This window comes from Pleurodeles waltl, chromosome 1_1 (genome assembly GCF_031143425.1).
Source record: "Pleurodeles waltl isolate 20211129_DDA chromosome 1_1, aPleWal1.hap1.20221129, whole genome shotgun sequence".
NCBI lineage: Eukaryota > Metazoa > Chordata > Amphibia > Caudata > Salamandridae > Pleurodeles > Pleurodeles waltl.
The window spans coordinates 637,009,816-637,081,904 of record NC_090436.1 but is presented as its reverse complement, the minus strand read 5'-3'; the positions used below and the strand labels follow the sequence as shown (position 1 = coordinate 637,081,904).

Below are 72,089 nucleotides of genomic sequence, written 5' to 3'. Positions count from 1 at the left end.
ATCTTCGTTGGGGCCCACTTGAATAGATTGTGAAACCAAATTGACAATAATGGGATAGAGGGGAATTTCCACATCACTGCTGTCTGTCTCATGGTCGAGACGTATGCTAGATCTATAACTTTCATGACATAGTTGTTCTTAATTTTCTTATGCAGTAGCCCAAAGAGGCGTTGACGGCTTGCTGGTGATTTCCGACATCAGTGCTACAAACTCAGTCCAAAACCGCTGGGGAACCAGTAATTTATAAACCCATCAGAAGCCGAATCAGTACAAAAGAGCACCCTAGTGCATAAAGCTCGAGTTTCTTATGAACAGATTTCCAATCTACAATCATGGATTTTATTTCAGAGTTATCAGAGGATGATAGAAACAGCCTATTGATGTAGACTGGAAGAATACCTTGAGTTGGAGTGTCCTTCTTTCAGTGGGGATTCTTACTGGGGGAGGCCTGGCATGTGGTAGACAGTACGCTCTCTGTGGTAGAGGATGGCTTAAAAGACTGACTACACATGAGCTAGCCACAGATTTCCCCAATTGGAATTAGCCCAGAGTATTTGAGGCTTGAGTCTGAGTTGCGACTCTCCCCACATGTAGGTTTGAATTTAGGCAGCACATTTAAAGAATAATTGCCAGCCTCACAAAAATGTCATTGTATTTCAGGGCCACCTTCATTTTTTCAGTCCCTATCCCAACCCATGTAGAATAGTTAAGATGTGACCAATTTGCAGAATCACTCCTCATCGTAATAATTGGGGAGATTAAGTCCTCCCACACCATTCTGTCCAGGTCGCAGTTGATATGGATCCTAAGGGACAGGTTTCCCCTGGGGCCTGACTTCATATTGTAACCATGGAGGATGTCCATGGTAGAAATGCAAAATATAGATAACACCTCACACTTTCACATTTTATCTTGGCCTTGAAAATGGGGAAAATGAATACTGAGGACGTTAGAGACAGAACAGAAGGGTGCGATCTAGGAAGCAGGATGTCATCTGCATACAGGAATGCCTTAAATGGACCCACGGAGGAGAAATGCCTTGAATGTCCAAATGATGTTTCACAGAAACAATGTGTCCAAAGTGAAATGGGGAGAGGGGAAGGGGCAGTGGAGAGCCTTTTATTTGTTCCTCAATTGATTTGTATTGGATGGGAGAGAAAATGTTGACAGTTAATGTTTGTAAGTAAACACTCATACAGCTGGTGGACCTTGGAGATATACACATGACAAAGCCCAGCCTTCTTGAATTGTCCAGAAAAGCTATCCCTACTCAGTGCTGTAAAATGATTTCTCTTCTTCAAGGAAGAAAGCCAATTCCACTGGTGGGAGATCTTTAATTTGCCAAAAAGTGTGCACCAACGTCCGGAGATGGATTCTTGATTAGAACCAAAGTACAAACCCCACATGATGGCTGCACCAAAGGTTATTACCCTACATAGTCTATTTGCCAAAATATTCACTTGGATTTAGAAATTCACACAAATTAAAGTGTTGGGATTATAGCATTAACATTTGAGCTGCTCTTTTCAGTCTTTAGGGATGAGAGAAATTGATTCTGTTAGAGATTGGGCCCAGAGAACTACAAGATTCAATTTCTTTAAACACTTGATAGTAAAAAGTGACTTGACTTTGTAAAAGTCCCTAATCTCTGGGGCACCGACAAGTGGCAATGCTAGAAAAGCATATGCTATTTCCTTCATGCAATGGCCTATCTTTTGTGTGGATGGGAAAGTACAAGGATTGTATTAAATATTCCACTAGACATAGTGTGCTAGTGCTTTCCAAATAATATAGCTTTTCCTAGAAAGGGGTAAAAGTTTAAGCAATATTGAGAGAGTGTATGAGGAGTTAACACTTGGGGTTGCGAATAGCAGGTATGGATATCTAGGCTTCTCTTTGGTGAAGCTGTGTGGCTAATAACCTACCCATGCTCTCCCCGTGTTTGTAATGTCTCAATCTCAGCTTAATAAAAACCTTTTTCACTGTGAGAGTATAGAAGGATTTAAGGGAATGTTTTGTGAGCTCCAATTAGTGTCTTGAGGCAAAGTACTTATTATATTGCACTGTCACGTAATGTGTTCAAGACCACCTTTCTGAGTAGTGGACATCCATCTGGTTGTAGTCCACAGTTGGCGTCCTCTCCATGTGGCCTTGCCCACTGCCCATAACATCTGGTTTGAAGGTATGGAGCCTACTTTCCCTTCTACATTGGTCCTGATGTGTTTTCTAAGAGTATGCTTACTGTGAAGAGTTCTATTGTAATAAGCTTGTATGTGCCACTACATTGATGGGGGTGCTCCATGTACAAGGTCAAGAACCAACAGTATGGATAAATTATCAGTCATCTCACTCTCTAGTGTATAACAGGAGACAACATTTAAGATATCAATCAAACCATCGTCCCCCACTAAATCATGTATCATAGACCCCTAATTTCCATTACTCCTATTGGGCAGGCCAGATTTGTCCTGTATGAGGTCGGGGGCCAAGGTCCAGTTTACGCACACAACTATGGGTGAAGAGTTAAATTCAATGAAGAGCCTATACAGCCCAGACAGTCTGGAGAGAAAGAATGTATATTCTATGTCATGGGTACTCACAAATATTTTCCCAGGGGCTGCACTGTTTGGTCTTTGATGTGACAGAGGGCCACATTGCTGCCAGCATGGTGGCGTTCAGAGGGCTGGGGTTAGGGAGGGGAGGGGTAGTGGTAAAGTGTGTGTAGGGGAAGTGAAGCATATACATCTAGGGTCTGAATTGCCCAATGTGAAACCAAAAACTTGGGTATAAATCCCAGCTTCTCTACTTAACCATATAGTGTGATCCTAGGCAAATGTTTTATATCACTTTACCTCCTTTTTTCCTTTTTCTTCATCAACACATATAATAACCTTGAAATATGTCTTCAGGATGTATGCTGTATAAAACCTTCTGTGTCTGATTTAATAAACTATAATGTTGTTCATGTTTTATAGAAACCCAGCCCTCCCAAAGAGTTCACATAACAACTGACTTGCTTCTAGTTCACAGTTCACATTGTTATCAGGGTGTGTAGGATGGAAGGGGATGAAAGTTTCTAAATTCATTTTTGAAAATGATCACTTTAAAAAATACTTCTAATATAATGTTGTGTACTACGGTGAAATGGTTCTGCAGGTTAATGAAATGCACTGTTTGAATTTCACACAGATCATACTTTTATATTGCTGTTGCAAGATGTCTTTAATATTGAAGGTGTTTCTAAAGTTAACAGTTCCAGAACACCCTAGTTACTCATTTTCTTTAACTTCAGCTAGACTCCAAATAAAAACGTGCCCGTTTATTTAACAATTGTTAGTGCCAGTGCTGAGTCGAATAAACAGCAGCACAATGCCGCATGTACATGTCAGGAGGGCCGCATGCAGCCCCCGGGCCGTTCTTTGGGTATCACTGTTCTATGTGGTAGGGATTCCCTAACAAAAATGACCCCACTACATTTTTGTAACACTTGTTTGTGTTGGTGGCTGGGCCCCAAATGTGATATTGCAATGGCTACTGGTGGTGGAGGTTAGACCTGGCATCCTTGGTGTGGTTTACCCCAACTTTGTGCCTTCTGACCTCTTGATTTTCTGACTTCCTTTAGGGTTCTGTGCACTTTACCACTGCTGAAAAGTGGTAAAATGCCAGTGCTCTGTACTCTAAACATGGTAACATGGTAACATTGACTTATCCACAATTATCATATATAATTGACTTATATGTCCCTAGTAAAGTGCACTGTATGTGCCAAGGACCTGTAGATTAAATGTTAGTAGTGGGCCTGAAGCACTGATTGGGCCATTACATTAGCCCTGCAAACATGTTCGGGTCTGCCACTGCAGAGCCTGTGTGTGCAGTTTTAAACTGCAGTTTCGACCTGGCAATTGCACCCACTTGCTAGGCACAAACCTTCCTTTTTAATAGATATGTCACCCCTACGGCAGGCCCTGGTTACCCTAATGGCAGGCTGCAATGTATTTAAAAGTTTGGACATGTACTTTAAAGTTTAACATGTCCAGGTAGTGAAAAACAATTACATTAGTTTTTCACTACTGCAAGGCCTATCTCTCACATAGGTTACCATTGTAGTTACCTTGAAGCAACATTTAAGTGTAACTTCCAATTAGGAAAAGATAGAAATTTGAAGTTTGGTGCCCTGGACTCACTATTTAAGTAAGATTTTAGATTGTAAGTCTGAAAACTCCACTTTTAGAAAGTTGGTATTTTCTTACTTTAGCCATTCTATGTCTCTGCCCGTCTCTGAATTCACGTATGAGGTGGATGACAGCTGAGCTTTGTGCATTCCCTCTAGAGAGTCCTACACAAAGGAAGCTTGGGTGTGAGATTTGTTTCCTGATGACCTGTTGGGTCTTTCCTGAGCTAGATGGGAAGGAGGAGCTGACACACCTGAATAGGGCTGTGCCTCTCCCTACACAAAGGGCTGCATAAAGCCCTGGAGAGTGTCTGAAGCTAGGAAAGGAAGTGCTTTTAACGCCGCTGTCTGAGGTCTGCCCCACTTCAAAAGCTCAACTGGCTATAAGTACTGGACCCCCAAACCCTTCCAAACCAGAACTTTGCTGAAACCAAGGACATTCTGCCTGGTAGAAGGCTGCTGTGCTGCAGGAGGGAATGTCACTTTGCTAACTGCTCTGCTGTGTTGGCCTACTGTTTGCTGATTGCTGTGCTGTAGGAGGAACTGCCACTTTGCTACCTGCATTGCTATGTTGACTGCCGGTGACATCTTGCCTGGGAGTGAGAAGAACTGGACCTGCTCTCCACATCGTTTAACCCAAGATTTTCCAAAGGATTGCAGGCTTGCCCCCCTGATCTCCTGCAGTATCATGGATATCAAAGGTTGCCTGCAACTCTCCTGGTGCTTCTGGACTCTGCCCCTTGAGAATCCTACCTTTGGCTTAGGTGCTCCCCTCCAGTCCGAGCCTCATAAGTGGGTTCTGCAGCTGTTTTCTGCTAAAACCAACACATCTTTACCATTGTGCCAGTCGGAAGAGACGCATTGTCCATTGGTGCCGATGTAGAGGCTGTGCAACAACAGCGGATCCACAGCCTGTTCAGACTGACGATAGTGCTATGCGCGGTTCGGCCACAACGCACTGCGTTCATCTCAACAGAGGTAGATGTCAATGTGGGGCCCAACTGTGAGGCTCGACGACAGTGACCAGACTGCGTAGAACAGATCAACACATTGCCTTCTCATTTGCTCCTCAACGTGGATGCTGGCTCTATCCAAGATACTGTTTCAGCAGAGCCTTTGTTGGGTTCTGAAGACAGCCTACCCTCCATCGTGGTTAGCTTGAACTTTGGATTTGCACCTGTCCCTCGCAAGCTCAAGTTACCTTTGGCCACTAATGACTTCTAAGCACCATTTAAAGTTTAATCTTTAAAAATTCATATTTCCATTTTTGTTGTTTTGTTTTTGTTTTACTCCGATAAATATTCTCTATTTTTCTAAATTAGTGTGGAGTCTTTTTCTGGTGTCCTTCACTGTTACTGTAATTAAGTGCTGCACAAATACTTTACACATTGCCTCTTAGGTTAACCCTGACTGCTCTGTGGCAAGCTAACAGAGGGTGACCACAGCTTAATTTAGGGTGCGTATCTGACTTACCCTTACTAGGATTGCGGTCCCTACATGGGCAGGGTGGGTACCTCTGCCAACTGTAGACCCAATTTCTAACATTGGTGATCAGGGGTGAGGATAAGACTTGTATTGGGTAGTACCTTACAGTAATTTGATGTCACTGCTACTCACATCTAGATCAAATCATTTATCTTTGATCCCCACTGGCATTTTTTCCTACTCTCTTCAATTGTCATTTATAATTTTTCAGTTCTCCCTGATTGGTATTTTTGCTTTTTCCTCTGGACGGTGGGTCTGCATCTGCACCAACAAGAATGGAGTTTGAGGTGGCCAAATTTGAGGATTACACTGTGGCCCAGCTGAAGGATTTCTGCAAGGATTGTGGGCTCCCTGTAAAGAGCACTGCTAGGAAGCTGGAGTAAAAAATGTTACTGAGCCTATTCAGAAGCCCCTTCTTGTGAGGAAAGGCCTCTTTATGAAATGGTTAGCCCCCACTTTTTGCCTGATGTTTGATGTATCCTAGACGCTGTAGTGCCTAGGGCCCCTACTAACCAGGTCCCTTGGCCAGAGCTCTTTCCCTAAAACTGTTGTGATGCATTGGCACAATTGGATACACCCTTAACTACCACTATAAGTCCCTAGTAAATGGGTACCTATGGGCCCAGGGCATGGGGTACTATGGGTAGGCCCCCTGAGGCAGCAGCACTGATTGTGCCACCTTGCAGTACCATTGCAGGTTGAGTATCCTGGTGCAAACCTAAAACGCAAATTCGACATGGAACACTACGTGTGTGCCCTGTCTACCATATATTGCATTTACTATGGGTAAGCCACTCCTCTGGCAGGCCTTTCATCCCTAAGGCAGGGTGCTCCACATTATATGGGAGGGCATAGCTGCATGGCCAACATGCCCCCACTGTGTCCTTGCCAAACGTGGGATATAGTGAGTGAACAGAGCAGCCATTTTTATACATGTGCTGGACACTGGTCAATACGAGTTTCTCAGCTACATGATGGTCACTCTGAACCCTGGGTTGTTTGGTATCAAACAAAGCAGAATGATAAATCTAAACTGTTACCAGTATTGGAGTTATCCCTAAATGTACCCAAGGGTCACCACCGAAGTGCCCCCTACAAAAGCAAACTTCCCTGGCATGGTTGCTGACTGGCTCTATCCAGCATGCCACCTCCAGACAGCCAATATACAAAGCTTGGTGAGAGCCCTGTCTCTCTGGTTTGTAAAACAATGCCCTTCCTGTGTGCACTGCCCTAGCAGTGAGCTGCAAAGGGCTTATTGCCTAGACCTCCAAGCATGCTGCTAGCAGCATATGGCCTCCCCCTTTGCAAACCCCCAGTTTTGGCTGGAGCAGAGGCGGGAAACCACACAAAGGGTAGGAGGAGTGGCCCCATCTGGAATGCACCACCCCTAGGTTGTTTCCTGCTAGATGGACCCTCCATTTTATTATCCGCCATTTTAGATGGAAGGAAAATAGCCAATTAGGTTTAGGGAAGTGACTCTTCCCACAGGAAGTGGTCACTATAGTGGGTGTAGCCACCCAAAGGAAAGTGTTCCATTGGACACTACCAGGTTCCCCCTAAAACACCCACTAAATTCAGTATTTAGTAGTTATCCCTGGACCAGAAAATCGGATTCGAAGGACACAAAGAAGACCAGCACAAAAAAGAACCAAGGCACGAGAACTGTGGACCTGCTGCACAAGAAAAGGTGCCAAACCCTGCCTGCTGCATCCAGGACCCTGCTGGACACTGGACTGACCCCAAGAAACCCAGAGGACTTCCAGGTTTCACCAATCACCCAAGAACTCCCTCCAGAGTGGAGGTACCACTCTGCAACAACTCAAGAACCAGCAGCCCAGTGAGGTTCATTTCACTGACTGACCAATATCTCCCCAACCAGAAGTTGCAGCCAGACTTGACAACACACCGACAACCATAAGGACAAACCTTGCAAGTGTGCAATGCTTGGTGTCAATGTGCCCTCTAGTGGCCGTACCGTACCAATACCCTAGGTACTAGACGGCTGACGTCAAACACCAGGAAACCCAGCTCACCCAGAGCTGAAAAAGGAACAGGAAGAAGCCAGAGTCAAGGGACTTCAGGGACACCCCAGACCTCCTGCCAGAGTGCCCCAGTCGTCCTGCAAGTGACCCTCAACAAGACTTACCTCCAGCTCCAAAGGGCACCTTTGCGCAGAACCCCTGGATCACCGATTCGCTCTGCACACGGCTGCCCTGTGCACTGCAACAAAGAACCAGCTGTGCCCCAAGGGTCCCTCACCCCTTGCGACCTCAACACTCCAAGGGGACCCCAAGGCACTACCTCTAAATCTGCAAGAACCGACCATTTCCAAGTGTCCGCCCTCAGTGGCTCTGCACCACCTCCCAGAGACTTTTCACCTCTGCTCCCGCCAGAACCTGGAGCCGCCCAAATTCCTCCAGCTGGCACAGCGTGCCCACTGATGACCTCGACCAACCTGCAAAAGCGGAACTTGGTAAAGCAACCATGTGATTTTATATGTATTTTATATAGGTGTTTTCCTATTGATTCCTATGGTGCGTAATTATGCACAGAAAGACTCAATTTTTTAAAACTTCAAAAATTCATATCATCAGAAGCAGGCTGAACATAAGTCAGCTGGTGTCACTTCTGGCTCTTCCCTGATTTACTGGGAGAATGGTCTCTTGTATAGTGAGCCTAAGGCTCCTGGGCTTGGTGCAACACATGTCTGGCTCATGTTGTGCCACTGGCAGGTCATTTGGGGCAAGGCAAGACGTTTGACAGGCTTGTCACCCACTTTTATTGACCTCAAATGAGGAAAGCCTCAGATGTGTACTGTAGGTACTACCTGCCAGGTGAGTGGCAAATCAGGGGGGAAGTGGAAGGCCCCACTGCAATCTTTTCCTGTAATTAGCACCCCTTTTGAGTGGGCTGGCATTGACATTGTGGGGCCTCTGGATCCCAAGACAGCCATGAGCAACAGATTTATTCTGGTCTTGATGTCACCCCGTACCCAGAAGTTATCCTTCTGAGGATGGTGACTGCACCCGTCGTGGCCAGGGCACTGATGGGGATCTTTACCCATGTGGGTTTCCCCAAGGAGGTGGTATCTGACCGGGGTACCAACTTCTCGTCCAACTACATGAAGGACATGTGGAAGGAGTGTGGGGTGACCTACAAGTTCACCACTCCTTACCACCCCAAAATGAATGGGTTGGTTGGAAGGTTGAACCGCATCCTCAAAGGCATGATATTGGGTCTACCTGAACCTATGAGGCGTAAGTGGGATATCCTTCTGCCATGTCTTTTGTTCACCTACAGGGAGGAACCACAGAAGGGGGTTGGCTTCAGCTATGGTTACCCTTTGATATGACTTCTCAGTTTGGTTAAGGAAGGATTGGAGCAATCTCTGAAGAAGCCACTACAGGAGGTAGTTAGCTACATACTGACGTTCTGCAACCAGACAGCCCGCTTCCGGACGCTCGCACAGGAGAACCTCGAAGCTAGCCAGGAGGACATGAAAAAAGGGTACGACCAGAGTACCACGATGGTTGAGTTTCAGCCTGGTTCAAAGGTGTGGGTAATGCAGCCAGTCGAACCTCGGGCCCAGCAAGACTGTTGGTCTGGGCCTTATGAGGTGAAGGAGCGCAAGAGTGATGTTGCCTACCTGGTGGACCTCAAGACTCCTAGGAACCCTTTGAGGGTCCTGAATGTGAATTGCCTCAAACCCCACTTTGAGAGGTCTGAGGTTACCATGCTTTTGGTTGCTGATGATGATGTGGTAGAGGAGAGTAAGCTTCTCCACAACCTCCTATTTCCCAAGGAGCAGGATGGGTCAGTGGGTGGAAGATGTCAGCGTCTCCCCTACACTGACACTAAATCAACAGAGAAACTACAGCCAGTTGCTGGGGCAGTTTACCCCTTTGTTCTCCTTTCCACCAGGACGTATTGCATGGTGTACCCATGACATTGATACTTGGGACAGCACACCTGTAGATAACAACATTTACAGGCTATCTGATAAGGAGGAGGTTAGCATTAGGGGTTATTGACTCCCTGAAACTGCCATGGTCCAGTCCAGTTGTGTGGGTTCCAAAGACTACCACGTCTGGTGTCACACCTGAACTTAGCTCTGTGTAGACTACCGTGGGCTCAATGCGGTCACCATGACTGGCACATACTCCATCCCTCGAGCTGATGAGCTCATAGACCAGCTTGGGGCTGCCAAGTTCCTCAGCATGTTTGACCTAACGTCTGGGTACTGTCAAGTTGCCTTGATGGACGGGGCTAAAGAGAGGCCTGCCTTCTCAACACCAGAAGGGCAGTTCCAGGTCATGCCTTTTGGGTTGAAGAACATCCCTATCACCTTCCAGAGGCCAGTCAACCAGGTCCTGAATGGGTAGAACTTCAGCACCACCTACTTAGACGACATTGCAGTCTTCAGTTCTAGCTCGGAGGACCATTTGGGCCCTGCAGAGCACAGGCCTGACTATCAAGGCCAGCAATTGCCAGATAGGGCAGAGTTCTCTGGTCTACTTGGGACACCAAGTAGGGGGTGGCAAGTTGCAGCCCTTGCAACCCAAAATTGACACCATTCTGGATTGAGAACAACCCCAAAGACCCAGACACAAGTGAGAGCCTTCCTAGGCCTCACTGGATATGACAGGAGATTCATCAAGGTATATGGCACCATTGTTGCCCCCTAGAAAGCGCTGAGTTTCAAGAAGCTGCCACATCAGGTGAGTTGAACAGAGGCATGCCATAAAGCTTTTGAGTAGGTACATATATGTGGAGGTAGGTATAAAAAAATAAAAAAATAAAAATTTACCTACCTGTTGATATTTTATTTTCAATATTCTGTCCTCTATATTATGTCCCATCAATATGTTAAAGGTCAGAGGTCCTAGGTGAAGTTGTGAAGTGGGCTGCTGCATGCTATACAGAAAATCATATAGCCATTCGAGATCCCATACCAAAACTGATGTATATGAAGATCTGCTACACATAAAAAATGTCAGTTTCGGGAATATCAGAAAGCAATAGAAGGCAAGTACCTGTGGTATCGTGTCAGCTGATGCACACAAGGGGTTGAAGGCCTCCTATAAGTTTCAGAGAGGCTAGGCATGAAGGTTGTTAAACAGAAATATGGAATCTTTTTAAAAACTTCCAAGTTAAGTGTGGGTGTAAATGTGTCAAGATTTATGTATAGCAATTGGTATGCTTTGCCTCTTATTTTTGTCCTAGACTCCATTTCACATGCAAAACATAGCTCCACTCCCTTCTTTCGAAGCATGCCAGGAGACCCATCAATTAAATGGGTGAAATGGAAGAAAGTGTCTAATCCCTACTTAAGAGTTGTGGAGCTAACTTCCTGAAGTAAAGCTTCTCTTCTCATGTGCAGTTTGAGAGCAGGAAGTGTATGATAACCTCCTGGAATTAGAATATGAAGGGAAAGTTGAATTTAATGAGTTTGCCACTAGCATAAACAATTCGTTTTACATAACTTGTCCAAGGGATTACTTTAGGATGTGGGAACAAAGGAGAGGAGAAACTGTAAAAAACAAATGTAACTGTGCATCCAAATAAAAGTTTTGTAATCAAATGGATGAAAACATTAGAGGTCAAATTAATTTAAGGGGCTGCAGTGAGAAGCCGTGAGAAGAGTTAGTTATGACTTCAGGACGAACTGACTTTCGAAAATATGATAATTAAAAGAGTAGAACATGTGACAGTCTCTGTAAAATAAATTAAGAGAGATATGGAGAAAAATGTGAATGATGTGGATGCTGAGGTGAGTTCAATAAAGTCCCGAAGATTACAAGATAGACCCCAGATTTAAAGGTCAGTGTTTTAGGGCCAGATGTATCAAAGATCCATACTGCATTTCTTAAATAGCAAATTTTAAGAAATTGCTATTTAAGAAATGCAAAATGGGATGTATGAAATTTGCAATTCGGTAACAGCTATTTCTTAAAATTCGCAATCGCTATTACCGAATCGCACTTAGAGAATGGGACTCCATTCATCCCTATGGGCCTGTTGGCCCATAGGTGCGAATGGTTTTGCATTTCCCAATTTGCGAATTCCAGTTAGGAATTCATTTCTAATGCATTTTTAAAAATTGCACATGGTTATCACCAAATTGGATTTGGTGGTAATTCCATTTCCTAAATGCCCAATTCGCATTTAGAAAATGTTTGATACATGTGCTTTGGAAATCACAAATAGGAATTCCCCATTTGCGATTTCCTATTTAGAGAATCGCAATTTGCGACTCTCTAAATGGGGTTGCAATTTTAGGGAATCGATATTTTAGCGATTCCTTAAAATTGCACAGTGAATGCCTTTCATACATCTCGAAAGGCAATTTTGCATTCACAAACGGACGAATTTTGCAATTCGCAACGTTTGCGAATGCAAAAAAGTTTGATACATATGGCCCTTAGTTGTCGAAATTCAAGAATGTCCTGCAGTCGGAGCAATTTGTGAAAGAGTGGGGGGAGGGACAAAATGCTGTAGATCAAAGAACATAAGAGAGTGAAAGTGACTGAAGAGGAGTGAAGATAAATTATTATCATGATGGTTGTACCAATTAACAGTAAAGGTCTTAACATTATGTTTGATTATTTCTTGATACTTACAATTGAGTCATGGACAATTTTCAATAGTGTTCACACAAAAGTAAAACTTGAAATGTTGGGTATATGACCACATTGGCATGGGGAAAAATCATCCATTAAAATGAGTGATGCCATTGAAACCTACATACGTTTCAAAAACAGCATTTTAAGTAGTAAGATTTGTGTGCCTCACATTTTTGAACAGCAATATTTGCTGGCTATGTCAACAGCTATTCCATATCAAATTAGATCCTACTTCTGTAGCACAGATTGGTGTGAGTGAGATGTTATATACCCAGTTGAAAGTTTGAGAGGAATTTCAAATTGAAAATGAGTAGGAAAGAAAGGAAGAAATAAAGAAACAAGGAAAGAAACAAAAAAGGAAACAAAGAAAGGCAGAAATGTATATAGCGCTTGGTTACTCCAACTGGATTATCCCCCGCTCTAGTTCAGCTTACCATCCGCAGGAAGCATTTCTGGTCAGTCTAAAGTCGCCTAAAAGAGCCAGGTTTTTTTTTTTTTTCTGGAAAACAGATTCCTGGTTTACCAACCTCAAACCGAGTGGCAGAGTGTTCCGTATTTTTGGAAGCTCCCTCCCATCCGTTCTCTCTTAAATCTCGGGATAGGTCCAAGACTCAGAAGGACAGTACCAAGATCCCATAGGGAGCAGATATCGAGGGCCTTTGCCCTGTTGTATTTTGTGCCATAAAGCCTTAAAGACCAGTCTCTTCCTTATTGGGAGCAGTGTAGGGAACTAAGGGCTTGTCCCATAGAGGAGAATTTAGGAAGATTAATTATCAGACTTGCCTTCGCATTCTGCACTCTTTGTAGTTTTAGGAGTCTGCTCTTGGTGGCTCCAGGGTATAGAACATTACAATAATCGAGCCTTGATATGATTAGGGCCTGTACCACATTTTTTCCTGGCATCTCTCGGCAGAAGGTTCATAATTTTCCAAAGCATCTTTAAAATGAGGAAACAGGTCCCTGCCAAAGCCAAGATCTGTTTATCAAAGCTCAATTGAGATTCAAACCAGACCCCGAGATTCTCTGCTGCTGGATTGGGGGCCGGCACGGTACCCATAGTGTCCAACCATTAGGTTGAGGACCAGATTGAGGGTTGTTTTCCAATAACAACCACTTCAGTTTTCCCATCAGGCAACTCTGTTGCATCTAGCAAACGTTCGGCAGAGGACCCCTCGTTCTTAGAAAGATTCATGATCAGTTGGGTGTCATCAGCACAGGATACTACCTTAACACCCCACCTTTCAATCACGTCAGCTAAGGGGCACATGTAAAGATTGAAAAGCGTGGACTCAAAATTGAGCCCTGGGCACATCTTATTTTTTTCAGAAATACTTTTGAGGCACCGGACTGCTGTACTACATGAAAAGTGCGGTTTGAAAGATATGAAACAATCCCCTTTAGAGCTGGCCCACTGATGCCCAACGACCAAAATTGTTCCAACAGAATGCCATGGAAAACGGTGTCAAACGCCGCACTTAGGTCTAACATTGTTAGTGAGGCAGTGTCCCCTTAATCCATTATATGCCTGAGTGATTCTATGGCTAACAGTAGAGCTGATTCGATGCTGTGGTGTGGGCAGAAGCCCGACTGGCTCATATGCAATACTTCTTTGGCCTTAATAAACTGCATTAGCTGCTGGTTAACACATTTCTCAGCAACAAACAGCAGCAGCCAAATGCGTCTTAAGGTTTCCAGCTTGCTGGGATCTAGCGAGGGCTTTTTCAGGAGGGGGACCACAGTCGCATGTTTCCAGTCAGAGGGACCTGGCCTAATTTCAGAGACAGGCTCACCAACTCAAAAAGAGCCGGAGCAATGACCTCCATCCAATCTAGCTACTGCGTAGCCGGTCAGAATCACCTGGCTTACGTATCTGGGAGCCAAGTTTCTGAAAGGAATAATCCACGCAGGCAAATATCCCCTACAAAGTCCCAGATCTCAATCGTGTGCTTGGGGAGTGAGCAACAGTTAATAGTAAAAAATTATGTTAAGTAGTCAGCTGGAGGGGCCTCTCTCCTACTAAGGTTAACAAACTTTGGGGGTCATTCTGACCCACAACGACCGCGGGAGCACCGCCAACAGGCTGGCGGTGCTCCCTTGGGCATACCGCCGCGGTCAGAAACGGAAAACCGGCGGTGTACCGCCGGTTTTCCGCTGCCATGGGGATTCCGACCCCCATACCGCCATCCTGTTCCTGGCGGTTTTGGCCGCCAGGAACAGGATGGTGGTATGGGGTGTCGTGGGGCCACTGGGGGCCCCTGCAGTGGGCACTGCACTGCAGGGGCCCCCGTAACAGGGCCCCACCATGATTTTCAGTGTCTGCCATGCAGACACTGAAAATCGCGACGGGTGCAACTGCACCCGTCGCACCCCTTCCACTCCGCCGGCTCCATTCGGAGCCGGCATCCTCCTGGAAGGGTGTTTCCCCCTGGGCTGGCGGGCGGCCTTCTGGCGGTCGCCCGCCAGCCCAGCGGGAAACCCAGAATACCCGTGGCGGTCTTTTGACCGCGCAGCGGTATTCTGGCGGCTCCCGCCGGCCCTGCGGTTACCGGGGCCGGCGGGAGTCAGAATGACCCCCTTTGTGTCCTTCAGAGTGATACTGCATTGGTTACAACTTAACTCTCCTCTATTAATGTTCAGTGAGTGCAAACATTTCTCACTCACCTTTGCGGGGCCAGAGAGAGAATATCCTTTGATGAGAAGATACTGCACTCTATGGGCCAGATGTATCAAATGATTTTGCACTCGCAAACTGCGAAATCGGACGTTTGCGAGTGCAAAATCGTGGTCTGCAATGGATCAAAGGCATTCGCAGACCACAAAATGAAAATCGCAAAAATTGCGATTTTCTGTGTTGCGACCTGGATTTTGCGAATCGCAATTTGCGATTCGCAAAATCCAGGTCGCAAGGCAATTCATGCAAAATACCATTGTCTGCAACCAGGTGGTAACCTGGTGCAAAATTTTAAAATGCAGTAAAACTGCATTTTTAAATTTAATATGTAAAGCACACATGCCCTTTTGGCATGTGTGTACTTTACATGGCAAAAAAAAAACAATTGGGGTGCAGGAGAGGGGGCCTTAGGCCCCCAGCACCCTGCCCTTTTGCATTTCCCAAATTGAGATTTCTGGTTCAGAAATCGCAATTTAGGAAATGCAAAAAAATTGCAGCTATGGGCCAACAGGCCCATAGCTGCGAATGGGGCCAGTATCGCAATTTGCGATTCAGTAATTGCATTTGCGATTTTTAAGAAATCGCAATTACCGAATCGCAAATGTGATACATGGCCCTTTGCGAGTCGGTAATTGCGATTTCTTAAAAATCGCAATTACCGAATCGCAATGGGCCAGAATCATACATCTGGCCCTAAGTTCTCACTGGGAGGGATCCTGGCCCCACTGTCCAGGAGCAGACGGGCTTGCCTTAGGTGCACCTGATGTGTGCATCTGTTGCGCATCTACACAGTTCGCATGATTAAATAGGCTGCCTGAAAGGGGATGTGGCCAAGCGAGCTGCGAGTACAGGAACAGGGGCCAAAGCAAATCTAAACTGGAGCCCAGCTACTCCTGCTCCCACTGACAGGCTGCCCTCTCAGAGTGAAGCTACTGGGAAATAAAATCTGTAATTAAAATAAGAAAGTCAACAGAATATTGATAAAGTGATTAGCAAAGTGAAGAATATGCAGCTGAATGTTGAAGAGAAAGTTAAAAGAAAAAGGAGTTAGCAAAATTATGGGAAATTAAGAATAATGAAACATTAGAAGTATTTGAAAAGCAAGCTGCTGTGGCAGTCACCAAGAAACGTATTGGAGACGTGAGGTTTAAGAGAACACAATAAAAAAGTAGTAAAGTTTCCTCTACTTATCATTAATGAGCTCATCTACACATGTCTGCAGCTATAATGCCTTTTATCGGATATCGGTTTACCATCATATTGAATTACATACAGGTTCACAAAAGTTGACTGCATTTATCATATCACAGGGAACAATTCAACAATGCAAACTGAAAACGGGCTGCATGAAAAAAAAAAAGATTGCTTTCTTAAAAAGACATCACAGGCATGTCCCCAGCAGGCTACCACCCCTGTGATGCTGCGATTCCGAATGGGTCGTAAATTGATGAGGTAGGTCAATTTGCGACATACTAGGAATAACCATTTGGGCATAAAAGTACTTCATACATCAGGAATATCGATTTCTTAATTGCAACTACCTGGTTGCTTTTTTCCCTACCAACACCAACACATCCATGGTTGTACTTTTAATGGATTTTTTACAATCGTTCCTTTGCAAGGCTGATAGCACCACATGGGACGGATCAGATCTCCACACTAAGATGACCCATTTTATAACTGTGAGAACCATTCCTGCTATCAGCATCCTCACATGTTTTGTGCTCGTTAATTAGTAGAGAAAACGGTGTAAAATCAAGGCACCCAATTACTCAACTTGTTGGGAATTCATCTATTTATTATACTGAAGGGGAATGGGCAAACTGAAAAAAAAGTTGAGCAATAATACCATTTTACTGTAAACAAAGGGAGCAGTATTGGTGTGATCTACTACCACTGGCTAAGTTCATGTAGAATAGTGCTACTAATTCAACTGTAGAAGAACCCCCTTCTTTGGGTCTTATGCATTTCATCCACATATGATCCCTGGATCATTGCCTTTGCCTTCTCATATTCCAGATGTCAGCAACATAATAAATACCCTAAAAAACGAGAGATGTGTCTCTTTATTCCAAAAGTCAAAAGAATATGCCAAATGATTCTACAAAAGTCGTCAAAAAAGACACCAGCTTCTTTCAGGCACAGTACCTTTGTTTACCAAATGTCAACCTGAAACTGTCATGGGTTAACTATGAGCTAAAACGTGATTACAAACGCAACTCGCCAGTCCTATTGCAGTACAGTTGTTCTCTCTTTCACACCTCAAAGTCCTTCACCTATTCCTTGTGTCCCTTTTGAAGCCTGTTGCTGAATCCTAGCAACTTCTATGTATTTATGGAAAACCCCATTTTGGTACAAGTGGAACAATACAAAGAACATGAGGTCCAGTGAATCATCGATGCCAGGTGTTGGGCTAAGGGTGTGCAATGTATGCTGTAATTGCTGGAATACTGGTCCTGGATTTTAGAAAAGCTACTCAATGATCTTAAACTGGTCATCGCTTATTAATGACTGCACCCACAAGCTCCCAAGTTCATGAGAAGGGTGGAGCTTTTAGTGGAATAAAGCAAACCGTTAGGCCCCAGTACCATCACACTCACCATATCACCATTGCACCCTTCGCAGGCGACAAGTATACACTCACCCACAAGGCCCACAGGTAGGTGAAGAGGTAGCATCAGGAGACTACAACACAGAGTGCAGTGGAGACTGAGCCCAATGTGCTTCAGTCTATGCAGACGTGGGCAGGGTATGCTGAGACCATCCAGAGAACTAAAAGTCTGGGCCCAAAAGGTCAACTCCTCCAGTGCAGGTCACTCCGATGTTACCCTCAAACAAAACCGGGTTCAGCTTACCTGAAATAGATTAGAAATTCGACAGGGCCAAAAAGGAAAGAGCTGCATAAGGGTGTTGGATTAAACTTAAGCTTTAACTATCAAAAGGGAGAAGAAGGGCAATATGAGATATGACGTACTGGGGTGCTCCTGTTGAGGAGTCCTTCTCCTGTCTTCGTGCTCTTGAGTGCTTCAGAAATTTGACTTTTCACTGACCTCGCTCCAGTTCCTAACTTCTTCTGCCTTCCTTAGGAGGGTTTCTGCGGTTCTTGCTCCTTCTTAGTCTGCACCCCTCTCCTGTCTGCTCCAGATCCAGTGACACCCTTCTGAAGCACATCTCCTGTACCTGACCGAAACCACTCTCCTGTTCCTTGTCAGCAATCTGTCATTAACCATTGTGATAGGTCCTCACTTTTCAGTAGTCGCAACTGTGCACATGGATTATAAGCAGCAGAGCATTCTGGATCAGGAAGTTTTTTGGAAGTCTGGAACTAGGGTGATGTTGGGTACAATCAACATAAAACGCACAGTGCACTACAATGACTTTTTACTAATAATTGCCATTGCCTCTTTTTTGAACACTTTCGGTGTCCCTGCTATAATTTTCTTTACACTAGAGCAGGGATACTTAAAGTACGGCCCGGGGGCCGCATGCGGCCCTCTTGACCTCTAATTGTAGCCCCCTGGTTAATGGCAGCACTGGGCTGCTGTACACATGACAGAGAAGGAACACTCAAAAAAATGTGAAATACACATCATTTATTTACACGTTAACTAAAGTAATAGGAAAGAAGCAAAGATGGTGTCTTAGCCAACTTATCTTTGGGAACACCTTTAGTTTTAGTAACAAACTTAGTACATCAGGTTATGTCACTGCATTGAGAGACATTTATTAGCAGTGATATTTTTCAAACATGATCTTGGAAACAATCATACTTCCCATATTCGGAAATCAATGGCATTACTAAAAGAAGAGTCATTTTTCAGGTGCGCCTTGTGCATAGTCGGGGTTGTTATATAACTGGAACAACATTATAGTTTATTAAATAAACCACAAGAAAATGTATTGTACAGTGCACATCTGGAACTCGTGTATTTCAAGGACACTCTCACGTGAGAATGAAAAAAAATTAGGCAAAGTGAAATTAATCAATTGCCTAGGATCACACTATTTGGTAAAGTGGGAAGCCAGGACAGATACCAGGTTTTCTGGTTTCACATTTTGCAATTCAGCCATCAGATGAGTCTCTCTTTTCCTCTTTTGTTTCACATGAGAAGTTTATGCTTTGACTTTAATTCTTGGTGCATGAGAATAGAGCATTGGTGGCAGACAGAAGTCACGCAAAGGCTTGGTTTGTTGTCCACATCTGCTTCGCATCCCCCTACTCCCACCTTTCATCACCCGAACCCTTCCCTGCTGGTTTAGGTGGGGCCCTCGGGCAAGCCACAGAGAGTTCTTTGTGGCCCCGAGGAAATGATTGTGAGTACCCATGGACTAGAGGAAGGGAAGGCCATCCACTGTCCATTATGATATCTCCAAGGACTAGGGACAACCCTCATTGGTTCTGTTCCTGTGGGTGACCTCATTATCTAGCCTCCAGAACAAGGCAGTCATTCCCAGAGGAGGTCAAAATCTAGGGGGCCATAACTCTGAACTCTGATTTTCCATTGGTGGGGACAACCAAAGAGCTTGTGGCATATGCTGGTCTACCTAGCTTCACCATTCCCAACTGAGAACAAGACTTTAGGGTCAAACTAAAGGAATGTAACCAAACTCTCACATGGTAGACGTTTGGAGGATAGTCCAATAATTCAAAAACCAGCTTGACTTCCTTCAACAGAAAAACCTACCGCACTTTGGGGTCAGTCAGGCAATGGATGTATTAAAAATGATGCAGGTTCATCATAGATCACAGCAGGCAGATAAGTCTAAGATAACGGTCTTTATGCATTTGTGATACTGGACAGAATGACTGAAGGATCCTGTGGCTCTTGGTGATTCAAGGTGGCCTCAATACAGATTTTCAGCTGCCAGTGCCTTACACTGGTCTTCCTTCTAGCCAGGAGTCTGCTAATCTCCACTGTGGGCAGACAAGCTAACTCATCCTTTCGTCATTATCAACATGAAATGTTCTTCCAGTATGCAGGGCTCAATCCCAGCCCTTAAGGGAGGCAGCCAGCCCAGGAAGCATCTCCCCCTATGTGTTAACACTGAAGTTATTAATGGGTTTATTAATGAATATTCATGTATTTTGAGTGTTGAATTTGCGTAGAAAATGTATTAACTTAGAGAAAAATAATGCACGCATTGAAAGGTGCGCATACCAGAGTGTCCGAAACTGTTCACAAGGTATACTTATTAATGGCTTATTACTATGAAATCTTGAGCTCTTGTTTAATTAATGTAGCAATATGTCATATTAAAGGTTATGCATTATCTATTAGCTTTATTAATTGTAGGCCTTAACTTAGCAATGTCTTGGCCTAGTTGCACGGCCTCATATCAAGCTGCATTTCTTAGGCGTTTTATAAAATGGATGCTTAGATAATTAAACTATGAGTTTCCACTTTACTGACCATGTGCTCGTAGGTGAAGTTAGTTCTCATGAGAAACTGCTTCCTAGAAGACCTAATATGGATCCTGAGTAACTGGGCCAAGTACTGCCCCTTTCATCATTTGATGAAAGGGGCATCATTTGATGCTCAGTGGTAGAGCTGGTCAAGCAGTCCAAGGCTCTTTCAGGGAGAGGTAGATGTAAGGCACACATGAGGTGATTGCCCAGTCAAATACATACTTTTCTGAAAAAAGTTATACTTTCAAATAAGCACACAAAGTATAGTCAAAACACTAAATATTATCCACGGTCTTTTAAGGATGGTGCGCTAGTGTCATTCTAGGAGGTATCCCTGAGTCCTTCCATCCCTTTAGAGTGATATTGGTAACTCTGCATTTAATTCTGGAGATGACTTTCATATGTGGCCCAAATGACAAAGTCCAAGTCTGGCCTTAATAGTCAACCTCAGCAGCACTATGCATTAGATCTGTGCAAGTCCCCAAAAGGACTGCCGGCCTTGAACAGTTTACTTGACCAGATTGCAGCAAGTGTGGGAGGGCAAGGGTGCGTCTCTACTGGCTCCAGTCCTGATGCTAAGGGTCCATAACCTTTTATTGTGTTTCCCTGATGATGGATTGAGTCTCGACGTCTCCTGACAGCTTGTGTCTATGTCAGGTGTCAACCTCCGTAGCTTCTCACAATCAATAAGTATTCCTCACAGCCATATACGCACGACAAAGGCCCTGCCTCCTGTGGTCCCCTCCTGGCACACGAGTCAACACTTTCCTCAGCATATGGGTGATGGCCCTTACTTCAAAGTGGCCCACTCCTCGCATACAGGGGTCACAGACTGGCTCTGCTCAAAAACGACGGCCCTACCTCACAGTGGCCCCTACCTAGCATAAGGGAAGTATTGACTTGCTCTGCTCAATGATAACAGCCCCTACTTCACAGTGACCCCGACCTGGCACACAGGAGTTGCTGACCTCAATCGTGCAGTGGTCTTGACTGGACCGGCTCTCTCACTTTCTCACTGGAATCCACTTGGTAGAATCCCCGCTGGGCCTCACAACCTCCAGACGTTCTCCTCCTCCTCCTCACAGAGTCCACTGGTTTTGGCAGGCGGGCAGAAGGCTGGTGCTCCAGTCAAATGGTTTTGACTTCCCCAGTGATGGTGCCTATCCAGCAGGGAGTCTAGCATCCCTTGTTCCTTAGTCTTGGTTTCAGCTTCTAGAAGACTGGGTAATCATCTCTCCTAATGAACAGTGCTTTTGAACAAAGTATGGTACTCATGATCCCACCTTTATTGTCCAAATCCAGACACAAAAATGATTTAGTGTCTGGTATTTTGAAATTTGGGTTGTGAATGTCAACTCCTTTGAAGTGTTCTCTCCTCTGCCCTGCCCTTTGTCAAAGGGAAAACTACTACAGTAGGAGTGGCTCCAATTAAGATTGATCTACAATAGAGGCCAAGGGAGTAGCTGGAGATCACACCTGACTGTCAGCTTCCACTTAAATATGCCTCATAAAGGTTCAAAAGCCTACGCTTTCATGGTTCCCTGGTTTTACTGTGCTAACCTTTTCAGACTCACGATCTCCCAGGCAATGAGCCCAGGCCCCACCAACCAGTAACTCTTCCTGCAAAGAGGCATTTAAGGCGCACATACGATGCTCTGCTCTCCTTCCTCTTGTGCATGTATTCATACAACAGTCCTCAAAAAAGTCAACAGTTTGCACCATACAAACGCACAAATACATCATAGCACGCACCCACAAGTATCATGTGCTGCCTGGAGCCACACACAATCACCAATGCCGGCAAAGGGTGAGGTAAGTGCACAGGAGTGGAACTTTACATGACTGGGCCAGTAGGCGCCACTCCTGTGGTGCTGGTAAGAAGGCTAGTTCACACTACTGATAACTACAAAACAAGTATGCTCCCACCACTGTGGTGGTCTCACTTAACTCCAGGTAAAGGCGGTAGCCCTCAACCACTAAGGGGTTAGCCTTCGGTGTATCCTTCCTGGTCTAACAAGACTGCATTACCACTTGACAGGCCTCGGTCACAGCACACACATAATCAATGTTCACCCATAACTACAATTCAGTATCAGGGATCCAGACATACATACAACTGACATACTCAGGGCAGGAGTGCACATCGGTCACCATGCAGAGGACTTTTTCCACCCAAAACACCTGCAGACAGAAAAGATCCATAAGCAACTAATTACCTTTAGCAGGTACCCAGTTCACTAGCCCAGGGACCGAGTGGCAGCCCCTGTTTAACCAAGGGGTTCACCACGCCACTGTGCATGCTCCTATGGATGCTTCTTCGGATTGCCTAGCTATAGGTGCAGTCCTTGTCTGGACAGAATTAGTTCCTAGGAAGGACTGGAAAGGGGCAAGGAAAAATATGGCGAATGATTAAGCCCCTAGGAAATTAAAGAGAAATTAGACTGCTTTGTCATATCTCTAGTATGGGTCTTATCACATCCACTATTAGGGATGATTGCTTTCTCTTCGGGTCCTGATGGAGTTCATCTCTCATTGTTTGGCAGTGAGCATGCGGGCACAGGAAAACACCTTATTTGAGCTGTGTAGGAGGCTGGCCTGGTTTGTAGTGGGTACCAAGGGGTACTTACACTCTGCACCAGGTCCAGTTATCCCTTATTAGTGTAGAAGAGGTGTTCTAGCAGCTTAGGCTAATAGAAAAGGTAGCTTAGCAGAGCAGTTTAGGCTGAACTAGGAGACATGCAAAGCTCCTACTATACCACTGGTGTCATATGCACAATATCATAAGAAAACACAATACACATATATACTAAAAATAAAGGTACTTTATTTTTATGACAATATGCCAAAAGTATCTCAGTGAGTACCCTCAGTATGAGGATAGCAAATATACACAAGATATATGTACACAATACCAAAAATATGCAGTAATAGCAAAAGGAAGTAATGCAAGCAATGTACAGTCACAATAGATTGAAATGAGAGCACATAGGTATAGGGGCAACACAAACCATACACTCCAAAAGTGGAATGCGAACCACGAATGGACCCCAAACCTATGTGAGCTTGTAGAGGGTCGCTGGGACTGTCAGAAAACAGTGAGGGTTAGAAAAATAGCCCACCCCAAGACCCTGAAAAGTAGGTGTAACGTGCACCTATGTTCCCCAGAGAGCACAGAAGTCGTGATAGGGGAATTCTGCAAGGAAGACCAACACCAGCAATGCAACCAAGGTGGATTTTCGGACGAGAGTACCTGTGGAACAAGGGGACCAAGTCCAAGAGTCGCGGCAAAGTCGAGATTGGGCAGATGCCCAGGAAATGCCAGCTGAGGGTGCAAAGAAGCTGCCACTGGATGGTAGAAGCTGTGGATTCTGCAAGAACGAAGAGGACTAGGAACTTCCCCTTTGGAGGATGGGTGTCCCACGTCGTGAAGAAGCTTGCAGAGGTGCTCCCACACAGAAAGACCGCAAACAAGCCTTGCTAGCTGCAAGGGTTGCGGTTAGGGTTTTTGGATGCTGCTGTGGCCCAGGAGGGACCAGGATGTCGCCAATTGCGTGGGGAGACAGAGGGGGAGCCCAGCAAGATAGGGAGCTCTCACAGAAGCAGGCAGCACCCGCAGAAGTGCCGGAACAGGCACTACGAAGAGGAGTGAACCGGAGCTCACCCGAAGTCACAAAGGGAGATCCCACGACGCCGGAGGACAACTCAGGAGGTTGTGCACTGCAGGTTAGAGTGTCGGGGACCCAGGTTTGGCTATGCACAAAGGAAATCCTGGAAGAGGGCACAGGAGCCGGAGCAGCTGCAAATCATGCGGTACCCAGCAATGCAGTCTAGCGTGGGGAGGCAAAGACTTACCTCCACCAAACTTGGACTGAAGAGTCACTGGACTGTGGGAGTCACTTGGACAGAGTTGCTGAGTTCCAGGGACCACGCTCGTCGTGCTGAGAGGGGACCCAGAAGACCGGTGATGCAGTTCTTTTGGTGCCTGCGGTTGCAGGGGGAGGATTCCGTCGTCCCACGGGAGATTTCTTCGGAGCTTCTAGTGCAGAGAGGAGGCAGACTACCCCCACAGCATGCACCACCAGTAAAACAGTTGAGAAGGCGGCAGGATCAGCGATACAAGGTTGCAGTAGTCGTCTTTGCTACTTTGTTGCGGTTTTGCAGGCTTCCTGAGCAGTCAGCAGTCGATTCCGTGGCAGAAGGTGAAGAGAGAGATGCAGAGGAACTCTGATGAGCTCTTGCATTCGTTATCTAAAGAATTCCCCAAAGCAGAGACCCTAAATAGCCAGGAAAGGAGGTTTGGCTACCTAGGAAGGAGGATAGGCTAGCAACACAGGTAAGAGCCTATCAGAAGGGGTCTCTGACGTCACCTGCTGGCACTGGCCACTCAGAGCAGTCCAGTGTGCCAGCAGCACCTCTGTTTCCAAGATGGCAGAGGTCTGGAGCACACTGGAGGAGCTCTGGGTACCTCCCCTGGGAGGTGCAGGTCAGGGGAGTGGTCACTCCCCTTTCCTTTGTCCAGTTTCGCGCCAGAGCAGGGCTGGGGGATCCCCGAACCGGTGTAGACTGGCTTATGCAGAGATGCGCACCATCTGTGCCCATCAAAGCATTTCCAGAGGCTGGGGGAGGCTACTCCTCCCCAGCCCTGACACCTTTTTCCAAAGGGAGAGGGTGTAACACCCTCTCTCTGAGGAAGTCCTTTGTTCTGCCTTCCTGGGCCAAGCCTGGCTGGACCCCAGGAGGGCAGAAACCTGTCTGAGGGGTTGACAGCAGCTGCATGAAACCCCTGGAAAGGCAGTTTGGCAGTACCCGGGTCTGTGCTAGAGACTCAGGGGATCAGGGAATTGTCACCCCAATGCCAGAATGGCATTGGGGTGACAATTCCATGATCTTAGACATGTTACATGGCCATATTCGGAGTTACCATTGTGACGCTATACATAGGTAGTGACCTATGTATAGTGCACGCGTGTAATGGTGCCCCCGCACTCACAAAGTCCGGGGAATTTGCCCTGAACGATGTGGGGGCACCTTGGCTAGTGCCAGGGTGCCCGCACACTAAGTAACTTAGCACCCAACCTTTTCCAGGTAAAGGTGAGACATATAGGTGACTTATAAGTTACTTAAGTGCAGTGGTAAATGGCTGTGAAATAACGTGGACGTTATTTCACTCAGGCTGCAGTGGCAGGCCTGTGTAAGAATTGTCAGAGCTCCCTATGGGTGGCAAAAGAAATTCTGCAGCCCATAGGGATCTCCTGGAACCCCAATACCCTGGGTACCTCAGTACCATATACTAGGGAATTATAAGGGTGTTCCAGTAAGCCAATGTGAATTGGTGAAATTGGTCACTAGCCTGTTAGTGACAATTTGGAAAGCAAAGACAGAGCATAACCACTGAGGTTCTGGTTAGTAGAGCCTCAGTGAGACAGTTAGTCATCACACAGGGAACACATACAGGGCACACTTATGAGCACTGGGGCCCTGGCTGGCAGGGTCCCAGTGACACATACAACTAAAACAACATATATACAGTGAAATATGGGGGTAACATGCCAGGCAAGATGGTACTTTCCTACAAGCTGTCCTGGTTGGTGGTATTTTGGGGGGCGGAGGAGAGTTACCTGCAGGTGTATCCACTCTTAATCCCCTGCACCTTCTGTCTTTCCGAAGGGTCCAGGTGAAAATCTGATGTCAGAGTTTTGGGGATACTGAACATGGTGAGGCGATATGGGTTGAGAGGTTCAGGGGTTTGTGCGAATGGTGTAACTACATGAAAGAATGGGGATGACGTTGAAGAGTGAGGGTGGCTGTTTGACAGGGTAAGTGAGCTGTAGGGGGCTGTTGGGATGTTTGACAGTTTTAATGGAAGGAAGGTGTAGGTGCATTGTGTATTGGTTGGGCTGGAGTTTACTCTTTATGAATTGCAATGTTCCATTTTGACTTACGGACCTATAAGTAGCCTTTTGCGCTAACACTTGTGCTTTTTATATGCAGCCTCGTCCGATACATTCTTGTGGCTCCCAAAGTGGCTAGCAAACTGCTGAGTCAGCAGGAAAAAATAATGCAAGTAAGGAAAAAGAAGAGAGCAGCGTGTCACAGGTCTACAAAGGCAGGCAGAGATGGTCTATCTCAAAAGATGATGTGTTGCGTGCGACAACCATCCTATTGAAAATATTGGCATGTAACATTCATTCAAAAAAAAAAAAACTCTCTTTTACTAAGATTCCGCAGTGTGCTTCGGAGATCTCTTTAAGTTGTCAACCCAGCTGTCTCTACAGGCACAAAAAACGCAAAGAAGCCCAACAGCAAGACCCTGCACATCACACAGCCACGGGCTATGGCGGTCTACCATAGTTACTGCAGGAATGAGGACCCAAGCGGGGCATGCCTTAAACAAGGGTGTTGCAAATGATGCGAACAGGAGTCTACGTAGCTTGAGAATCGGGCAGGAGCCGGAAGAATGAGAGGAACATTCGCATAAATGTTGTGTACACCTGCATTCGAGCTCCTATGCAGTAGAATGTAATCCAGTCAGCTGCCGGGATCCTCCCTCCTTGTGAAGTTGGTACATCCCACTGTAAACTTTGGGACGATAAATAGTGAGGCCGGCTGGGGGTGTGCGGAATTGCTGCTCGAAGGGTGTGAGCCACGGTCCTAGAGCCAGGAACTTCTACCACTGCTCAAAAAGCTTGCACGATGGACCAGACAGAAGTGTTAAAGCCGCAAACCCTACAAGACCTGATTCAGATTTTGCACGAGATTTTTTCCAGCGACAAAGTCAACGTTGAAGAGGTGCAGACGATAATGGAATCTTACGAGAGCAACCCGCTGGACTGGAGGCAGTATGCAAAGTTTGACCAATACAGGTAACTGGCGCGATTTCTCTTACAGAACAGCTGCTGCGCAACACATTTGCAGACCTTCGCGTGCACGCACCGAGGGCTGATTCGGAGGTAAATAAATACACGTTGTACCGAAAGGCACAGGAAGAACAGTGCGAGGGATTTGTGAATCACTAATTCCTCGGGATAAATAAAAAGCACCAAAAGTGCAGAAAAACGATTGAAGACCAAAAAAAATCTAAAATGAAAATAATACTTGTGTGATCGTCAAAATGATGGCTCTGCGTGTCCGTGAATTTTATTTAAATAGTGGAGTGATTTATGTAGTCTGCACGGGTTTGAGCAGAAAAGCGTGTACACCTTGCCTCGTACACTCCTTTTAAAACGTACGTTAACTGAAATGCTCCCGCGGTCTCAGTGTCGTAAAATGATTACCCCCCCCAATTCTTTCTTCCCTGCAGAATGTGAGGAGGGACCCCGGCGTCTTCCAGACTGCACAGAAATTCTTTGGACTTGGGCTCAATGGGGGCCCCTTGAACGGTCCCACCCTCCACGCTATAAGGGCGCGATTTAACGATGTCTTATTCCATGCACTTGCGCGCATTTTACAATCCATGCAATGGCGTGAAAGTGAGGGGTCCCCCACAACACAAGAAGACCTTCCCCGGACCGCGGGGGGGGGGGGGGCACTGAAAGCTGTGTGATGGCCCACTGCATTCACGTGTTTCTGAGCGGGGTGGCGGGAACAAAAGTGCCTATTTGGGGGTTGGGTGTTATTACAAAGAAGGGCACAAAGCCCAGCGTTACAAAAGGGGGGGTCTTTTACATGTCCTTATTCGCGTGATCTATAATATGCTTTTCATAGCCCGTCCACCAAGAAAAAATGTAGACGTGTAAAGATAAGCTTCTAATGAAATGCAAACTACGTAGAAATAATTGCGTGAATCACAGTTATAGATCAAAGTTATATGAGTATCTAGTAGTGAGCACTTTAGTAGTGCAGGTTTGACGCAGGTGGCATCAGTTGTAAATGCGCTCAATGAACTAATATGGTTCATGTATAGCGCTTTGATTGTCCAGCATCACATGCGGGGTCAAGGTCACCCAAGACTTGGGCCGAGACACCCGAAATGTGCAGCATGACCACTACAAGATAGCTCGTCTTTAAACGTTAACACTCTTCGCTGTGCAGTAGACAGTGCAACTTTCTGGGGCCCATTGTTCTTAACAACTTTGAATTAAACATGTCCTGCTAACTCAAGCCCACATTATGCCAAGCAATATTGAATTATACTTAAACTTTCAGAAACTAGGTCCTCCACAAACCGCTGAAATACTTAGAATGGAACAGGGAGAAAGAATGAGGTGAAAGGTAGGCAAAGAAGGCGAGTGGTTGAGAAAGAGGGAAAGAAAGAGAAACATTTCTGGCTCAAGAGGGCCCTTGTAAGGTGGGGCCTGGAAATCTGCCCAGGCCGTAAAATATATCTGGCAGTAGGATGCCTTAGGTGAACATTTATGATTCGTGCACCGGCCGCCTTCCAGAGAGCAGAGGGGGGGAGATGTGGCCTAAGTGCTAAGGGAAATAGGAAACCCCGCTCACACCCTCTCTATTTGGACACGGTTGGTGGCTTTGCCTTGATCCCTGACGCATAAAATTGTGAGTGGAAAGACTAATGCACGGGGCACTGGGAAACAAAAGCACCAGGTCGGCTATCGTGACATTTGGCACCGACTGGCCAATGCAATACATAACGACTAGTGCAAACGAATTTAGAATTCCGAATGGTTAGACGTGCTGATGATTTTCGTATCTCCACTTCAGCGCATTGAGATGTGTACTGGGCGCCGTGTTATGTCTATAGACATGTCACTTTTTTTGTTTTTACATACCTCTGCACGTCCGTGCACCTCAAATAAATACTGCTAAAAATGAACACCACGCGCTGTAAATTGGATCCCGTCACTTTTGCACCAGGGAGCTGCTGAGCCGGTTTTGCCACTAAGTAACTCAAATTTGGAAATGTGATTAATACTTTTCTAGGGAGTGACGCTTTCCAAAATATCAATCAATTAGGACACTCGATGTTTTATTGTTTAATAAATGAATATTCTCCCAAGAGTATGGCTTATTTTAAAAATGTCCGACTTGTGGTATGTTTAGGAGGACGTTTCTATCCACTGAAAGAGTAGTACATTTGTCTATCTTTGACTATCAATCACGTTTGAGGTGAGCTTTTGTTTTAGTGATTGCGGGCTACATTTTACAAAAACACACTTTTCTCCCTACTGCAAGGAAGCAGGCTCTTGGTCTCTCACGCAGTCACTATATTGTGCACATAATCATGTGTTCTATGCCCTCTTTATGCACTACTGCACACTACAACACTGCAGGTGGCTCCATCTCACCCGGGACAGTGCTGCAGACTAAGGGCGGTTAACGATGGATGCATATCCCAGCTCTCCGGTAACTTGAGCCTGACTGCTGCTCTCTGCTACCCGCCAAGACTCGCCAGCTTCCACGGAGAAGCGCCACGCAGCGTCTTCGCACCCCTGCCTCGGTGAGCAGACAGTCTGTGGGTGTGGAGTGGGAGGCTCGCCCGTAGCCAATCAGATCTCTCACAGTGTGTGCCGCACGCCCCAGAAGGCGCGAAGAGGGAGGGACTCTGAGAGCCAATCAGACCCCGGAGGGAGCCCCACCCACTCCGGGACAAATCCTGCTGCTGGCCTGCAGACAGCAGCGCTGTGTCCCCACGATCAATCACAGAGCACAGCTGAAATAGACATTTGTGGTTTTTCAGGGTGGGAAGGAGGGAAAGTCTCCCTTTGATTTACGACCTGCGGGTTGGAATCGAACTTCAAGTTGCAGACGGGCTCTCATTTCGTATGATTCATGCACAGGCGGCCCCGCCTTAATGGGCCGGGTTCCAAAGTAAACGAGCGAAAGTTGTTCTAAAAGTTTCTAGATTGTTATTTAAAGGAACCAGACAATTCGTTATGTGTTTTTGCCTTGCCTTAGAAAGGCGTTAACAGTTCAGCGAAATGATGCATCGGAATCACCCTTTTGTGTCAAGGATAGAAACATACTCGCTCATTTGGGGGACAAGTGGATTGTCAGCAGAATGAATGCGTTCCTAGGATAGGAAAAGCGCCGGCTCCCGGTGTAACTCGTATGAGCTAGTTCAATCTGGAACCAGCCTGTATATCTGAAGCTTCATTGGACACATTGTTAGTCTTTGGACATCTTTGTAAGGGTCTGTGCGATCTTAAAGGCTGCATGGTTTAACTAAAGGTCACAAGCAACTCTGTTCCCTTTCCTGACAAACGCTGCTTAAAGTCTCGTATCACACCATGCGAAGATGCATCATTATCTCCTCTAAGCGACATGACCCCATTAAAAAATCATGAAAGGTACGTTTTAAGCATACAACACGGCATTAGTGATACTTTGTGAGGCATCGAAGGAGGACTGTTGAATGTTAGGCCAAGATCTGTAAGTTGCTCACTTAGTGAAACCATTGTTCACTATACCTTCCAATACCTAGGTTCTCTTCCGGTACACCGGGCGGCCCTGTTTCTTAAGTACTGACCAGCATCTATTGTAATGGAAAGTAAAAGTTTGTAGAGATTGTGCACGTCAATAAATTACATTGCTGTTTCAGTTATCTCACTCAATTGTATATATGTAAATACATACAAGTACTGTAAATATGTACATTATTCCATTGTCCTATTGTTTACTCCATGTATGTACTTGAAAGCAAAGGGAAATACAATACTTCATACACCTGTAATGAAAGCCAAGGCATAGGTAACAGCACTACCCGATGTAAACCAGCAAACACGACAGTACATATTAGGTGCACCTACACCACTGTTAAATACATTTAACACAGCACCAACAGCCATACAGGAGAAGGTGCCTCTCTTCCCAAAAGCACACAAACTGCACATTGCCCAGAGCCGGGGCCACCCCACACAAGACTGGAAAAGGTACTACTCTAAGCGACATGGCTCTCAAAGCCACAGGACGTCCCTTTTAGTGATACGAATAAGCACATTAATACATAGAATTGGCAAAGCTTTTCTACCCAAACAGCATTTCCCTTATTTGTACAACCTTCCTCCAGAACCAGGATAACATTAGTCGCAGCATAGCACATACTCATACAACATGGGTCAAATGGCATTTAGGAGATAAAGCAGTGTTTCCCAAACTTATTAGAACCATGCCACACTTTTTAGAATGACAAAATTTCACAACCCAAGGAGTTTTAATGGACATGAGGTGGCACAATATTTTAACATAAGTTAATCATTGTGTGGTAGCACACTGTCATTATAGACATAATTGAAATGGCCACTAACTTTGCACAAAAGCAAACAAACACAAATGATGAACGGAATGCAGAACTAGTCAAACATTTCACCCCCAGTCACAGGTCTGGGTTTAATCCATCAATTCTTTTGCTCACCATGCCACCCCAGTTTGGACCCAGCCAATTGCAAATCAGTCTTGACCCTTTCCTCATGGGAACAGTCCAGCCCGAACTGCCAGGCCAGGTCCTCCCTGGACTGGAAACAAGCATCCTGGGACCAGTTTCAGGGTATCAACCTTCATCAGCCAGGTTAGCTTGAATCCAGTGGCAAAGTGTGCCCGGCACCCACGTGTAGGCATACCTGGCGCACTTATGGAAACAAAAGCAAATAATGGAGGACGGAATGCGGAACCAATCAAACATTCACCCCCAGTCACAGATCTGGGTTTAATCCATCAATTCATTTGCTCACCATGCCACCCCAGTTTGAACCAGCCATATGCAAATCAGTCTTGACCCTGTTCCCCATGGGAACAGTCCAGCCCAAACTAACTTACTTTGCACAGCATGCATTTTTTTTCTGATAAAACTACAGAACATAAACATGATAATATGTGGGAAATGAGTTCTGTGAATAGTTATCATTTGTGCATCACGAGAAAACTGCCTTGATTGCTTTGATCCTAATGAAATCTGTTATAATCCACAGTTCGTGAAATCCTGCGATAAAGCATTGCCATCTCAACAGAATATACCCCTTAAAACCATATCTCTATTGAACCATCAAACACCATTTCCCCACACATCAGTCTGCAGTCAGGTAACTGTCAAATGATGGCTTTAAAATGAAATGTAGATTTTATATAGTGCATCTTATCACTCATGAGGATCTCAAGCCGCTGTCGGTGGGCCTTATGAAGATCAAGTGATTTGCCTAGAATCACAGGACGTAGCAGCACTTAACCTTCATGCTTGGTAATAAACAACTCTCAGCTTCATTTTATGAAACAAACTAAACTTTCTACAGCCAGAAATTCATACACATGTCATCCATCAATGAACAGTACGTCAGGCAGTCCATTTCTCTCTTCGGTGACAAACAGTGACTCCACATTGAAGTGGCATGGTGTGCAAAATAAGCATGGGCTGGGATGTGCCCTGGGAGTGATTACTAGTGGCTGAGACTAAATAAATATTTCCATCCATCACAGTGGCATAATGCACAATGGTGGCCCCCCTGCAGAATGGGCTCAATAGGGGCCCATTGAATGGTAGTGGGCACCCCTCCCACACTGTAGATTGGCCTGCTTCATCAAGCAGAGTGGCGTTCCCGAGCGTTTATTTCTTATTCCCTGCCATTGCACACATTCTGCTGGCATGCAGTGGCATGGCTTAGAGGGACAGTGAGCCTACTCCAAGATAAAAAAATCCCTGGGGGCCGCTGCACCACAGGTGCTGTGGGGGCCTCCGTTATGCCCCAGATCCATCACTTTTTTTGTATACTTTTGTGTGCCACCCTAAATAGGAGGGGTTATGCCCAGATGTGGTTCCTGTGCACATTGTCACTGAAGTCAAGCTACACCTGGCTGATGAACCTAAGTAGGGCGAAACCGGTCCTGATTTGCTTGTGATCTGTTTCGGGGAGGACCTGACCTGACAGTTTGGTCTGGACTGTTCCCATTGTTGCAGGGTCAAGGCAGATTTGCATATTGCTGGGTCTAACCTGAAGTGGCATAGTGTGCAAAATACCAATGGACTGGGATGCAGCCTTTAGTGATTGCCAGTGGCTCAGATTTGTTCAATCATTTCATCACTTTTTGTATACTTTGAACACTGACTCCTGAGCACCTTGACCCCTGTCAGTGAGAAACCTCCCAATCATTTTCCAAAAGCTGCAGTTCCTTATGAATGATACAAAATACAGTTCAAATACTGATAATACAACACAGCCCGATGTGCATTTAACCAGCTGTCTCAAAGAGTCTACCACTGCAGTATGTCATTGATAGGAAACATTTCCTGAGCAGACTCATCACATCAACTCTCTAGTCCCTTAGCAGTGCCCACCCAGGCAAGAATCGCCTCTCTGGGCTGTACAAAGGACAATCTGTTCAGGTTATTACATTAAATATAAAAATGCTACAGGAATGGCAAATGATTTTATGTCATGACCTGGAGGCCAGTATCATGCAGTAAATCCCTTTATTGCTATCACTCAGCAGCCATTAGAACCTATTTAATTGCCTGGGGAAACTAATGTGTGTTTGATTTTGCAGAATACATGCTTTAATACCTGTGTTGTCTGAAGAGCTTAGTACTTCTAATGTTCTTGGGGAGATTATGTTTTTCAGCATGATCTCAAACTGTCTTGCTTGGGTGTTTAGGATTGTGTGGTTGCGAATGCAGTGATTTTTCACTTTAATGATTTTTCACTTGGTTTCTGAAGTCTTGTTTCTAGAGGTATGCTTGCTTTGATTTCGGGTGAGAAAGTGGTGTGTGCAGCATTCTGGTGAGCGATTTACCCTCAGCTGATCTATGAAGTCTCTATTTGAAGTTAGAGGGCGATTTTATTATCAGTTGTCTTTTAAAACAGACATTTGGGAAGGCACGCTCAAGTTAACCATCTCTGACGTGCGCTTGCTGTGGTCGGAGGATCACGCTCCGGCTTGAGCTTTTTCCGCAGATGACTCGCTTGCTGGGCACCATTTTGAAGATTACTAGAGCATCAACAATGTTTTTAGGCGTTCGTTCCCATTATAATTATTAGAATTGACTTGACCCATCAGACTTGCCATGCTCTGACAGATATCTGCATTCCTGAGGTGTTCCAACTAGACAGGTCCTCTCAGATATTACTACTTTCTTATTTTAGGTTTGTCAATTTAGTTGTAATTTTGAAATTTGGAGGGTTGCGTGTTAAGCTTGTGTTTGAATTCAGTATTGTTGTAGACATGGATCACGCTGAGAGTTGTCAGGATTTAAGCTTTGAAGAAAAGCTCAGTAAAGCAATAGACAATATTACTTTAGAAGTGTTAAACAGGATGGATAAACAATTGGAAATACTATACAATACAATTATTTAAAAAGGAGGTAAATCAAATAAGAAAAGAAAGCATATGAATGTTGACATGAGTGTGGCAAAAAAAGAAGAAAACTGCAAAGGAAGTCCATGATTTCTGTGATGACAGAGGAGAGGATGTTGCCAAGGGCACACAAGGCGGGCAAATAAAAAGGCCCAGACGGAGGGAGAAATAGAAAGGTCCAAGGGTTCTACACATAAATCAGTGGTCTGATGAATCCTTTGGTAGCGCAGAGGTTGAGATTAGTTGCTCATCTGATTTGGACTCAGAAGATGTTGAGCAAGAGTCTTTACCATTGAAGCTTTCTTCAGATCATCCTTTGGTGAGGGATGATGATGTACTGACTGACCTGTTAGGCTAACATATGTTTGATTCACTTCTCATAAAACATCTACTTTCCCTGGAGTGGACACCATCGGATCATGTGGCTGATTATGTTCAGTTTTGGATTAGGTGTGAAATCCCTAAAGATGTTTGAGTCAGAGTAAGATGTGAATGCCCCAGACCATCTAGTGTGAATAGAGTTTTAGGGACTCTTGAGTTGGTTCCCAAAATAATAGCTTTTATAGGTCGCAGTGGATTGGACCCTAGGAAAGGACTGGGCAAGGGACTGAGGTCTTGTCAGGACAGACTTTTAGATGTTGTGGGTCCTTTGACAGATACTTGTCAAGTTGGCACGAGCCCATGTTTTTAATAGGAGAGTTGATGTACATGAATTATGCCAATGGATCCATAGAGCTGCATGCCTGCTAGACAACACAAATATTGCCATTTCAATTGAGAGAAGAAAGTATTTTGCTTGAAATTGGTGGATCTAGCAAATAAGGAGGATTTTTTTCGGCTCATGGTTTGCTTTTGGTGATGTCTTTAGTGAGGATCTTTTAAAGTTCGTTGAAGCATTTTGTTCCCTTCAAAAGCTTCAGAGGGACATTAAAAAATCGTTTCAGAATCCTGTTTTTGGAATGGCCTGGAGAACGAGGGGTTGGTTCCCCAGCCGTGGTCAAGGGTTTTAGAGGTTTTCATGGTCAAGGCACCTACCAGAGTGGGAGTCTATACCCATTGAAGCAAAGAGCGCGGGAAAGAAGTGCACATGGTGCGAGAATATCCGAGGATCTTCAGGTAAGTCTAGACCCTTCTGTTATCCCCTTAAAATTGGATAGCAGACTTGCCCAATTTTATCACATGTGGGTCAAGATAACAAAAGATCCTTGGGTCTTAGAAGTAATTTGTGGGTTTCAAATAGAGTTTGTGGAAGAACCAGCTCAGTCAAGGTTGCCAAGGAGTCTGTTTTTCTCTTCCGAACAAATAAGGCTGATAGATCTAGAGAGTCAGAAATTGATTTCCAAAGAGGCAGTGGTGTTAGAAGAGGCTTTATCAAACTGTTTTATAAGCAATATATTTCTGGTGGAGAAGGGCACGGGAATGAGAAGAGTAATACATTTAAAATAATTAGACAATTGGATGTCTTACCATAATTTCAAAATGGGAGGAATCCATTTATTGAAAGATGCTCTGCGGAAGGGAGATTTGATGTGCAAGATGCTTATCTAAGAGTTCAAGTTTGGAGAGAGCATCAGAGGTTTTTGAGGTTTGTTTGGAAGGAGAAGGTTTGGAAGTCTATGTGCCTACCTTTCGTCTATCGTCGGCACTTTGGTGTTGTTTATTTAGACAACATCTCGATTTATGCTTTAATATTTAACAGTAGTGATGAATCATCACTTGTGTAACACCTAACAATAAAAACCTCGTTCCTCCAGCTGAATAATCGGCCATTTTCAACAGAAATCAAATTGGAATATTTCATAAAATAGCTCACTCCATAATTATGTATGTGTATGGATATTGGCTGGGAGAGTAGCTTAGCAGTATATTCTTAAGTGGTGGATAACAGCTTTTCATTAGCTGGGGCAATGATGCCCCTGGAGCCCCCTATGATGCAGTTAGTAAGGTAGCAGAGACGTCAGTTAGTTACAGATTTGACTGAAGAAAATGTATTTTGTACTGGCTCAGATCACACATTTAAGTGGTGCTGGATCATTAGGCCTCAGGGGAAAAGAAGAGGGAATAGTTATTAGGCTGTTTCTCTCAAAAGAGAGCATTGATTACATATCCCCTGCTGGGGAGAAACGTAATTAGCTGGTACTAGCAACCTCCCAAGTTAAAATGATTCCTGGACACATAAGGGATTAAAGGGGTGATATCCAGAGATTACCTGACTCTGGTAGGGAGGTGTGAATGAACCTGTCAGTCTACAGGCCTGTCCCCACCCACCTCTTTGGGAGCGACTGTCTATGGTGGTGTTCGTAGGCACTATAATGCCTCTGGTGTCCTTGTAGGCTAACTTGCATACCTAGGGAATGGTTTTGGAGAGACTACTTTCCTGAAGCAGATGGCCACTACTAATATTTTTTCACAAGCCTTCTGGGGTACACTGTTCTCAAGAAATTAAATCTTGCCTGTGTTCTTAACATCATAATCGTTTTAAAAAAATGGGAAATAATGACATAATTACATATTAGAATTTTCCTTCATCAGCCCATCTTGAATAAGTTAAAGGCTTGAGGAGGGGGAGACAGAGGGATGGCTGCATATGTGGAGGAAGTATTTGGAGAGCTGCCTGAGTGTTTTTCCTGAAATCCCCTGCCACTAAAGACTTGTTCTTTGTGACTGTAACCAGCCAACCTGCTGATTAGATCCTTACGGACTGAGAGTCTCCTGTGCGCAGGGTGATTATTCTGAAGGGTCTTGTCAGACTGAGGAATCTGGGCTGTGTGAGTCCGTCTCTAAGAGATGGGAGTCCTAAATAATAACATATTAGCTATGCAGAGAAATACACGTGGGAAAATCTACACAGGAAAATCCACTCAAGACAAAGGTCAAAGTACCAGGCGTTCTCGTTGCCACCGGAAAGATCAGGACATCAAGAGATGAGTAAGTAGCTTCTTTATGCAGAGCACCTTACATCTGCTAGTTACAGGATCCTGGCTCAACTGCCAGATCTAGAAATCCCCACACCTCACCTCACTGTACCTAGAATGCGGCCCAGCGTTCTGTGGCAGCATTCCATAAGAAGAACCGTTTAGGAGATACCACACAAGGTTTATTTAAAAATTAATAAGCAATACAGAAGGCGAAATCCAATAGTTAATTATTCAAATCATAATAATGCAAAATATCTTTGGTAGCAGTATTAGAGCCCTAATCTAATCAATAGCCAGAACCCAATACAGCCACGCACTAAATGAACAACAAGCAAAATTTCATAAAGACTGCTCAGTTCAAGGCCGAAGAGAACATCGAAATATTGTAAGTGCTTTAATGAATAAAGGTTTGACATGAAGTCTGTCTCAAAGAAAAGTAAGGCAATATCTTAGTAGTGCCTAATAAACAGATTATTAGTAAGTCTGCTCTTACACAGGGCCAGGAGAAGACCTTTCTTGCTTCACAAATGGTAAGCTTGTATACAAAGAAACCATACAGTCTGTGGTGTAAGAAAAGGAAGTTACATATTTAATAGTAAAACAGATCACATGCTGAAATGACTCTTGCTATGCATCTAATGAATATGCTATGCTAATCCTTGCATAGAAAACTGAACCTCATTCAAAAAATGTAAACAGCTTCTCCTTTCGGATGAAGGAAGTAGCCTTCAATTGAATGTAGTAGTAAATCCGTCCTCTCCAAAAGCACCAGGAACAGAAAAGAATACATTTTAATAATGTTACATTGTAAATGTGGCCATGGCACTTACTGAATTTTGTATATTTAATACATTAGTGAAGGTCATATCTGAGGATCTCTGTGCACAGGCCGGGAAAGAATATCTTGACATTTTGTTTTAACTATGTGCAGCAGTGCTACACAATGAAAAATGAAAATACAGCTAGGCCCATTCAAGCTAAGTTAGCCCTTTCACCATTTTAAACAAATTACAAGCAATTTAGTTGTCTCTCATTTTCACTAAAGCACACAAATATTAATTATAGACTTCTCACCCACAGTTGCTATCATCTGGAAATCATGGAGTGAAAAGGTCCTAGAACCAGAGTCCTGCTGGCTTGTGGACAACTTTCAATGCTCAAGAAGTCCAGTGACTACTTAGTAGAACTGTGCAGTGTCTGCAAGGAAACTGACCTGTACAGGCTGGGCCTGTTCTAGAACTTGGTACCCAAGGACTCAAGTGCTTGGAAATTGAGAAGGCCATGCATCAGTGGACGCGAGTGGCTGTTGGCAGGAACCCTAACTAATCTGCATTGAAGACACTGTAGATTAAGTGTTGGAAAAGGATTCCACCACAACAAATTGTATCAAGATGGCTAGATTCCAGTTCTGAAGATCTGGACCCCTATTACAAATAGGGGCATGTCCCTCGTCTGCGGTGTACATAAAACTGGGTGCACCAGGCACAAACCAGTTCAGTGTGTCTTATCTCAATGAATGCATTGTATCCAGGGCAGGTGCAAACCCAGGTCTTCACAGTATATTAATGATAGGCAGACTGGCTGTTTGAAAGGCAGTCTGTGGATTCAATGTGCAGGCCGAAATCTGTCTTGTATTTCAAAGGTGGGCAGAGATCTGTGGCTGGTGCAGTGAGTGTGACAGCAAAATGCTCTGGGGGCACTTATATAACTTTCCCACTCTATCTGCTCTGTCAAGCAGCTTTAACACCCTCCAGTTAAGACCCTGTAGTGAATATACATCTTGCACCTGCACTGTTGCCCTCTGGTCTACTTATTTGACAGTATGATTTTTTTTTTCACACGCACCATTTCCATTCACCTAATATACTACAGATGTCTTACTCCAAAAAGACTCTACTGCTGCTTTGGGACATTTTTTTCTAAATGTAACCTGTTTACAGTGAACGTTAAGAAATAGTAGTCCCTACAGATACTATTTGTTTTCTCCTTTTGTCCTTCTGTTTTCTTGGTTTTTGTGAAATTTTCTCCTTAGCATTTCGTTTTTTTACTTTAACTTGGTTTAGATATAGTCACTTATATCGCAGGCAGAGGCTTGCCCAAATTTACAATGTGGCGTTTGCATGTGGAGGCTTTGCCGGACGAAATATTCTCACAATGGGTCAAATACATTATTTTGCACTCTTCACTATCCATATACGAGGGGCAGGAGGTCAACAGAATGGGAGGTGATGAAGGTGGTGGTGGGAGGTGAATGTATGTCTTGAGTGTATAGGGTGAAATAAATTTGGAACAATCACTGCAAGCTGAAGAAGAAAGACTGAAAGAAATATAACTGTCCTTACTTACTAGTCCGCAGAATATGCCTCTACGTGCGACTACTGAAAATTCACTTCTTGACACTACCGGCAGTGTTTGTATAGGGAAGGGGATAAATCAGGCAGATTACTTGTGTGGTTGCTCAAAATAGACTTCACATGCACCTGTACAGAGGCTCACAATAGTAATAACCAAGCGATTCTTACATGGGAGGGTATTAATGGGCTGATCTTCTGACGTGTGCGATTTATACATGCAACTTCACAAAACGGATAGACAAAAGATTGTCTCCTACAATAGCTAGCCTCCCGCTGGGTCTGCTATCCCCTGATAGTAGAGAAATGTTAGCTGCTCCTCTGAGTAAGGATGAGATCACAGTTGCCATTACGGATATGCAGAAGGCCAAACCTCCCGGGGGAGGTGGTCAGTGGGGTTAGTGATCTGCCAATGGAAATTTATCAGGAAAGCACAAACTTGATAGCCAACAAGTAGTTGCATGTCTATAATGAAGCAGGCGAGCTCCCAGCTTCCACTAGAGAGGTGCACATTATACTTATTCCGAAAAAGGACAGAGATCCTGAGAGTTTTATCATAATGCCCTCTCTCAAAGTTAAGTGCAGATGTTAAAATCCTCAGTATGGTTCTGGCAAATCAGCTTCTTAATGCACTCGCAGACCTGGTAGATGTAGACCAATGTGGAGTCATAGAGGAGCACTCTACACAATATATGCAGACTTTCACCTGTAATGCACATGGTTGGATCTGCTGACAACGAGTTTGCGCTAACCCTGCTTGGTGTTGAGCAGGCTTTTAACTTGGGCTGTTGGGGCTATATGTGGGAGGTCTTGCAGGCAGTGGGTCTCAGACAGGCGTATATCAGTGATTGGCTGATGTATACTTAACCACTGACATTGGCCCAAGCGGGCTGCTTGATTTTATAACAGTTTGAGATCACTTCCTGTTGTTGCTGCTTTTTGCACTGTTCATAGAGCTACTGGCCTGGATCTTACTGCTGGTCGTGACAGAAGACTGAGAAATATCATGACTGCATTAAACTTGATAAATCTAAGCTTTTCCCACTGATGGGATGGAGAGAACTGAGGGCAGAGGCATTACCAAGAGTGGATATCCCCTGGGTGACTGGTGACTTCATGTGCTTTGGCATTCAAGTTGCCTTAGATGAAGCACACAGCCACAGGTTGAACATGGGGCAGGTGCTAGATGGTCTACATCGGGAATGTGTTCCCATTGTCTGCAATATGCAGGATGACATTGGGCAAGATGGTGTTACTTCCCTGATGCATATACATATTACAGGGCTCCATGTATGTGATTCTGAGACGAGTATTTGTGATGCTGAACTAGCTATGGGTGGGAAAACATAGCAGAGTCAGAGTGGGACGGGCTGGAAGTTCCTGATAAGAAGCTGTATAACATGGCAGCCCAACTGCAGCACATAGTTCACTGGCTGGATGAAATGAATAACTGGGAGAAGAGGCTCCTCAAGGGTACACATGAGAGGGAACCATTGCCAAATCCACTGTGAGGGGACAGGGCATCCCAGAACATTTCTTGCGAGCTCAGTCTGTTTGTTACACGTGGGTGAGAGGGATTAAGGTGATACTATGAAGTCTCCACACCCCCATTTGCACTGGAAATGCCCATTTGGTGCAATCGCTCCTTTGCACAGATATCTGCTACTATGTCTGTGAGAAGTTGGAAATAGGGTGGCTTAACTCTAGCAGACATATTCCCTGACAACCGGTTTCTTACCTTTGATTAAGCCCAGAGTGCCTTTGGAGTTGGCAATGGCCAATGTCTGCAGTACATGCGATTGGCCTACACAGCAAAGAGTATTTTGCCTTCATTACCAGACGCTCCCCCTCACACACAGACAATGATTGTTTTATTGGCTCTTCCCGGGTGCAGATGCCTGGTATTCAATCTCTACAGAGCATTGAGGACGGACAAACAAACAGTGGTCCTGAAACTTTATGACCAGTGGCACTCTTACTGATAAAGAGTGGATGGGGTGTCTTATGCGGTACAGTTGAGGTCTAGTAATGCATGCTTTGACACAATATAACTATGTTCATATGACATACCTCACCCCAGTAAAAATTACACAAGGTCCACCCCACTACATCAGCACGATGTGGAAGACGCCAAACTGGGGATACAGATTTCCCCCATGTAATCTGGAGTTGTCTGGTCATGCATACCTACCGAGAGAAGATCGCTCAAAAGAAAGGCCGATATGTAGAAGGCAGTTCGGAGTTAAACAGTACGTTCAGAAAACTATTTAGCAGAAGGGAAAGGGTAAGTGCATGCAAACAAAGTTCTTTAAATTGGGTGACATATCGATGAAAAGACGCATTGCTATCCGTTGGCTGAGCCCTAGAGCACCTCCCATGGAGGCCTGGGTCTGTGATGTGCTGGAATGGGCTGCAGCAGAAGAATCCCAAATGAGAAGGGTTATACTCGATGATAAGCTGCCAGATGATTTGATTGCATGGGCCGAGATGATACAAGCAATTTCTGACCCACCAGGGACCAGACTTCTATGGGGCGACAAGCAGTTTTGTAGCTTTGTAAGGCCCTCAGACTGTGGAATGAGGATGGGTCCACTATTATCAAACACATAAATGTATTTATGCTTCCATAAAACGTACGCAGGATGGGCACTACTCCTTGGCTGTTACAAATTGTTATGTGGATGACTGTTTTGATGACGTTTCTATGAGTATACTTTAAAGGGTACAATTTACTATCAGTGGCGCCATGGAAAGAATTTGGACTGCTACCTGGTAACAGAGCTGAACGATTGTGAAAAATGTATATTGACATTGTCATCACATGCCTGTGTACTGTCATGCTGGGGGTAACGATGGGGATGAACAAGGGGCACCTGACCGAGTTTGAACTTGTTGAACTCGTACCGAGTGTATGTATCGCTGCTGAGACCGGGGGGTGCCTGTCTAAGTATAGTTTCTATTCAGTTCGCAACTACCTATAGAACCTAGTAATGATGTAACTGCCTGTATATTCCTTGTTTTGTTGGAAAACTCAATTTAAAAAAAAAAAAACTTGACATAGATACTTAAGTGATATCGCACAGTATGCTATACCTAATCCATGATCTGGAGAAAGATTCTGATCTCTGGAGAATGGGTTTTATTCAGATTTCCTGTTGCATTTTTTGTTGCACTTACTGCAGCTCCAACCTCTCAAGGACGTGCTCCTGCGGAGTCTTCTCTATGCCCTCGTGCTTCTGCAGCATCTCATACGGGTGCCACTGTCTGAGTTTTACTAAGTACTGTTACTGCATCTGCTTCTGCAGTGTGTGGGGGGTCGCACTGTTACGTCAGCGTAGAAAGGAAAATGTCATGGAAGTAAATGCTTAAATTGATCTGTACTGCTGGTAGTTAACTTGGTAGGCATTCCGTTTCATTATTTTAGCTCTCATATCATTACTGAAGGCAAACAAGCAAATGCAAAGCAGCGCGCTCCAATAATAATAGTCCAGCCTTAAGTGCCACCTACGTCCCCTCAGACCTGCTTCGACTTCCTTTGCTCTTATCAGTAAAGTGGAGCTTGAGTCGGCGCTGCGAGCAAGAGACCCATAAATGGCCATAACCACACCATTTAGGGCGATTCACTTAGTCATTTCTGTTTTGACAATTTTGTGCTGCCTTTGGTCACATTAAACACTCCTTTATTCACAACACTGGTTTTTGCATATATTAGGAAGTATATGTATAGTTTATCTGTTTTCATGTGGCTCCCTGGGCCAACAGTGTGAGGAGTGATTCAGTGACTGATTCAGTGACTGAAGGTGTTACGGAGGCCGTTGTTGTAAGGGACGTCACTGGGTAAGCAAAGAGGCGGATGTGGCGTAAAGAGCAGAGCTGTCGATTTGGGAAATGGGGAACCGGGTTTAGACTCGACGTAGGTAGACTCAACATCCTGTATTTTAGGTAAAATCATTTAACCATGTAATTGGTGATCATGGAGTTCACGCTATATAAATACGGCTCATAAGTAGTCCATTTCTATCATTACCCCATCAGCAAGCAAGGCGGCAGGGGTAACAGTGGTTTATCTGCAGCGAATGTGGGGAGTTCTGGTGCAAACTGGCTGACAATGGTGATGGCAGTTGAATGGGTCCCCGCTGAGACTGAACGCTGCAGCTGATGGCAGAGCAATGTATGAGGGTCTATGCTCATTGGGTATGGACTATTCAGAAACAACAGGGTGCTGTTGCTGTAGAAAAATACAAGTAAACCTTCCTTTCAGCCCGTGATTACCCGCATTTTCTGGCTTAGTTGATGCTCGCACTTCCACGGCCCAAGGCGCGTACATTCGATGTTGAGGCGATTAGCAGGGATTCTTTTCAGATAAAAATGTGTAGCACGTGACTGCAGCTTTCGGACTGCAGAGGAGATCAGTGGATTGTGCCAGGGCATTCAGTTCACAGCATGCAGGTCCCTGGGAAATTCAAGGAAACAGCAGACCATTGTTTTGATCGAATCCCCCTTTTACTATATAACCAGTCTCCCTCTTTACTGCCTAGTGATGCTCGACACTGCCTGTGTTTCATTGGAGTAGATACCTCAACTCAGCCGAAGTAAAGGAGGCACAAACTAATGCTTAGCTGTATGACCTGCGACATGAATTATCTCCCGAGGTGGTTGTTGCGTGTCACAGGAATGGGCTGCGGACTACTTTTCTGGTGCTCTCTTCCAGTTAAGAGAGGGTTTTCCCATTTCCCTGCGTGACTAGCTCATCCAGTCCATAAATTGGCTCTGAATTCTGGGGCTTGCAGTTCGTCTTTTATAATAGGCTGGACGGGATTACAAATCCCAGCATGCAACAGACCAGTCCTGCACTGTATAAACTACCCATGGATCGGGATTGATAACTCGAGCTCAGTGTAGTGTAGTTTAGACTGTTGTAACCTGCCCCTTACACTCTATATTTCCTGTATTTCATATGGATGCCCTCTAAGGCGTCTGTGAAACACTGCAGGGCTAGTGCAACAATTGTTGCCACCCTAGACCTAATAAGGCGCTGCTACCCCGTCATGTCACAGCAGTGAGGCGGCACGCGTCCACTTACAGGGGTAATAAAGGGCCATCCCGGTGGTGGGCAGTCACCTCGCATCCTCTTGACCCAGAAACGGCTTTCTAACCTTAGTCTGCAACTAGTGCTCTTCACAGAAATAAAGGCATCTATTTTGTGTGCCGATAAGCAGGCCCCGACCCCCTTCCTGACTTCAAGGCTTAACTCAAATTAGAAAAGTAAGAGGAGAACGTGACAGATTGGGAAATCCATTATCTACGTCGTTCGCCAGAAATAATAATTTTTGTATCCTTCTCTGAAACGATTCCATAAACAGCACTCCAACTGCTGTGCGGTTTAAGGTCGTCCTTCTGACTAGCTGCCTCTGTCCGAGAACCCTGGAATCTCCGAATTATACCCCATCCCTCTCTTCCTGTAAATCACGTGGTTCGACTTCGAAACCTTGTGCTGTAGGGGAAACCATTCCTTATCCGTCCCCTCCCCCTCGAAGAGTAAGGGGGAAACACAACCGCATAGAAAGGCCTCATTGTGAAGTGGGAAAGGCTTCTCGCAGGTCACGTGACGGATGCCAGTTTTGCCTCCTTGACGACTTTCTCTTCAGTTCACACAAACCGCGTCCTGCCGCCTTGGTGCACGCTTTGCCAGTCCATTCTCTGCCCACCCTTGTTCGACCGCTCATTAACTTTGAAAAGGACCTTGTCCTTTCCACTAAGAAAACATCATGGCATGCCAATTCCAAGACCTTGCAAGTTCTCCAAGCCGGGCCGCATTTACTGCCCTGCGGTGAAGGGGGTTTCCCTACATGAACAACGCTCTCTGCAGTGCTTCCCAAATATTTAGAACCACGGCACAGTTCTTAGAACGAGAAATGTTTAGCAACGCTCCTAGCTTCAGTTAACGTGGCACGGGCAGTTTTGTGTGTAGTTAAAGCATTGCATTTACAGACATATTTTCCATTGAAATGGTCCCTAAATTTGTACAGACATAACATTTTACTTATCAAACTGTACTGCGCACAAATGATGTGTGGCAGTCGGGTTTAAGTGAACATTTATGATTTGTACAGCAAACGTGACAATATAAAAGTAGTACTTGAAGGCATCTTTATTTATTGCTTGGGCTTTCGCAACCCCCCAGTGAATTTGCCACCCACAGTTCGGGAAACGCTGCTCTCTAGTGCAAGCTAAAGGCCTCATGCGCACAAAAGGGTAGCAGGAGCAGCAAGTATCAAAGGTGCCTAGGCCCTAATGCAAGCATGGGAAATGGACCTCCGATTTCCATGGTAAGTGTTAAAAAATATTCATTATTGGGATACAGAGGCCCCTCGAGACTACCGAGCCATGTTACCAGTGCACTTGCAGCTCCATTGGTGGTTAAACTCACGAGGAAGTAAGTGAACTTTTCAGAAAAATGAACCAGAAAAATCTGAAATCAGTGTTTTCTCCTACTCTGACTACATTGTGCTGACAGCACGTAGCCTGCATGTATGGCAACTGGCTACCATCAAATTATGTCTTCATTGAAACCATTTCACTGCATTTTCTGATGTAGTTTTAATTCTTACTGCACATGAATAGTCTAACGATTGTCTAATGAATAATTGTGGCTGTCGCAGGTAATGCATTACCTTCATATTTAGGACTCGAATGCAGACAGACAGCTGTCGGTAGACAAGCCTGTTGTTTCCAATACATTTGTTTATCCCACCCTGAAGCAATTTATGTCTCACAATGTTGTGATTGGATGACTTGTTTCCTTCTACTATGGGGGCACTTTTTTCCTTTTTTTATTTACTGTTGGGCACTTTATGAGAGCCGGAGCAGGGGGTTTCCTCCTCCTATGGGGCTCCTGTGAGTGACCAAAGAGACCCTGCTAAGATGTACAGTATTGAACCGCACCCTCATGCTTGGGGGAGAGTGGGTATTCTAAAGTGGTAGTGGATTATTTTGCCTCTCACAACCTATGGCCACACAGGTGTGAAGTACCGTAGGATGGTGAATAGCCTCTAATACACAAATTCGATCAAGCAGTAGCCATCAGCCACCCGCTCTCTTAGAAATATGTTAAGCACTAAATGCAGCAGCACATAGGGTTTGTAAAGAACCCTTACAAACCCTAAAGTAACACCAAAATGCACCGGGTGCAAAAACCGGTACAAACATTTTATGCCATATTTGTGCAGACACATTTTGTGTGTCATATATGTGCTTACACATTTTATGTGTTCAGAGTACTGGTTTCCTTGTGGGTTATGAGCCAGTTCCCTGATTCTGCGAATATAAGCAGAGGATTCAATAAAGCTTGATGCATACCTTTTGAACCTGGACTACCTACTGCTCGTAGAGCTTATGGTACATGGGGCTGAGTGCTGTCCATTTCCTCCAGGATCTGAGCAAGGATGATATCCCCTGCTGAAGTTCTGTTGACCGGCCCTATTGTTGCTGACCTTCCCAGCCTAAGAAGTCCAAAGAAGCAGACACAACACATAGAAGCTCACTGCCCCCTTACCAGAAGCTTGAGAATGGCTAGCCAAGAAATCTACTGTTACAAGAATGATGTCTAGTCAGCATATTAGGGTTATGCAAAGTTTTCAATATGCAAGGCAAGATTCTCTTAAGATTAGCTGGTTTAATCATAGTTCATCCCTTATACTTCCTGGTGACTGGAAACTGTTGCTTTAAAAAAGGCTGATACATTTTCTCATACGACAGCTTTAAAACAGTTTTCCTTGTGACTGAAACTGGGTGACTTTGAAACTTGTGGGTATTTTAGATTTTTTATTTAACTTTTATATTTAACTTTATAGGGGCACAAACGTCTACATTTTAATGTTAAAACCCCAATGCAGAAATCTGAATTGAGAACTAAGGGCAATTGTTTGTAGTACCGGTCCGCACCCTACCGCCCGTGCCGCATCCACCAGAAAGGAGGATTCCAACCGGGGGGGGGGTGGTGGACATAAATACCCCTCCAGGGATGTGACACACCCCGAGTGCGCCCACCTTTCTGTGCTGTTGCACCCACCTTCCGCCCCGAAAAGGGGGGGGTCAGAAGTTACCCAGAGTCAACGATGGATGGGCATACAGGGCCGGAGTCTGCAGCGGCCCTGGGTCCTAGACGCAGAATCCCCCCCCGCTCCTTCACTGCACCCTCTTTCGTTATTTGGTTCTTCCTTTGACCTTACTCTTATTGCTGTGTTTCAGCAACCAGTTGGCTTGCCAGTCTGAGAAAGGACATTGTTGCCTGAGAGAAGCCCTTTCATTCCTATGGACTTACCACAGTTTCAATGACTATATGGTGGTCTTGCTGCACTATCAGTGGGCTCCATGATGGCAGCCCTATGGATGGTGAAAAGGGGGTCCCATGTACCCCAGACATTCTTTTGTCTGAGGAGCTGCTGACCTGGACTCAGAACCTTTATAAACGCCCAGTACTATCCTTGTTTTGGGTGATTGGTAGCGCTAACACTAAACCCTGAATGTAGGTTTGCCTTCCAGGTTCCAGGAAACACATTAACTGAACTTTGAGGCACAGTAAAGCACTTGCCATTGCTTTTTCTTCTTTTCTGTATTGATTTAGGTGTTTGCAAACTTAAAACATTACAGACTAAGTAGCTTCATTTTCCAGGAGAATTGTGATGCTCTATTTTGCTGCAAATTTTTATGGTATGTGTGTTTTTATAGTTCAGTATGACCTGTGTGGGCAATCCTGGTGCTTTGAGGGTGTGTGAGGCTATCCTTGGGGGACTTACTCGAAAAGCCAGGTCTTCAGCTTCTTGTGGAATTCAAAAAGAGAAGAGGAGGTCCTAATGTAGTGTGGGAGCTCGTTCCATGCTTTCGAAGGGATGTGTGAGAAGGCACAACCTCATCTGCTTTTGCGTATGCATTGGATGTGTGATAGAAAATCTGGCTGAGCGTGGGGTGCCTGGGGGCTTGTTCAGTTAGGCTGGGCTTGTGTTGTGAAGTGCTTTGTATGTGAGCCAGTGTGGTTTCCTCAGGCTCAGGTGTGTAGTGAGCCCAGCGTGGGAGGCTTGGGACCACTCTGTGCTGCGTACTGGATGGTCTGAAGTAGTTTTGTGAGTTGGTTGGTGATTCCTGCATATAGGGTGTTACAGTAGTCCAATTTGCTGGTGATGAGGTTTCGGATGACTGTCTTCCTGGTGTTGTTAGGCACCACTTGTTTATTTTCTGCATCCCAAGGGTGTGGAAGCAGGGTGGGGCAATGGTGTTGAAGTAAGCAGATATGTCTGTCTTTCTATCAAGAAGATCCTGAGGTTTCTTGCCAGAGTACTGGGTAAGGAAGTGAGTCTGAGGTCTGTAGGCCAAAAGGTGGAGTTCTGTGTTGAGGAATCTTTTCTGAAGATCACCACTTCAGTGTTGTCAGTGCTCAGTTGGACTTCATCTGGGTGACCACTTTGGTCATGCAGGATTTTAAGTTATTCCTGGAGCTGTATGTTGTGTGCATGGATGATGTTAGCCAGTGGAGTCATGCAGATGTTGAATAGGGTTAGGCTGAGCAAGAAACCTTGTGCAATGCCGCAAATATGAGTTCCCGGGCATCTGAGGAGCATTGTGGGATTTTGACTGTTTGGGTTCTTCCATTGAGAAAGGTGCAGACCCATTGGCAACCAGGTCCATGGATGCCAGCCTCAGGTACTCTGGTACAAATGGAGAAGAAAAGGGGAGGGAACAGCGAGAGACAAAGAAACAACACAGGCAGAAATGGAGCAAAATCTGTAAAAATGAGAAAAAAAAGCTGTAAAAATACCGGCACAATCCAAGAAGAGGCAATAAGAATAGCAAGATAAAAGCATTAAAAACACAGACACAAATGGAGAAAAAACAGCAAGAGCAACAAGTGAAAACGGTGTAATAACTGGGGCACAGAGAGAGAGAGAGAGAGAGAGAACGAGAACAGAGGACTATTCGCAGTTAAGCATAAGGAGGGTATATCCAATTGTGTCAGTGTTACAAATTGAGTCTCTAGTTGACAGGGTACGCACCCTGTCCAAAGAGGGACCACAATCCTAGTCAGGGTAAGTCAGATACACACCCTGAATTAACCTGTGGTCACCCTCTGGTAGTTTGTCACAGAGCCGGCAGGCTTCATTTAAGAGACCATCTGTAAATTATTTGTGCAATGCACACACAGTAACACAAGAAAAATGCCACAAAAGACTCTGCATAGGTTTAGAAAAATAGAGAATATGTATGTGAGTAAAACATGACCAGAACATCAAAAATCCAATCGGTAGAAGTCGAGATGTGAATGTTTAAAGAATAAACTAAAAATACTGCTTAAAAGTCACTAACCGTCAAAAGGTTACTTGAGGTCGCAAGGGACCGGTGCAAATCCAAAGTTCAGGCCAACCACTATGGAAGTAGGCCTAGCTACAGAACCCCCACGCAGGGTCTTCTTGGAAAGTACCTTGGATGGAGTAAGCATCGACGTAGAGGAAAAAAGGCGATTGGTGGGTTCCGGTCTGCACAGTCGGGTTGGGTCGAAACGTCATCATCGAGCCATGCAGTTGAGTCCAGCGTCAGAGTCAAACTCTATTGAGCTGGCTGCAATGCATCATCATTAGGCCATGCAAGCTGTTGATCAGCTGTCGTCGAACAGCCTTTGCGCCAAAGGGGCAAAGCGTCGGTTCAGATGGATGCAGTGATGACAGTGCATCATTTTTTGTAGAAAGTAGATGCAGAACCCACTTCTGAGGCCCAGGAATAGAGGGACCACCTAAAACAAGGGTAGGATTCAGAGGTGGTAGAGTCCAGCAGCAGCAGGAGAGTTGCAAGAAGTCTTTTGGCCCCTTGAGATGTTAGTAAACCGGAGGCAAGCCTTTGGAGTGACTCTGAACTGACTGCTGAGGACAAGGACTGGGCCCCTCACACCTGAACCGAGATCCGCAAGCAGCAGGGCAGCTCAGCAAAGCAAAGAAGCAGTTCCTCAGACCAGTCAGTTCAGGAAAAGTAGCAATCCTTACAGCACAGCAGTCTTTACTCCAGCAGAGTTCTTCCCAGGTTCAGTAGTATACTGGTTTGGTAGGATCAGAGCCCCAATTCTTATACCAAAATGTGCCTTAAAAGTGGGGGTACACAGAGATTCTTTTTTTCCCTAGCCCTGGCTCCAGACTATCAATAGGAGGTAATTAACCCTTTGTGTGGGGACAGGCACTTCCCTATTCAAGTGTGTCAGCTCCCCTCCACCCTTCCTGCCCAGAAAGGACCATCAGAATGAAGATGATTGCTCAACACACCTAACCTTCCTATGTTTGTGACTGTCTAGAGGGAATGCACAAACTGTAGCTGTCACCTACCCCAGATGTATATTGGAGACAGGCTGCAAGGCACACAGAGCAGAGAAATGCCAGTTTTTTTTAAAGTGGCATTTCTTAAATAATAATGTTCAATCCGACTTTACCACTAAAGAGGATTTCTCATTACCATTCCAATGATATGAAACATGATGTGTTTACTCCTTTCTGATCAGGAATTACTGCTTAAAATATGTTAAGGAATTCCCAGTGCTGGCCTATAAGAGGAGTATGCCTCACAGTAGTGAAAATCGGCTTTGGGAGGAGTTTTTCACTACCAGGAAATGTAAAACATAAAGGTACGGGTCCTGCCTCTTACTTGCATAGCACCCTGCCCTATGGGCTACCTAGGACCTACCCTAGGGGTGACTTATGTAATAAAAGGGGAGTTTAAGGCTTGGTTTAAGGCCAGGTCGAAGTGGCAGAGAAACTGCAAACACAGGTTCTGCAGTGGCAGGCCTGAAACATGTTTAAAGGGCTACTTAAGTGGGTGGCACAACCAGTGCTGCAGGCCCACTAGTAGCATTTAATATACAGGCCCTGGGTATATGGTATACCACTTCACAAGGGATTTACAAGTAAATTAAATATGGTAGTTATGTATATACCAATGTTACCATGTTTAGGTGGAGAAGCACATGCACTTTAGCACTGTTCAACAGTGATAAAGTGCTCAGTCCTAAGGCCAACAAAAATGAATTCAGCAAAAAGTGGGGGTGTAAGGTAAAACGTTTTGGGGGGACCATGCAAAAAGGTCCATATCCAACAGTCGGTGATCAGTAAATAATGTTTAAACATTCTTAACCTTACCAGAAGTTATCCACCTGCAATGCTGTGGTATTGTGCTTTTTTTTGCAGGATTGTGCCAATGTTTGAAGCCTTCATGAACAGTAAACAGTGTGTATATCCAGGGCCCTGGGTTTAATACCGTATTGTTTAATTTATTGTCCATGTGTTATTGTGCACTTTCATTCATTTGCACTTCATTTTTTCTGTAAATTCTTCTGTTAATATGAGTGTTGTGTGCTCACCGGTCTGAGTGTACAATCGCATATTTGTTGCAGCTGTTATAATTAATTGTTCTATATTTCACCTTGCCCTATACCATCTCCCTTGATCCAGCCCTTGACGGCTAATCCACGTCCACCCAGAGAGTCAAGAACACTGAGTAATATGAATTCACCTCTGTTTCTTCCAGGTACACACGCAATCTTGTGGACGAAGGCAATGGAAAATTCAATTTGATGATCTTGTGCTGGGGTGAAGGGCATGGCAGGTAACTTTCATTTGTGCCGTACTCATTGTGATTGACTTGCATCTAACCAACAAAGATGAATCGTTTCTAGAGAATAAAACGCCAGAATAGGAAATTCTGGGCCTGATTCTAACTTTGGAGGACGGTGTTAAACCGTCCCAAAAGTGGTGGATATACCACCTACCGTATTACGAGTCCATTATATCCTATGGAACTCGTAATACGGTAGGTGGTATATCCGCCACTTTTGGGACGGTTTAACACCGTCCTCCAAAGTTAGAATCAGGCCCTCTGTGTCTAATCACACCCAAAAGCTATAAAAGCATTAGTGAGGACAATGGGCTGCCCTCTTAGCAGTAGGCTCGAGTGGCACTCTTTACACTTGCTTCTCTTTTCCCTCTTTTGATCACTCGATTATTCAATCACTGAGCCCCTGTTTTGCCAGTCTACCATAGATTATTGGAAATTAAACTGTTCGCATGCAGTCAGGGAAAATCAGATGAGAAATATTTTTTTCTTTTTCTGCATAGTCAATATAAGTAGATTTTAAATGATTTTTTGTGGGCAAATGTACTTTTTTTCCAGAAAATCTTCAGTGCACTGCATGCGGTGAAGCCAGGTTGTAAAAAATAGAAAAGTAGCAAGCCTGCAGATCCGTAAATCCTATACATTACAGGTCTTTATGGGTATAGTGACGATTTATGAATGAAAGTACCAGGCACAATTACCTTGCTTGCAGCTGTGGAAATTTAGCTGCGAAAATGTATGCCATTCATATACGTTTTGGATATTGGCCTGTAATTCCTAACTATGTGTACATAATTTTGCAACAAAATGTGCATGCCTAAGCCCGTGACATGTAAGAAAACGTGTTTCCCATGGAAAACTCGTTCCATCTGAAGTCCTCCATTTTCTACATCATTGTGTGTGTGTGTGTTTAAATATGTGCATGTACTTTCCCTCACATCCCTTGTAAACGTGGGATATGTTCATACATTTCCACACACTTCCTTCAGCACTGACACTGAGGCCGTGTGTGTGGGCTGAAAAGTTCAGATGGTGGAGGAAGAAATTGCAATTATTTCTGAAAACCAAATAAAGCTTTAACTCTGAACATTCACTTTATTAGCATGAACCTCTCTCTAGTCAACCTTGGACATCAAGTAGGTGTCACAGCTGCGAAAACGTAGGCGTTATTAGTGGAATTTCTGCTTTTGGAACTAACATCATTGGAAGCAAAAATACGCCACTAATGCCTTTTATTTAAATCCTGTCACGATTTTGCATACTTTTTTTGCACATGTCTGGCTGATTGGTGCACAGAAAAGATAGTTAATCTTTAGGGTTTTTTTTTTAACCTTGCTCTTGAATGTTCATAAAACCTCCCTCATAAAAGACCCTTAGAACTCTCCTGTACCCATATATAGATAAGTATCACCCAAAGTTAATCGCTATTAATGATCCTTTTCAGATGTCCTGTGAAAATGTAATGTGCTAAATAGCTTTAGGTGACTCCTGAGTAAACAGTGCCCTACTTCTATCAAGGACCCGCCATATGCTATCTACATACATGAGTGTGGGCAACAGAAGATGTACATGCCTTGAGTCCATCCTACCTGGGGAAGTTCCCCTTTAACCACCCCCTTGAGACCCACTGATGTAACTAATGTTTTATGGAAAAAAGGACTTAATTAAAAAACACGTGTGGGCAGCGTCTCTAAAATATCTGGTAAAATATTGGAGCCACCAGTGCAAGCCCACGTGGCGCGCTGAACACCAAATGCCTGGCATCCTTTAGCATTTTGGCATTGCTACATATGCCACCGAGCTGACACATCCACAGCAGCACTTGCAAGGAGAGTGCACGTCTCGGGGGGGATAGGGCCTAGGAAACCAGAAAGCGGGTAATCAAACCCACTGCGCCATTTTGTGGGCGCCTGGTGCAGATCAGAATTAAGCTATTTCGTACGTTCTTGGCTTCTGGTAAAAGTCTGTGACATTACTCATGGTGTACTCAACACCTGCAAATCGCTCTCCATCCCTCGTATAAAACCGCTGCACAGGTCATGGCAATGGCAGCTCACCCTACCCCATTTAACTTCTGGTGTTTCGGTTCTTTTCACCTGCCACCATGTCACGAACTGTTGCAAGGCTAGTAACTCGATAGAAATTTTGGCAAAGGGACACTTTGCACTCAGGTTTGCAACTGCTTATTTCCTACTTTTTAAAACTGAAAACTCTTCTTCACCCAGACGCATACCAAGCCATATCTTCCCCATTCGTTTTTTTATACTTTTCTTACTCCATTTGTTTACAGTGACGCGCCGAGTATGTAAAGGGCAGTAGTCCTAGCCCGGCTATGGGATGCTTCTGTCCATTGCAGAAAGACTGCCAGTGTCTAGCGCAGCGCTCCTGGTGGTTAACTGTCCGTAGAGCCCTCTGCTGGGTTTTCATCCCAACAAGTGATATTTGATGTGCATGGTGGCATGCCCTAATCATATAACGATCACCTCCTTCCTTCACCAACAATGTGAAGCCTACCTGCCTCTTGCTGGCTTTATCCTCGTAGTGTTTTGTTGGTACAACCGAAGAAATTCTTGTGAACTCCACATCCCTTTCCCGACAGCCGTGGGCCTAAGATGCGCTGCTCACCAAGGTGAATGGTAAATGTTCATATAGAAGACCTGCAAGTGATGTCCATCTGAGCCATGGACCCGCAAACTGAGCTACTAACTGCAGCCATCTTTTTGAGATAGATATCTCTTTGACCCTTCCCGTGCTTACTACTGATCCATCTGTGGATTTCGAGATAGACTACCACCAACTGATACCAGGGCTGCAATGACAACACTCCATGTCCAAGTGCAGTTGCACATTTCTACTATGCTAAGGTCCCATACGCTTTTGGTATCTGAGTGCCCTTTACCGCTTATGAATTTGCTTTGACTGGAGTCAAAATTGATCTTTGGACATGGCACCATACATTTTTGTTCCTTGTAAGAGGCACCCTGAACAGGTTCTACATTTACCCCAATCCACCGATCTAGGAGTTTTGTACTGCTTCTTCTCCTTTAGCCTCCACCTGCTGCTGTGTGACCCTCTGCCATTTCTAAAGCAGAACCTCTTGCACAGGAGTATTGGCAGTGCTGACCCTTAGAACTCTGCTGTACTTGAGTAGGCGGCGACTCTGCCAGCCATTCCCTAGCAAAGGACCCCACATTGCTGAAACAGCAGGTCCCATGATTTAGGAGCAAGAGGCGCTGTCTTCCATTGAAGCTTAACTCCAGGGTGTACCTTTTAGTTGGTGCTTGCTGCCAGAGTTTTGTTATATTATAGATCTGCAGGTAACTGGTGTTAGTATTACTCAATTCAGTGGTTATCGATGTAATACCCTTGGCATAAGTATGGTCTGAGCAAGCCCCATTGAGATTTAAAGCTGTAGAACTCGGGCCTTGTACATAACAGTGAGTGCTTAACTTGCATATTTCGCTTTAATTGGAAAGCTAAGAATCCGAACAAACATACTGTGCTGGCACAATAACATTTCCCATTGCTCAGTATACATTTACACACAATGCAACCAGAGAGTCCCGCTTCGCCTAGCCAGTGACTGAGCTGGAGAACCATCGATTGGCCGTAGGACTGGAAACATTTGTATTCTTATGGACACATATTTTAGAAATGCCACCTATTTTAAAAACTGCTTCTCAGTAATTTACTCTCCTCAGCGAGACCAGGTTTGTGTGTCAAGGGTCTGGCGAGAGCTGTGGGATCTGGAAAGGACTGGTAGCAGGGCAGACAAAGTGAAGTACATATTGATAACAGTGCGGCTGCCCAAATCACTAAAGGAATCAGAGGAGAAAATGAAATCAGTGGAGCTCTGAGGGAGTGAGAAAGAAAGTATATGCTACGAAAAATGCACACTTCAGATGAAATTCAGAATAACTAACACCCAGGACCTACAGTTTATACATATAGCAACATAATTGGTAAGGGAATGTGGGGTAAAGTGCCAAGGAGCTCCACACAGGAAGCCTGAAGCTTCGTTCGTTCCTCACATACAGTGGCTGCACATATAATGACTGCAAATATCCACAGGAAGAATACACACAATGGCAGGGTATGTGGGGATAATACCTTTGATGGTATAAAGTGCTTAGGTAGAAGAGAGGGGGGGAAACAGAGGAAACACTTGGCAGAAAAGAAACAAATTACACTAGGAAACTGGGAGCTAAAGTAACAGGCAGGGGCGGGCAAAACACTTTGAACAAAGGAAGCAGGGAAAGGAAGCAATAGTCTACAGGTTCAGGATGCAAGGGAGCACTGCAAGACGGTGATGGTTCAAGGCCTTGGAAAACACCGAAAACCGTGCAGGTTCAGTTAACAAGGAAGGCAGTAACACAGAAACCTCTGGAGGCAGAAGGTCGGACACCAGGAATACTGCTACAATGGGCAACGTTGGGATGAAGGAATGAGACTTAAAAGTACTCACTAAAGTTCACAGGCCTTAAGTGTGTTCAAGCTGTCATCTGCCAGTGCATGGGTGCACCGATTACTTCACTCACCCTTGCCCTCCAGAGGCAGAGCAAAAGCACTGAGCAGGGAACTAGGAATTAGGGTCTTAAATAGATAAAATAATGCATGCATGCTGTCACAAGAATCCGGTTGGTTCTGCAATGTGAGTCAATTCCAGAAGGCTTTCCAGGATGTAAATCCGTAGTGATATATGCCTTAAAATCAAGACTTCAGGAAAATGATGCCTTTCGAAGGAATGGCATGCTGGGTATCACAAAACCTGCCATGGGTCTTTCATGAAGGTACGTACGTTCAGAATGTTTCAGGAGGCTGGAAGTCAGTGTAGGGATAGATCAAAAAAAGTCAGGAAGTTTAGTCTAACACTGGAAAGTCCACCATGCATATCATCTAGGGATGGTGAGAGGCAACGAGCGAATCATGGCAGTAGGGCATACCTGTTTACGTATGACATTGTAAAGTCGTCGCCCTTAAATGAAATCACGCATTTACTTAAACGTATCTATCTGTGCTGATGTTCTCTTCTTTTTGAACTGTATGTTGTGCTGTTAGTACGCAGTCCTACGCAGCGATGTTTAGGTTCAGCCTTACTCATGCCCTGTCTCTCTCGCCCCTGCAGCAGTATCCATGATCACGCGGACGCGCACTGCTTCATGAAGATGCTCGAGGGGAACCTGAAGGAAACGCTCTTTGAGTGGCCGGATGAAAAAATGAAGGGCGAAATGTCGAAAAAGTCTGAACGCATTTTGAAGGACAATCAGTGCGCTTACATCAGTGGTGAGTGTGGACGTCTTGGTCAAAATGAAGATCTGGAAAACTTCTGGGTGGAAGCAGGATTATGGTAACACTTCACAAAGGTTTCTTATCTCTCACTTTGTCAGCTACACATGCTATGTACAGTTGGCATTCCTACTCCGTCCCACGAGTGGCGCCAATTTCAACAGTGATTTGAGTTACGCTGTGAATACACTTCCAAATGGGCATGTTCATTAAAGTGTGATCTTTTGTCCGAAACCTTTAACGTCAGTAGGGGTCCACCTTCGTTACCTACCTGACAGGCTTCTACTTTGAACATGCCACCGTCCCAGCGGGTGTGAGCATCTTTGAAAGACTGAGACCAACTATTTGAGGCTGTGCACTACTCTGAGTATAAGAGCTTGTTTTAGTCACGTTCTGATCATACTAGTAAACAATTCAGCGGAAAGAATGGAGGAAAGACGTCTATAACATTCCATTCAGTTTCGGTTTAGTGATGTAGACCTCAACAGAGACCAACAAAGTGACAATGAAACGGTCACCATTCTTCCCATAGGAAATAAATTCATGTTAAGTGGAAAAAAAAAGTTGTTAGAGGAAAGACTGCTAAAGCCTGGAATCCCTTTTGAAGAAATTGTAGTTCTAGGAATCGTATCCAAGTTTGAATAGGGTCCCTTGTGTGCTTCACGCCATGAAGTGTGCGAATGACACACTTCATGGTTTGTGTGATGTTCACTTGCCCCTTAGAAGGCAGACAAGGATAGCCCAGAGCCCTGTGATGGGGCCAGAAGCTCTGCCGAAGAGTACATTTTGCTGATGCTATAGAGGAAAGAGGAAACATGGCTTGAGACTGAGGGGTTATATAGCGATGTGTCAGCAGAAAGCTGAATCCTCTGCACCTGGGCCACGCCCATGTTAAGTTTGAAAAAACAAGCACAATCTTTGTGTAAGAAAGCACAGGGTGTTTCACAGGTTTTAACATCAAGGGAATGTGACATTAAACTATAAGCCCAGATGTGCACTGGGGCTACCGAGGGCACCTCTAGGGCACCAAACACAAGCTGTAGTAAACTATTTAGAAAAAATAAACTTACAAATAATGTTTAAATCGTATACTTAAAGTCATGTCCAACATTGTCTGATTTCTAAGGGGTGGAACAGGGCCATGCTGATTTAGATCTCTGACATATTTGCTTGGGAATTGAGGAACTCTGAAAATGTGTCCTTTGAGGAACTTTGATTTAATGAGAAACATGCGTTGACTTCAAAAAATCCAGTTGTGTTACTGGAGGCACAGATAGGAGGAATGAAAGCTCCCAGAAAAGAGCTTTGAAGCAGTCCATGACATTTCTTACAAATAATTTGTCACTGAAGTCTCCAGATGTCAGCTGACTCTTCTGCAGGTAACACCCACTATCCTTCACTTTTTGGGTTTCCTGTGACCATGAGGCAATGGATTTTGGTTTACCCATTTGAGCCTTGCCCCAGTCTAGAGTCTAATGTGACAACCAGGTGAAGGAGACCAGATGGACACCCTGACTCACTTGTAGCAGTCTACCTGCTGTTAGGATGCTTCCATCCGTTATCTGTGCTGTTAGAATCTAGACAGGAGTCCTCATTTTGAGCTGTCGCCTACCTGCAAGCAGGAGAAAAATGCATCTCTCATAGCTGTCTGTACCAGCGATGCATATAAACCAAAGGGGAAGGGATAATCAAACACAGGGCAGATGTAAGGACACAGACAAGTAATTCTGAGGCATGTATTTACAATATACAATTTAGACATAGGTCATAAAACAGAGGGTCCCCCACTTAATACGGTTCTATATCATGCACAACGACAATACCAGTAAACTAAGAAGGATACAATAACAGGGAAATAAACAAAGGTAGAGTCGGGTATCCCAGAAATCCAGCATTTTTGCCAGTAAATGAAACTAGCTGCCAATTATTGGTGGATGCTTGCCTTCAGCATTATCTATATTAAAAGGGAAGTGGTGGCTGCCTAGTGGGTGATTTCACATGGGTTTTTATAGACCAATGTTCCCGTATTTACGTGCTACGACCATACGTGGAAAGGTTTCCTTAAACAAGGTGCATAGCCTTTTTTTGCTGCAAATGATAGGGAAGAAGTACCACACTCTGCCTATTGTGGTGCCTATCAGAGTCACGGAAGCACCACACTGCCATGGCCAGTCGTATGTTTCTTCCACGGACCAGTGGGTCTAACGGATGAGATTGACTAAGAAGACAAGTATAATGACAGACACTGTGAGGCAGGCGAGGTGGCAAAACAAAACTCAAGATATGATTTATTGGACAGTAAGGTACAAACCTGTGAGGGTGAGAGGAATCTTTAATTTTCAAAGGCGATTTGTAGTCAGTGTTGGAGAAACTGGTATTAGATTCTCCTTTCCTTGATTGAGCAGGTAGAACGAATCACATCATGGTCACTGAAAACATCAGAATATTTTCTCTCTAGAAACAGCCATTCTCCAACATGGTGGTGGTGAATGTATGACCTGGCTACAAAGGGAACTCAAAATCTGCTTCCAAACATATGATTCCCTGTTCTGACTAATTACAGGCAGTGCCCTGGCTTTGAAACTACTGTGGATTTCATTAGAACCCTGGCAGTTGGGTGCTGGACGGGGTTGGTGGAGAGTGAAGGCATTTAGGACTCATTGTCCCCGAATCCCCTCCCCTGTGGCCTTCAGAGTGAAGCAGGAGGGCTCAAAGTGTTGGGTCTTTGTAAGTTTCTTTTCAGAGGGTTTGTAATTGACGTCTACAATGTATCTTGCTTTGAATTGCACGGGCGAGGCCACCAGTCCCTGTTTGGTTGCTTGCACAGCTCTCATTCAGCCAGCCGTCACATTCCCACTAACCTCTGCCCTTGTCCTTTCCAGACTCCATTGGTCTTCATCGCGTGGAGAATTCCAGTCACACAGAGCCCGCCGTCAGCCTCCATTTGTACAGCCCTCCCTTTAACAGCTGCCAAACCTTTGATCAAAGAACGGGCCACAAAAGTAAAGTCAAGATGACATTCTGGAGCACTTATGGAGTTAGGACGCCTTTGGTAAGTTGACGGGAATGGGGTTTCAAAAAGAATTTTTGACATGTTTGAATGGAAGGAAACAATTAGAGTCGAGGTTGGTACCGACCACTCTAAAAAATAATGGCAAACTGAGCTGCACCAGAAAGCCTTGTGAAAAGTGAAGCTTCATTGAACAGCTTTGGGTTTCAGAAGGGACACAACATGTCATGCTTGTCACAGGGCCACCTGCTCTGGCTCTGTAGGGCTTCACTGTACTCCTAAAGCAAGGTCAGGATCAAAGCAGCCTTCAAGTGCAGTGTGCCTGAAATTTTTTCAAGAAAAACAGTACTTTGCTAAATCTGAGTATAATCTGTTAGGCCGACATTGGAAGTACATTGCTGGTACTTCAATCTCTGTATTTAAATATAATCCTCTACCGCCAAGGGAACTCAAAGTCCACTTACAACACGCCAAGGGACACCAGACTGTGTTACTGCTTTTAAATGGTAAATAACCTTGTCTCTATGCCCCTGTCTCCACTCATGACTGCATCTGTGACATCTCAAATATTCTTCAAAGAATGTTATGTGACACACTACACCAACACCGTCACGGTCACCAAACAATCTCTGGAGCATACAATTAATACTGAGCACTTCATGTTTAAGTTTCTGCAAAGCTACATATTTTGCATAATTTACCAGGTACCTTATCTTCTACATTCCCTGAATTGTTGAGGTTTTGTCACAGGTTATTTTTTTCTGTTGGCAAACATCTGTATCAGCGCTTTTTCAGTGTGTACGCAATGCCCTTTGAAATCTAAGATGTCACCAGATTAGTGGAATGGAGCTATAACCTCTACACCTGCACTTTGCGTCAGATGTTTGTGAAGTTAAAAAAACACCATGCTGGTCAATGTCCTATCTGCTTAGGAGCGAGTGAAACAAGGCATGACCCGCCAAGTTCTACCCTTGATCTACACATGACCAAGAAATATGGCATGAGCCCTAGGCAGTGTAACCATCTCTCCACAGAAAGATTGCGAAAGTTCTGTGGAGCGCTTATGGCATGACGAAGAGAGACCTCTGTGTGGACGAATGTACCAACATGGGAAGATGACCAGGGATTGCTAACAGTGCGTAGGTTATGATACCAACCCCTGGTTTAAGGTTAGGTGGATGATACCAGCGGATGTCCACACTTTAGTTTAAAACATGGGTAAACGCAAATAGATTTAATAATTTTAGCTAAAAGGGCACTACTGAAGCATACAACGTGATAATCAAGGCAGAAAAGTGTATAGTCAGATTACTAATAGTGTCACAATGCTTGTTTGAGTTATTGTGACAATGAAAGGTCACCCCTTAAGCACACACAACTATCAACAATTTCTAATTTAGACCCACTATATGTTTAGTTTTTTTGATCCATCAATCGCCTTAGTTTTGGAATAGTTTTGAGTAAGCTTGCTTGCTGTCAGATAACCTAACATACTTGTAATTTCTTGCAGCAATTCCCGTGCATTTGGGCCAAAATTACAGCATCACCAGTAGCTTGTTGCATTTAAAGCAAATGTAATACTTCCAAATGAGATAAGGGGCAGCGGCCTGGGGGATCGAGCACCTCAAAGACCAATCTAAATTTGGAACATGGCAGTTTGCGGCTTCTACTAGAGGTCTGAACCCCTACTCTGGATTTAGGAATGGTAGCCCTGTAAGAGAAGACTGTATTGACCCTATTACTGAGGGGTTGGTCTCTTTTTACCACTGAGACCAGTTCTTTCCTGCAAGGTATGAAACAAGAGATTGCCAATAAATATTTTATGTTATTTTTGAACTCTATAATCTCGGTTCTGATTAGTAGTCGGTGAAAAATGTTCCGACAGTAGCCAAGTGAATGTTTTAATTTAACAGATTGTTGAAAAACAGAGCTTTGAGGATGAGTTTAATGCTCGAAATGAAACAGTCTGGTCCCTTTGCGTGCAGCAACCGGAAGTCGCGAGGACTCGATGCTATCCATCCCTGTGATTAATTCCTTTGTACTTGTACTGTGTTTCCTTAGGTTTTGTATTGGGTATTTGCCTATTTTATAAAAGAGCATGGCTTCAAGTTTTGAATGATTTCATAATATTCACGAAGAGCTTCAACTCACTTGGCCTGATTGACAAACTGCATTTTGTAGTACTCCAGTAGTACTACAAAACATACTCCAAAATGCTGTTCACAAACTGCACTACTAAAGTACTGCAGCAAAAAAAAAAAAAAAAACAGTAGCGATTCAAGCATCACGCATGGCTAACCATTAGTAGTGCAACACCCTCCCATAACAAAAAAAAACCATAATGGAGTTAAGGACTTTAAATATAAATCTATAGGAAATAATAATACATTATTTTCAAGAAAAAAATATAAAGAAATGTAATGTTGAGAAAATCTACAAATTAGTATGTATGTATTTTTAGTTACAAAATATTTTAACAACCGTATTTGAATTTCACATTGTCATCTTTTTTTAATTGAAATGTAATTAAATAGATTTTAATAGTATACATCACTTTTAATAATTAAAGCGTAGTTAAAAATGTACTTTTTCTTTAGGTGTGAATGTATTATTTAATTTGAGCTCCAGAAAAATAATTTGAGTTCAATATATTTTATAATAAAGAATAAGTTCAAAAATGTCCTAGTGCAGGAGCATTTTTTCTACCTTTAGAATGACTATATAAACTCAACGTTCAATCATATTTAGTATAACAATATTTTCAATAGTTTTTTTCGAGTTAAATAAACTTTTTTAATTTCCCTATACTTTACCAGAGAGACACTACGTAAGTTCGCATTATGATAAAGTATATCGAAAAATAAAGAAACACAGCGGGCTGCAATGTAAACTACCTCCTTCCCCATCGCCCGGCCCCTGAGACAGGAGAGACACTTGCCTGCCAACTTGTAAAATGTTTTGTCAGATCATCCTAGAGAGGAGGAGAAGGCGAAGCGGAAGGGAGAAGCAGAGAACACCATCTGCCTGCTTTCCCGTTATTTTTTTTTTTGTGGCACGTTTGTCCATGGCAGCCAGAAAATGATAGACCTTCAGCGCTCCCATGAAGTCCTCACTGCATTCGGCCATAAGGGAGTGTCTCCTAGCCTTTTATTTCTGCAGCTGAATGTGGGTAGTTGCTATTTGAATGAAGGAAGATCAGTGGATCATGCTTTCCCCAATGAGCACAGTAAAATGAACACACACTTCAATGCAGAGGGAGAATGTTAAGTGTACCCCGCAAATTTGCCCGACGCCCCACTTCTGTAAAACCAATGTATTATTTGTCCGCTATTGATAATAGAATGAAATTGTACCTAAACTAACCACAAGTTAATTTTATTGTCCAACATGCGCCTTAATGACTGTGATCCGTGTTAATTGTGAAATGTCTTTTTTTTGTGTAGGCCTCAACAGTTGCAAGTCAGGAGAATAACTAACTTCTTATGATTAGAAAGCTACAGCTCCCTGAGCTACTGGAGCTGGTCCTCTTATGTGGAGACAAAGTTACAGTTGATGTCAAGCTGCTGAATGGCACCATTTCAATGTCGGGTATCGCGACAGTAGGACTGTTTGCTATTGTGCCTATTGGGGTGCTCTTAATCCTATTCCGGGTAACAGCATAAGCAACTAGGTCCATCAGCAGGTGTAAGACATCAGATCCTGCCTCTATGATCTACTTTAAAGCCACTATTAATGAAATACTTTCATTGTAGTTCTGACCTCTAAATCCATATTGGTACTGTAGAGGGAAATTTGTCTAACAAGTTTTCTGCTTTTATTAGCCATTTGTAATGTTATGTCTACGCCGTAATTAGCAATCAGATATATGGTATTTTTAAAATGTGGTAAATTAAGTTTAATAACCCCGGAACACTTTGGGCATGATTTAGGTCTTGGCGGAGGGGGATACTCCATCACAAACGTGAGTGATTTCCTGTTTGCCTTATTACGATTCCATGATAACCTGTGAAGATAGTAATAAAGTGGACGGGATAATTCCGTCCGCCAAGATCTAAATCAGGCCATTTATCTTGAAACAATGTTTTAGCAATGTATTAAATATACTTTGCAGACTTTAGCAATCTCCTCAAAAAGATCGATTGTAACCTGCATTTTATTTTTCATAAGGAATACAATTAGCGTTGTATATAAATGCAATAAATTCCCTTTTGTGTACAGTGGTCTTTGAACGTTGTTTTATTTATCAAAAAGAGCTGAATCGTCCACGGTATTAATCCAACAATTCAAAGTTACCTATCCAGGGGCAGGAGGATAGTGATCGGGTCTGGAGCATGAGCCGGGCTACCTGGCATAGTCGGATGAGTCTGTTGCAGACTGTGAAATGAAAACAAACATACATATGGAAATATGAGGAACATGAGATCATGAAGTATGATGCTGTGAGGAAATTGGGTGGTGGCAAGGTTGGTGCTGGGTCTTCTGTTTATTTGGTTGGAAGCGTTTGGTGATGGGAGCATGCTGGTGAGTGGTTTTCTATAAATTGGGCTGCCTGTCATCCTCCTGTTTATGTGGAACCCCGCTTCCCTCACTTGCTCTGTACATTATTGCCTCCTGTTATTGCTGTGCCCTCAGCTATTCACTGCCTTCTATAGCCTGTCCCATCCTTCTTTTGACCCTTTTGTTTTCATCATCCCTGTTGTCATCCCTGCTCATGCCTCAGATTTCAGCCTGGGGCTCAGACGTCTCACCAGTTACATCCCTGAACCAGTAGGCTTCGTTTCAGCGTTAGAGAACTGGAGCATGTGCCCCTGCATTTCCTATCCCCAGTAGGTGCCCACTGATGCAGTCTTACCCTTTCTTTTCCTGGCCACACCTAATATTACATGCTTGCTACAATCCACGAATGCGGAGTAAGATCTTCAAGTGCTCCCCCAGACTTACTATCACATAAGCCCTCATTATGAGAATGCTAGAGTACAGCAACGCACTCTATGCCGGAATCTCAACCCACTTCATATACAGACTCCAGAGATTTCAGAATGCCGTTGCCAGACTCATCCTCAGCCTCCCTCGCAGTTCCCACATTTTGCCTCCCCTCAAGGAGCTCTATTGGCTTCCCATCCAGAAACACAACCGGTTCAATTTTCTCACCCACGCATTCAAGGCTTTTCATAACATAGGACTTGCCTACCTCAGCCAACCCACCAGACAGCTGCAATCAGCATCATTAGCAACTACCCCACGCATCCACAGAAGCAGAGACGGATTTTGTTCATTTTCATACATCGCTGGCAAGACCTGGATTTACCTGCCCCAACACATCAGGACCTCTTCTTTTCTTCTTGATTTCCTCAAGAAGCTGAAGACCTGGTTTTTCAACTAGCCCCACGATACATCAAAGACACAGCCGGGGATAGGATCATTCTACTTACTAGCTCAGCGCCCGATACCCTCACGGGTGACAAGTGCATGTAACAAATCTACATCACATAACATCCACCTTGCTGGACCTTACAATCCACTTTGTTTTCCCCATGCTTAGTCCTGTCTGGGTCATTCTGTGTCCCTCACCAAACAATCCTTCACTGCAGAGACCCCAGCATGCCCTAGCCCCAGGCCCATTGGCCTCAGACCCTCATAGAGCTGCAGTCTCCTTCCTCCTTCTCTCTCACCCATATAAAAGCAGCATCCCTTGTAGGTCATTTGCTTCTGGCTGCTTTCTTGTTTGCTTCCTAAGTCTAGTACTCCTTTCTTCCTTACATTCCCCAGCCTCTCCTGGAATTCACAATTCTGTTTACCTCTTTTCCTCCTTCATGAACGTCTACCTCCTTTCCTAGCTGCCACTGATACCGCTCTTGCTTTACGCTGTTGCTTGGGATTGCTGTAACAAACAGATACAACTCTTCACGGTGGGCTTATTACATCTTTCTTCAATGCTCCTGGACAAAATCCTCCATCTCTTCCCCACATTTAGATCTTGTTTGACTTGTCTACAATGCCAGCAATTCCAGCTAATTTTGTTCAGCAGCACTATCGCTTCCCTCAAAAACCATGAGCTTTGGTACACAGTAGCTTCTCCCACATCTCTCCCCTGCACTCCGAGTTCTCACTGCTGTATATGCCCACTGTCCTCCTAGCCACCAGCACGCTATCCACCTTCTCCGTGTTGCTTCAGTGGGCCTCTCAATGGGCATCCGCATTTATTTTCCACTTGCTACATGCACGTTAGTCTGGCAGGTCAGGAATGCTCCACTCAAACCGAATGAATGTGTTGCTGGGGAAAATGAAATACTGACTTATTGACTAAAGCCCTGGACCCAAGAGGCCTTAGCACTGGAGCTAAAACAGGTTTATGACGAATTAGGGTCATAGGACCATGTTATCCTTACACCCCCATTAAGATGATTTTAACTGTTACCCAAACAAACCACGAATAAATGGAAACCTAGGCTTCTTTGAAGTGTTTTTTTTTGTTTTTTTTTTTTTTTCTATTTTAGCTACCCCGGTCACAGTAATATTCAAAATGCCTGGAATATGGTTGAGACCCGATGATGAAGCATGCTGCTACTAGAGAAGGCGAGGGTCTTGCATCAAGAAAAAGATCTCTTTTTCTTTGCAATAAGAGAAAGGGTATCTGATTGGGAAAGGATAACTTCCTGTAGAGACCAGAGACACCTCGGTTTGGTTAATATTGATATATTAGGGAGTGAGTATCCATTGGACCAATTTTCAAGGTCTTCCCTCCCTCCTCATGTGCAGGGTCCTGGAGTTACCCCTGTCTCCTGGTTTAAGAAGTCTGCTGTGTCTAACTATACCTGCAGAAATAAACCCTGTTCCACCATGGGGAAGCATACTGCCAATTATGTATATAAGTCAGCAATCGACATTGCACAAACCTAACTACAGAGCCCTTTAAACGGAAAGAGAGTGGGTAAATACACGGGGCATTAAGGGCAGGGTTGGGATTTGTAGAAAAGTGAGGAAGGCTGGGGCAGTGCACTAGGAAAGTGACCTGCATCTATCTGGCCTTAAGAAGCAAAAGAGGGAAACAGAGGACAAGAGGGGTAAGGATAAGAGAACATTGACAGTGGGAAGGAGAGGATGGAAAATACGTTTTATTTCAGAAAGGTTTCTGCTGTGATGATAGGTGTTAGAAATGTGGCTCCCAGTTGGCTAGGGCAGGCACCTATGCGATGCAGTAACCACCACTCAAGTCAGGGCAAGGGAGCTACACACCTAAGAAAACCTCTGCTGACCCCCTTGGGAGCTTGGTACGAGCAGTCAGGCTTTTCCCAGAGGCAATGTGTAAAGTATTTGCACAACAAACACAACCCAATAATGCAATAAATGCACTACAAAAGAGACTTCACAACAGCCTAAACAAAATAAACTATTGCACATACACTGTAGACCATAACAACATAAATGAGTAATACTTTGCCAAACCGACAGTTGTCAGATCATGGTATGACAATTAGAAAGAAATATGTTCACATTGCGCATGTTATGTCGAATATCATTACTAAGCAAACTGCACCATGTCACAACATTAAAGTAATGCGAAAGGAGAAAGGTTCACATGTTACTCGTACCGTAAACACACCCTCCCTCTGCAGGCAATGCAGATCCTGAAATACGCTGGTTGCTATAACCAGGTAACAACTACAGTATAAATCAGGACATAGAACATAGTATGTGTACTGAGGGCATAATAAATCCCTGGTGCTGCAGGATAACCTGTGAGAGCCTCGAAGCACCTTCTACCTGAAGGTCACCGTGCATCTGTGCTTTTTCTCACACAGAGGACGGGTAGGTACACAGCCCCCACTATCCAGTACAGGAGCTCCTGCGCTCCTACCTTGGTAAATGCGCCACCACAAACTAGCCCTAGCAGGACCGGGGACCTCCGTCGAGGGTGGCTGCCCCATCCTGCTGCTCGTGCCCCCAAAGCCCCACCTAAGGAGGCATGCAGCCCCAACACGAGGAGGAACCTCTCGCAGGGGACCTGGATTGGTTCCCACGCTTAACCTTGCACCGCAGCTAGCCAAGTACTCGCGGTAGCTGCATGTGCTAGCAATGTGTTGAGGGGCACCCCGGGGTCTCTTCCGACCGGGGCGCATCATCCTTCAAGGCACAGAGGGCTCCAGCAACAAAGTGGCATCTTCCTGCCTACCAACTGTCCCTTCGCTCAGCTTCCACAGAGTGCCTCCCCCAACTCCAAAGAGGGGAAACACACCGCTCGCCCATGTAGAGGATTCAAAACAGTCCTGCTCCTGATGTCACTGAGGCGCGCCCATGGGGTGGGGGGACTCCTCTCCCCTATGATGCTTTTGCCCCATGCAACGCATCTCCATTTCAGGAGGGAGTGCCGGCTTGTGCCCCTGGGGCACGGAACGGTGCGTGATTCATCTTCGCGTCTGCAGCAACGGTCTGCAGTCACCGCTGCACTTATTTCTCCTCTCTGACTGCTCCTCACTGGCGGGGACCATATAGGGTCACAGTGCCCACCCTGCCTCAAGGATACAAGAGGGTAGCGCCTAGCATGCCTCATCCAACGCAGCACTCGGGTCCCACAAAGCGCTCAAATGCACTGGGGAAGTCAACAGTGAAATGCTTCAGCAGAAGTAGATTACAGTGCTCAATTCACACTAGAATGTAAAAAACAGGGGGCAAGGGTGCACGCCACCCAGTCCCAGGAGATCAACTGGCGAGCACGAAGATGCAGGGAGCCAGTAGCAGGCCAGCACATCACAGTTCTTGTGAGTAAAGTGGAAGTTCTTCTTGTGGCTTAGCCGGCCGCAGGTCAGTCCAACAACAAGTCAGTCCAATGGTGGTTCCTAGCAAAACAGCACTGTTCCAGCAGCATCTGGTTCCCGGTCCACGCAGTGACTGAAAAGATGGGGTACCACCCCTATACGTATACTTAAAAAGTCTTTGATCCAAGGGGGCACTTCAAAGGACCTTCAGAAGTGCACAATACCCTTTTTCAATTCCAGCCCTGGCTCCAGACATCAGTAGGGGGTGAACAAGCTCTTTCTGTGAGGGCAGGACACAGCCCATACAACCGTAAGTGGGCCCTGCCTCCCAATTTCCCAGACCAGGATGGCCATCTCGGTAGGCTGATGTAATCCTGTTACATTTCCATCCTCCCTGTGTAATGGCTATCTGGAAAGTTTGCACAAAGCCCACCTTTCACTCTACCCCAAACATGGATTGGAGTCAGGCTGCAAAGCACAAGAGTCATAAGCACAGAAAAATGCACACTGTTCTAAAAGTGGCATTTCTACAATAGTAATAAAAGATCCACCTACAAAAAATAAGCAGGATTTTTCATTACCATTCCAAACATAATAAACATGCCCAAGCTATTCCGCGTAGATCAGAAATGACCACTTAAACATATATAAGGGAATTCCTAATTCAAACCTATGAGAGGGGCAGCCCTACAGTCCTCACAGAAGGGGGAAACCAAATAGGCTGTTTGTCACTACTAGGACATGCCATACATGGAGAGGGCATGTCCTACCTTTTACTTACACAGCATTCTTCCCATAGGACTACCTAGGGCCTACCTTAGGGGTGGCCTACATATAGTAAAAGGGGGTTTATAGGACTGGCAAAGAATTTTAGCTGCCAGGCCAATGTGGCAGTAAACTGTGCATGCAGGCTCTGCAGTGGCAGGCCTGAGACAGTTTTGAAAGGCTACTTCTGTCGGTGCTGGAAGCTGTGCTGTCGGCCCCCCAGTAGCATTTAATTTACAGGCCATTGGGATAAGGGATACCACTTTACAAGGGACTTACATGTAAATTAAATGTGCCAATCAGGTGTAAGCCAATCGTACTAAGTTTACAGGAGAGCATATGCACTTTAGCTCTGATCAGTAGTGATGAAGGGCCCGGAGTCCTATAGCCAACAAAAGATGGTCACAAAAACAGGAGGAGGGGCAGAACATTTGGGGATGACTCTGCAAAAAGGACCAGGTCCAACAATATGTTATGCTGTGAAGATAAGAGAAGGGCCTTTAGTTTATTAACAAAGTTGAGGAGGAATGGAATCTGGTGAATCTGGACTAACATTGGGCAAACAGATGAACAGTTCACAGACTCCATAAGTGCCTGCTCCTTTTGCTTAAACCCTTCACCTCCTCTACAAGGGCTTCATTCTGCATGCTGGTCAGAAGCCTCCCTAAATGCTTGCGTTAACCTGTCACTTGGATAGCAAATTAGGCCCTTTTGAAGGGCCCAGAAAAATAGTTCTGATGACAATGCAAAATCTGGTCTTATTAGCAACACTTTCTCTAGGTTTAGTTACCAAATTGAGTTATTTCCCATGGTGAGTCTTACACTCATTGGTTACTTCCGGAATCCCTGAAGAGACAACCTCCCTCCCTCCCTGTATCCTAGACATTTGACCAACACCCACTACTCCTCAACATGGGCACCCACCACTAAGTTCCCCACACAACTCTGAGAGTCCCACTCATAATACCCACAACCCACTCCACATTTCCCCTCCCTACAGATTCATTTCTTCTACAGCTGCACCCCAAAACTACACCTCACCACAAATCCACCATCTGCAAACACCCAGTGCGTACCCCACCCTCTTCCTCATAGAAATCTCCTTGTCCTCCAAGAACCTGGTCTCATCCCCACCTATCCACATATGCCACACGCCCAGCCTTCTACCTTATTTGTACATTCAGCCTTTGAACCACACATCATGTGAGGGCACGCCACACACACTTAATGCTAGTTGGAATTGATCATATACCGATCTACACCATATGCTATCATTGTCCCACACTTAACATACCCACATACAATACCCATCAACTCACGATGTATCTCACCTAGACCACAATAAAGCAACACATTTATCCATTCTACACCCTTCCTCACTCACACCTACCCACTCCCTGCTAGTAGTGTTATTCAATGCCCCTCCTCAGACAGTACTCAGACCACACAACAATTCCTGCCTTAACCTTCTACTTGGCATCTGACTCTGTAGCCCTATGCTCACTATAAGCTCCTAGCCCATTTTCTGTTACAACTAATATCGTTTAACTACTCACCTAACTTTCTCCTCGCTTTTTTCATCCTTCCACACAGCAATCCACCCTATCCTGACCAACAGATTGTTTCTACCCAAGAGTGCATGCAAATCTATTGATTGATACCAGTCCCCAAGTTACGTACTGAGATTCTGTCACACCCACAAAGTCGCACTGTAACAACTGCCTCAGGTCCCTATATATCCACCTTCATCGTCGGTTAGGGACAGT

At 44.7% G+C, this 72,089-nt stretch overlaps 1 protein-coding gene across 2 annotated transcripts; it reads left to right on the top strand.

The window, feature by feature from the left end:
* Positions 1-26,963: 26,963 nt before the first annotated feature.
* On the top strand, positions 26,964-65,019 carry CDO1 (cysteine dioxygenase type 1). Of its 2 annotated transcripts, none has more exons than XM_069226612.1 (5): positions 26,964-27,220; positions 52,423-52,500; positions 57,632-57,789; positions 60,675-60,844; positions 62,313-62,444. In XM_069226612.1, the coding sequence occupies exons 1-5, from the start codon at positions 27,051-27,053 to the stop codon at positions 62,367-62,369; spliced, it is 633 nt and encodes a 210-aa protein (XP_069082713.1). In that variant the 5' UTR covers positions 26,964-27,050; the 3' UTR covers positions 62,370-62,444. The 2 variants fall into 2 exon arrangements, with proteins under 2 accessions (XP_069082713.1, XP_069082723.1); XM_069226622.1 differs by lacking the exon at positions 62,313-62,444 and adding an exon at positions 64,246-65,019 and having other exon boundaries at positions 26,965-27,220.
* The last annotated feature ends 7,070 nt before the right edge of the window (positions 65,020-72,089 follow it).

Coding starts and splice junctions, on each gene's coding strand:
- CDO1 (XM_069226612.1), top strand. CDS start 27,051: ATGGACCAGACAGAAGTGTTAAAGCCGCAAACCCTACAAGACCTGATT. Junction 27,221..52,422: donor GCAAAGTTTGACCAATACAG/GTAACTGGCGCG, acceptor TGTTTCTTCCAG/GTACACACGCAATCTTGTGG. Junction 52,501..57,631: donor TGGGGTGAAGGGCATGGCAG/GTAACTTTCATT, acceptor TCGCCCCTGCAG/CAGTATCCATGATCACGCGG.